Source organism: Argentina anserina, chromosome 6, assembly GCF_933775445.1.
Source record: "Argentina anserina chromosome 6, drPotAnse1.1, whole genome shotgun sequence".
Classification (NCBI taxonomy): domain Eukaryota; kingdom Viridiplantae; phylum Streptophyta; class Magnoliopsida; order Rosales; family Rosaceae; genus Argentina; species Argentina anserina.
The window spans coordinates 27,933,461-27,990,635 of record NC_065877.1 but is presented as its reverse complement, the minus strand read 5'-3'; the positions used below and the strand labels follow the sequence as shown (position 1 = coordinate 27,990,635).

General features: G+C 38.5%; 9 protein-coding genes and 1 long non-coding RNA gene across 11 annotated transcripts; 4 read left to right on the top strand and 6 right to left on the bottom strand.

Annotated features, from left to right (window-relative positions):
• The first annotated feature begins 14,063 nt into the window (after positions 1 to 14,063).
• LOC126800466 (protein STRUBBELIG-RECEPTOR FAMILY 7) lies at positions 14,064 to 20,636 on the top strand. The gene is made up of 16 exons (XM_050527832.1): positions 14,064 to 14,287; positions 15,665 to 15,800; positions 15,903 to 15,974; positions 16,053 to 16,118; positions 16,235 to 16,306; positions 16,400 to 16,471; positions 16,798 to 16,869; positions 16,953 to 17,018; positions 17,121 to 17,183; positions 17,268 to 17,569; positions 17,909 to 18,192; positions 18,497 to 18,768; positions 19,066 to 19,198; positions 19,610 to 19,746; positions 19,844 to 20,000; positions 20,088 to 20,636. Exons 1-16 carry the CDS (start codon positions 14,191 to 14,193, stop codon positions 20,238 to 20,240), a joined length of 2,154 nt encoding a protein of 717 aa, XP_050383789.1. The 5' UTR covers positions 14,064 to 14,190; the 3' UTR covers positions 20,241 to 20,636.
• A 1,418-nt stretch (positions 20,637 to 22,054) lies between these two features.
• On the top strand, positions 22,055 to 22,666 carry LOC126797206 (uclacyanin 1-like). The gene has a single exon (XM_050523872.1). The coding sequence runs from the start codon at positions 22,055 to 22,057 to the stop codon at positions 22,664 to 22,666; it is 612 nt and encodes a 203-aa protein (XP_050379829.1).
• A 1,282-nt stretch (positions 22,667 to 23,948) lies between these two features.
• Positions 23,949 to 27,173, bottom strand: LOC126800469 (26S proteasome regulatory subunit 7). The gene is made up of 10 exons (XM_050527834.1): positions 27,001 to 27,173; positions 26,771 to 26,852; positions 26,572 to 26,663; positions 26,404 to 26,481; positions 26,237 to 26,298; positions 25,322 to 25,466; positions 25,016 to 25,234; positions 24,735 to 24,916; positions 24,474 to 24,649; positions 23,949 to 24,321 (listed from the first exon to the last, which is right to left on the bottom strand). Exons 1-10 carry the CDS (start codon positions 27,082 to 27,084, stop codon positions 24,164 to 24,166), a joined length of 1,278 nt encoding a protein of 425 aa, XP_050383791.1. The 5' UTR covers positions 27,085 to 27,173; the 3' UTR covers positions 23,949 to 24,163.
• An 870-nt stretch (positions 27,174 to 28,043) lies between these two features.
• On the bottom strand, positions 28,044 to 31,761 carry LOC126800470 (uncharacterized protein C23H3.12c). 2 transcript variants are annotated; one of them, XM_050527835.1, is made up of 8 exons: positions 30,994 to 31,761; positions 30,829 to 30,893; positions 30,636 to 30,734; positions 30,238 to 30,285; positions 29,570 to 29,639; positions 29,383 to 29,454; positions 29,113 to 29,193; positions 28,044 to 28,449 (listed from the first exon to the last, which is right to left on the bottom strand). In XM_050527835.1, the coding sequence occupies exons 1-8, from the start codon at positions 31,228 to 31,230 to the stop codon at positions 28,306 to 28,308; spliced, it is 816 nt and encodes a 271-aa protein (XP_050383792.1). In that variant the 5' UTR covers positions 31,231 to 31,761; the 3' UTR covers positions 28,044 to 28,305. The 2 variants fall into 2 exon arrangements, 1 of the variants encoding a protein (XP_050383792.1); XR_007672719.1 differs by having other exon boundaries at positions 28,333 to 28,449; positions 28,849 to 29,193.
• Positions 31,762 to 32,031: 270 nt separating this feature from the next.
• LOC126800467 (O-fucosyltransferase 36) lies at positions 32,032 to 34,575 on the bottom strand. The gene is made up of 3 exons (XM_050527833.1): positions 33,166 to 34,575; positions 32,586 to 32,835; positions 32,032 to 32,485 (listed from the first exon to the last, which is right to left on the bottom strand). Exons 1-3 carry the CDS (start codon positions 34,419 to 34,421, stop codon positions 32,309 to 32,311), a joined length of 1,683 nt encoding a protein of 560 aa, XP_050383790.1. The 5' UTR covers positions 34,422 to 34,575; the 3' UTR covers positions 32,032 to 32,308.
• Positions 34,576 to 36,575: 2,000 nt separating this feature from the next.
• LOC126798526 (23 kDa jasmonate-induced protein-like) lies at positions 36,576 to 37,868 on the top strand. The gene is made up of 2 exons (XM_050525529.1): positions 36,576 to 37,267; positions 37,370 to 37,868. The coding sequence occupies exons 1-2, from the start codon at positions 36,806 to 36,808 to the stop codon at positions 37,565 to 37,567; spliced, it is 660 nt and encodes a 219-aa protein (XP_050381486.1). The 5' UTR covers positions 36,576 to 36,805; the 3' UTR covers positions 37,568 to 37,868.
• Positions 37,869 to 41,208: 3,340 nt separating this feature from the next.
• Positions 41,209 to 42,485, bottom strand: LOC126798527 (uncharacterized). The gene is made up of 3 exons (XR_007672534.1): positions 42,105 to 42,485; positions 41,695 to 41,980; positions 41,209 to 41,517 (listed from the first exon to the last, which is right to left on the bottom strand). It is a non-coding gene; the product is annotated as an uncharacterized LOC126798527 (long non-coding RNA).
• A 1,218-nt stretch (positions 42,486 to 43,703) lies between these two features.
• LOC126798525 (23 kDa jasmonate-induced protein-like) lies at positions 43,704 to 44,931 on the top strand. The gene is made up of 2 exons (XM_050525528.1): positions 43,704 to 44,209; positions 44,327 to 44,931. The coding sequence occupies exons 1-2, from the start codon at positions 43,742 to 43,744 to the stop codon at positions 44,522 to 44,524; spliced, it is 666 nt and encodes a 221-aa protein (XP_050381485.1). The 5' UTR covers positions 43,704 to 43,741; the 3' UTR covers positions 44,525 to 44,931.
• A 5,229-nt stretch (positions 44,932 to 50,160) lies between these two features.
• Positions 50,161 to 50,724, bottom strand: LOC126797205 (NDR1/HIN1-like protein 3). The gene has a single exon (XM_050523871.1). It carries the CDS (start codon positions 50,722 to 50,724, stop codon positions 50,161 to 50,163), a length of 564 nt encoding a protein of 187 aa, XP_050379828.1.
• A 1,124-nt stretch (positions 50,725 to 51,848) lies between these two features.
• LOC126798045 (uncharacterized) lies at positions 51,849 to 56,504 on the bottom strand. The gene is made up of 7 exons (XM_050524867.1): positions 56,321 to 56,504; positions 55,455 to 55,880; positions 55,312 to 55,364; positions 54,620 to 54,657; positions 54,104 to 54,422; positions 53,345 to 53,661; positions 51,849 to 53,071 (listed from the first exon to the last, which is right to left on the bottom strand). The coding sequence occupies exons 1-7, from the start codon at positions 56,331 to 56,333 to the stop codon at positions 52,231 to 52,233; spliced, it is 2,007 nt and encodes a 668-aa protein (XP_050380824.1). The 5' UTR covers positions 56,334 to 56,504; the 3' UTR covers positions 51,849 to 52,230.
• Positions 56,505 to 57,175: the final 671 nt, after the last annotated feature.

Below are 57,175 nucleotides of genomic sequence, written 5' to 3'. Positions count from 1 at the left end.
AAACCGAAAACTGAACCGAAAAAATCGGATTAAAACCAGGAAAAACCGAACCAAACACAAGAAAAACCGAACCGAATTAATCGGTTTGGTTTCAGTTTGGGCACATAAGAAACCGAACCGAACCGAAAAACCAAACTATTTATAAAATAATGTCGTTTTACGTTTATCTTACCGAATATTTGATTTGATTAATGTGATTTTAGGTTTATATTATATATAATTATATGTTTCTCTTTTGTAGTGTTATATATGTATATATAATCATCTATGTTTATATGTATGCCCATATATGTATGTTTTCAAATAAGTTTGCTAAAACAAACATATATATATATACAAGCGGATGTGTAATTACTAAATCCACCTCAATATGAAGCAACTATATGAAGGAAACTTCTCGAGATCGATTGACACCAGTCGATATGATTGATATATATATAGTGACCTTGTAAAAATTTCATCCAATTCGGACCTCGTTTAACCGTCGGAATTTCCGGTAAACCGAAAACAATACTAATATGTCATAAGGGAAGACACATTACCAAAATACGAACACCAAAAGTCGTTTGCATATCTGAAATCACTTAATTTTTGTCACCAATTGTATGCGATCGCACCAAAGAAACCCATTTGGCAAAGCCCCGGTCAATGAGGATTTTAATATGTCAAAATGCCTCTTTTTTAGTTGACCGTTGGTACGAACGGTCAAATCATGTCCAAAACGGACGAAATTTTTACGGGGTCCCTAAACATATATACATATCACATATACTGGTGTCGATCGACCATATTTCAAACTAGAATTGTCGATCGCCGAAGTGTTCACTAATGTATCATAACCTTTTTATATCAGGGTTATAATAAAACTATCACATTATGAAACGACTATATGAAGGAAACTTCTCGGAATTGATCGACACAATCCGATGTGATCAGTATATATATTTAGTGATCATTTTAAAATTTTATCCAATTCGGACCTCGTTTGACCGTCGGAACTTCCAGTAAACCAAAAACAACACTAATATACCCTAAGGGAGGACCCATTACCAAGATGGGAATGAGAAAAGTTGTTTACATATTTGAAATCACATAATTTTTGTCATCGATCGTGCGTGGTGGAAACAAAGAAACTCATTTGGCAATGCCCCGGTCAATGGGGGTTTTATTATGTGAAAACGCATGTTTTTTGGTTGACCGTTGGTACGGACGGTCAAACCATGTTTAAAACGGACGAAATTTTTACAGGTTCCCTAAATATATATACCGATCACATCTACTGGTGTAGATTGACCATATTTCAAACTGTAGTTGTCGATCACCGAAGTGTCCACAAATGTATCATAACCTTTATATTAGGGTTATAATAAAACTATCACATTATGAAGCGACTATATGAATGAAACTTATCGAAATTGATTGACACCATCCGATGTGATCAGCATATATATTTAGTGATCATTTTAAAATTTCATCCAATTCGGACCTCGTTTGACCGTTGGAATTTCGGGTAAACAAAAAACAACACTAATATACCCTAAGGGATGACCCATTACCAAGATGCAAATGAGAAAAGTTGTTTACATATTTGAAATCAAATAATTTTTGTTATCGATCGTGCGTGGTCGAAACAATGAAATTCATTTGGCAATGCCCCAGTCAATGAGATTTTATATGTGAAAACGCCTCTTTTTTTGTTAATCGTTAGTATGGACGGTTAAACTATGTTCAAAGGGATGAAATTTTTACATGGTCCCTAAATATATATGTCGATCACATCTATTGGTGTCGATCGACAATATTTTGAAACTATAATTTTTTAAAAATAAAAACAAAAAAAAACCCGAACCGAACTGAACCGAACCGTTCAGTTTGGTTTTCAGTTTGACCTATTGAAAAACCGTGAACCGAACCGAAGTTCAATTTCAGTTTTGTTTACGGTTTGAGCCCAAAACCGAACCGTTTAAACCGAATGTCACCCCTACTTTGCATGCATAAAACAATTAGGCAGATGCAAGTATTGATATATGCCACTCTCGATCAAGTCATATTAACAATGTGTCCCCGCCAACTCTTGGTGCTCGAGGATTATGCAAGAGAATTATTGTGAATAGCGCATTCCATCTATCATCACAATAAATTAAAACTTCTATCTTTAATGGTAGATCATAAAACTAGATCTTCCATGCCACTGATAGAGTAGACAAGATACAAGATCGATAGAGTTTCTACGTAGAAGCACCTTCTTTGATCGATCGTTCGTGACGCCAAACGCCTTGCTCCATTGCTCCCATGCTTAACTGATTTTATCACGACAGACCTTGCAATTTATGGAGAAATATACTGTATATTGGTTTTCATTCGTTGGATCGATGGTGATTGCCTACGTACAGACTCTGCGGTTTGCTCTTTCCAGTTTCCAAAACCAATGAAGTAGCAATCTTTCATTCTTAATTTTACCATGAATATCTAGAACGCACGCACATTGAAGACCACATCAAACTTCACCTGCGAGGCTGCGATATTAATGCGACAAGTTATACGGGTCTAGAGTTCAGAGAGTAGAATATGCTACAATCTTATATATTGAATTGAGTACTTACAAGGTATTTATAACATTCTAAACTATCAATTATCAAGTATGAACACAAAGATTGATTTGTCAATTTATACGGCTAGGGATTTGGTTGGTGAGATTGTGTTGTTGTATGTTGACTCATGCTAACACTCCCCCTCAAGTTGGTGCATACACATCGACCATGCCCAACTTGCTAAGTGAGTCATAAAAAACCTTTTTAGACACTCCTTTTGTGAGTATATCTGCAAGTTGATCTTCTGAAGGAACAAAAGGAAAGCTAATGGTCTCAGCATCTAGTTTCTCCTTTATAAAGTGACGATCAACCTCCACATGCTTTGTACGATCATGTTGTACAGGATTCTGTGAAATATCAATAGCTGTCTTGTTGTCACAGTACAGCTGCATAGCACACTTAGGCTTAACACCCAAATCTTGTAGCAAATTTCTAAGCCATAACAACTCGCACACTCCCTGAGCCATACCTCTGTATTCTGCTTCAGCACTTGATCGAGCTACCACCTTTTGTTTCTTACTCTTCCAAGTAACAAGATTACCCCCAACAAAGGTAAAATACCCTGATGTGGATCTCCGATCTGTAATATTTCCAGCCCAGTCTGCATCTGTGAAACCACAAACCTCAATGATATTGTTGTGTTTAGAAAACATCACTCCTCTCCCTGGAGCTGACTTCAAGTACCTCAAAATCCTCACAACAACATCCATGTGATCCATACTGGGATTATGCATGAACTGACTCACTACACTTACTGCATATGCAAGATCTGGTCTGGTATGTGATAAATAAATCAGGCGTCCAACTATCCTCTGATAACGAGTCTTGTCAGTAGGCACCTGATCTGGGTACTCTGCTAACCGATGGTTCTGCTCAATAGGAGTATCAATTGGAGTGCAATCCAACATACATGTCTCTGTTAGTAGATCAAGGATGTACTTTCTCTGACATAGATAGATACCATCACTTCCTCGGGCTACCTCAATGCCCAAGAAGTACTTGAGTGTTCCTAAGTCTTTCATCTCAAACTCTGTAGCTAGTTGCTTCTGTAAACTATCCATCTCAATAGTATCATTACCAGTAACTACCATATCGTCAACATATATAATTAGGGCTGTTACCTTCCCTTGTTGGTGTCTGAGAAATAATGTGTGGTCTGAATTACTCTGCTTGTAGCCAATTTTCTTCATGAATTGTGAAAATCTTCCAAACCAAGCACGAGGAGACTGTTTAAGACCATACAAAGACTTTCTTAATCTGCATACAAAGTTATCTGGAGAAGCTGCCACATATCCAGGAGGAAGATCCATATACACTTCTTCTGTAAGTTCTCCATGAAGGAATGCATTCTTAACATCAAATTGTCTAAGTGACCAGTTTAAAGTAGCAGCAAAAGAGAGCAATACCCGAATAGTGTTCATCTTTGCAACAGGTGCAAATGTCTCATCATAGTCTATGCCATATGTTTGGGTGAACCCTTTTGCTACTAGGCGTGCTTTATACCGGCTTACTGACCCATCTGGATTATGTTTTACTGTAAACACCCAACGACATCCCACTGCCTTCTTGCCATGTGGTGGAGCTACAAGCTCCCAAGTGTTGTTCTTCTGTAATGCTTCCATCTCTTCTTCCATCGCTTTTCTCCATTTTGGATCTCCCAATGCATCCTGCACTTTGTTAGGTATTAATACAGCAGAATTTTGATTCACAAATGATTCATATGACTTAGACAATCTTTTGGTAGACATAAAATTTGCCACAGGATACTTAGCTTTAGCCTGAAGGGTAGGTTCATATGTTTTTGTTGGCTGACCTCGAGTAGACCTATTTGGCAAGACATATTGTCTACTATTAGCTTCACTAGTATTAGCCCCAATAGAATTACTAACCTCAGATGAGTGATCTTCTGTACCAGGGGAACGTTGGTCAGGGGTATAAACAACAGTAGGGGAGGCAGGAGGGGCAGTTGTACTCTCAGCTTCTGGTACCTGAATCTCTGGAGTGACTATACCAGAATCATCAGTAATCTCAACCGAACTTGTCACCATATCTCCTGGCTGACTTGTCTCCCCCTTTCCATGATACAGCTCTTCAAAATATGAAATCTCCCCCTGAAAGGCAGTATCAGAAGACGTGAAATAGCTCATGTCCTCAAAGAAAGTAACATCCATAGTGACATAATACTTTCTGGTAGGTGGATGATAGCACCTGTACCCTTTCTGATGCCCTCCGTATCCAACAAACACACATTTAACCGCTCGGGCATCCAACTTAGACCTCTGATGTTTTGGAAGATGGACAAAAACAACACAACCAAAAACACGGGCGGGAAGATTATGAAAAGAGGGTAAGGAAACATGGGATGCAAGCACCTCATATGGAACTTTGCCTTCAAGGACACGAGATGGAAGACGATTAATGAGGTGAGCAGAAGTTATGACAGCATCACCCCAAAGGTATTTAGGCATATGGGCACTAAAGAGAATACACCGAGCCATTTCAAGTAAATGACGATTTTTTCTTTCGGAAACTCCATTCTGCTCAGGTGTGTAAGGACACGTTGTTTGATGAACAATGCCATGTGCGTTAAAGAACTCCTGAAAGACACGATTCACATATTCCCCCCCATTATCAGAACGAAAATTTTTTATTGTGGCATTATATTGTGTTTGGACAGTGGTATAGAAGACTTGAAAAGCCGAAAAAACCTCATTTTTGGTTTTCAGAAGGACAATCCATGAAAGACGTGTGCAATCATCAATAAATGACACATAATACTGCATTCCCGAAATAGTAGACTCTTTGGAGGGTCCCCAAACATCAGAATGAATTAATTCAAAAGGAATGATACTTTTATTAGAAGTACTAGGGGAATAGGTAGACCGATGACTCTTGCCTAAAACACATGTTTCACAACGAAAAACTGACTCATCCACACCAATAAACAAAGTAGGCATGGATTTTTTCATTATACTAAATGAAGGATGCCCCAAGCGACGATGCCATAACCAAACTTCACTTAGCTTATCAGAAGTGGAGAGTAAAGCGATCCGGGACTGTGCCCCTGGTTTTTCTCCCGCATATGTCTGATCCAGATGAAACAACCTGCCCCGTAGATACCCCCGACCAATTAACTCCCCGGTGAGAAGATCCTGAAATATCACATACATGGGAAAAAAATGTCACAGAGCACTTAGCTTCAGTGTTTAATTGTGGGACCGATATCAAATGATGAGATAAAGCAGGCACATATAACACATTGTGAAGCTCTATTGTGGGAGTAATACGAACTGACCCTTTACCTAATACGGGGAATGCCTCACCATTAGCATTAGTAACATATGGTACTGGTGGAGGAGATAATATAGTAAAATAAGATTTGTCATAAGTCATATGATCGGATGCACCAGAATCAATAATCCATGTATCAAAACTACCAAAGTGAGAAATATGTAAAGTTATACCAATCTTACCACGACCAGCTATTGATGCTGTGGGTGTTACTCCTCCTGCTGTATGATGATCGTGTCCAACTACACCATAAATATCTGGTTCCTGGATCAGTTGAATAGCTGCTTTTGCTTTAGGACGATAATTAGGCCTTTGGGGCCTAAGGTGTGGATACAACTTCCAACAGGTTGCACGAGCATGGTTGGTATCTTGACAATAAGAGCAAGGAGGGCGGGGCTGATTCCCGAAGCCTGGTGGTGGTCCTCGGTGATGAAGTGAGGATGAAATGGCCTGCTGAAGGGGCGGTGCTGAAGATCGAGCACGGATAGTAAGGCTGGAAACTTCAACTTGTGTGTGATGAAGGCTGTTCTGCTGAGATTCATCCTTACGGATATATGTGAAAGCTGCAGTTAAGCTAGGTGGCTCGGTCTGGCGGAGCAATTCCCCTTTCGCATTGTTATGTTTAGTATCAAGACCTTTCAGAAAATGGTGAACTCGCTCAAGCTCCTTCTCACGTTGGTACCAAATAATATCCTCCTGATGTTTGATCATGCAAGGACGTTTCACATCAATCTCAGCCCAAATATTTCTTAGTTTGGTGAAATATTGCGCCACCGGTTGCCCATCTTGTTGCATCGCCAAAGCGGTGCACATTAACTCATGAACCTGTATGAAATCAGAGTCATTAGTATATAAGCCTTCAAGTGTGAGCCATATTGCCTGCGCAGTGTCACATGCCTCCACCAAATCAATTATTTCTTCATTCATAGCTTTCCACAAGACGGACATCACAAGGCCATCATTGTCGTCCCATTTAGTGTAGGCAATAATATCATCTGCACTAGGAGCCTTAGTTATTCCGATTACATGCCCCATCTTGTGCATGCCTCGAAGGTGAGCCGTCATAAGTCGCTTCCATTTGCGGTAATTGGTCCCATTGAGTTTAGTTCCCCCAAATGACCCACTATCAGAACTCTTGACAGATACCTCAAATTTCGGAACATCAGCTTCGTCTCCAGAACCCATTGAAAAAGAATATGAAATCCGGGTCGGGTCACAATCCGGGTCGGGTCACAATCCGGGTAGGGTTGAAATCCGGGTCGGGTCGTAGTCCGGGTCGGGTCGTAGTCCGGGTCGGGTCACAGTCCGGGTCGGGTCACAGTCCGGGTCGGGTCGCAGTCGAATGCGGGCCGAGTTCGAAACTTAATGCGGGCCGGGCTGAAATTGATTGCGGGCCGGGCGGGTCGAGGCTGAGGGAGCGGGGCAGATATAAGGACGAAGAGATGGAAGAAGCAGAAGGAAGAGGGCGAGCGTGTTGCGGCGGGCTTGGCCTGAGGGAGCGGTGCCGGGGTCCAGAGAGCGGCGCCAGGCGTACGACGGCGACGAGGTCACAGTGGCGGTGAAAGGGGCGGAGCAGCAAGCAGCTTGCAGCGCCGGTAGGTATGGATCTCGATACGCCGGTGCTTGGTGAGGAGCGCTAGATGATGGCGATGGCGACGTCGGAGGCGCGCGGAGGGCCGGGTTTGGATGAGGAGCACGACAGCGGGAGTCCGGTCGGGTTTAGATGAGGAGTGGAGCAGCGGAGGAGCACGGCAGTGGAGGAGCGGAGGAGCACGACAGCGGAGCAGCACGGCAGTGGAGGAGCGGAGGAGCACGGCAGCGGAGCAGCACGGCAGCGGAGGGGCACGGCAGCTGAGTAGCACGGCAGTGGAGCAGCGGAGGAGCACTTCACGTTGCGTTGCCGAGCTCTGCCAAAAAAAGGTAAACAACCAAAAATAAAACCCAGAAAAAAGACAGAGCAATGCTCTGATACCAAGTAGAATATGCTACAATCTTATATATTGAATTGAGTACTTACAAGGTATTTATAACATTCTAAACTATCAATTATCAAGTATGAACACAAAGATTGATTTGTCAATTTATACGGCTAGGAATTTGGTTGGTGAGATTGTATTGTTGTATGTTGACTCATGCTAACACAGAGTGATCATCAATACTGTACGTCCAAACCTGACGTCCGTCCTTTAAGCTAAAAGGCGATCGAGGCCTCGAGCATTGCTCTACCTAAACGTACGTTCTGGCATGCAGTGACAATTAGGGTTCGGTTACCATCTCTGTATTTTTTGGTTGTGCACTTGCCGACTTGCGCTATATGTAGGAATTTGATTTTTTTTTCTCATCTCTTGCGTATGTGGGCCTGCGAAATAGCCCCAATATGTAGAAGAGTGGGACACCCCAAGTTATTGCAATGAGCCAACGATGATTAATTAACACAAATTGACAACACCAGTAAACCCTAGTCGGTCGAATGGAGCCGGGTTCAAGTAAAGCGACGTCACCGACCACCGACAAGATTGATTGAAGGAGGAGGCCAACATCACATTTCATATTTCATATTTTCATTTTCCGTGTGTGAGTGAGTAGCTTGGACTTTCAGCTGTTAGTTAACGTAAAACCCACATAATATAAACACTAAAACACGTATTCCTTCTCCAGCTCCCTTTTTTTTTTTTTTTCTCATTGTTTAGTTAACCCCATCTTTAATCGTCACACAATACTAAAATGAATTAGATTAGTGGCTAATTATAAGGAAAGGTATAGTGACCGATTTGATTTTATGGTATAATCACTATAATGCTTGATTGTGTCATTCAGAAGCAGACAGCAGGCAGAGAATTGACACATGATCCACCACTAGTAATACTAACACACATAATTCCTCCTTCGTCATTCTTTATGCTTGTCATTATTTGCAGTAGTTAACCAGTTATGTATGCAATGCTTGGCACGATCCTGATTAGTAGTTTAATGTACTTAGATTCGGATTAAGATATTTGCAAACCTATCTACCCTTCAGTACGTGGACAAAGTCAAAATGAATATGTGTGTGTGATTGCAATTAGCCAGGGATTATGACGAAAGCTTTTCCGTCGAGAAATTAAATATCTAATTGACTGATTCATATAAATATGTATAGCAACCCTACATGCATCCATGCATGTTCATGATGTATAGTAAATGTAATTAAGGTAATCCGTCTCGTTATCAATAATCATCAATAATAATATGTTATAAATTAACATGCACATATAGCATACCGTTGTGTTTTGTCTTTTCTTTTGGAAAGGCCTACACTATCTTGTTTTATCTCAGAATACGTAAATGCATGTTCTAATTTAGTTCTTACACAAATGACTTGCCACAAATACAGTTCAACTCTATTAATTATGCATGCATGCATGCTATCATTCCTTTCCCTTGCAAGCTATCAGTCTGGATAATTTTCATGAGAAGCTATCAAGAATATGATACACACACACACATATATATATATGCAACGATCGCGATCAAGACATTAAACTTTTATAATTAATTTGGTTATTGGTATAAAGTGATATCAACCTAATTAAATACCTAATGACATTGTTCTATTTTGCTTGTTTTTTGTAGGAGCTAAATCTTTTATTAATCTCGGGAAAGAGTAGAATGGAAGAGAAAATTATTATTTTTTAATTTGTGGCACATTAACATCAATCCCTCGGTATTATATACATCTTTCATCCACTACACCATGTTTACACTTAAGCAACGAACCGTGACCAAAATTTCAAATTCCGTTACCTACGTAACGCTTAAGGAACGATTAAATAATTTCATCGCTACAATTGAAAGTTCGTCGCTTTAAGGTCACTTAGGTAACGAACAATGATATTTGTCGCCTAAATACTCTTAAGCGATAAACTTACGCCACATGGATAAAATTCGTCGCCTTAAGCCTAAGAAGAGACGAAATTTGTTTGCTTTTGTCGCTAAGTTTTTTTTTCATCTACCACTTATATGCCCAATAGGTGGATCCCACTTCCAAAGTCTTTCAGGAGGCGGGGTTACCATATTCTAGACTCCGTGGTCATTTTCTTGTACCGTCTCCTATCCGCTGTTGAGGAAGATTTTCGTAAGACGGCGGTCAAAGGGTATATGTGCGGTCAAAGTCCACTTTTTTGGTTTTCTCGATAATTAGACAACCAAACGACGTTATTTCAATCCAAAATTAACCGTGTACCATTAATATATTTATATTTGACATCCAAAGTCAGTTAGTCCAAAGGACTTACTTTGCTAATTGAAAACATAAGTAGCCTCTTATGTTACATAACATTTGTACTATGTTAACAAGAAGTTATTATTTCTTGAAGGTGCTATTTTGAGTTGACATCCATTGAAAAAATTGACCGTTAGATGTGTTATGTACATAGAATAATGTGGATGCTTAAAATATGGACCGAAATGGGCGTCGTTTGGTTGTCTGATCGTTGAAAAAAACCGAAAATACCGCTTACCTTATGGATGAACCCCACTTTTGAAGCTTTTCAGTGGGTGGGGTTGCCATATTCTAGACCATGTGGTCATTTTCTTGTAGCGTCTCCTATCCATCGCTGAGGAAGATTTTCGGAAGGCGGCGGTCAAAGGGTATTTGTGCGGTTAAAGTCCTTTTTAAAGGTTTTCTCGACGATCAGACGGGCAAACGACGTTAATTCCATCCAAAATTTTAACCGTGTGCCGAGATATACGTATATTTGACATTCAATAGTCAATTATTCCAAAGAACTTACTTTGCTAATTGAAAACTTAAGTAGTTTCTTATGTTGCGTAACCTTTGTACTAGGTTAACAAAGAAGTTGTTATTTCTTGAAGGTGCTATTTGGAGTTGACATCCGTTGGAAATTGACCGTTAGATGTGTTATGTACATAGAATAATGTGGATGGTTACAATTTAGACCGGAATAGGCGTCGTTTGGTTGTCTGATTGTTGAGAAAAATAAAAAACACCACTTACATACCTTATGGATGGACCCCATTTTCAGGGCTTTTCAAGAGGCGGGGTTGCAATATTCTAGACCCCGTGGTCATTTCCTTGTACCGTTTCCTATCCGTCGTTGAGGAAGATTTTCGAAAGACATCGGTCAAAGGGTATTTGTGCGGTCAAACAACTTTATTTCCATTCCAAAACTTAACCATATACCATAATATATGTATATTTGACATCCAACGGTCAGTTAGTCCAAATGACTTACTTTGCTAATTAAAAACTTAAGTAGCCTCTTATTTAATAGTGTGCTATAATACACATGCACTTAACAATAATTGACCAAAAAGAGTAATTTGAAGAGTTAGTGGCAGTTTTAATTGATATGTGAAGAGTTAGTTTTGGGTATGGTTAGTGAGATTGGTGGTGGGGTTGATTTTGGCTCTAGTCATTGAGCTCGATGGTGGCGGTGGTGTTGGGTCTATTCAGATTAGCTTAGGGGTGGAGAAGCCTTGCCGGTCGGCTAGTGTGGAGGTGGGATTTAGGTTGAACTGATGATTTTGGTGTGGTGTGTGTTGAGAAGACCAAGGTGTACAAGGACTAAAGTATAAATTAAAACTAATTGGAAGACCTAAAAATAAATATTATGAATTCAATTGACAAAAAAGAAAACAAAAATGCCCGAATTCATAATTCGTCGCAAAAACATCATTGTAACGAACCACACATGTGGCTTAGCTCTCAAAGGATGAAACAAATTCTTTGTCGCCTAAACATGATTAAGGCGACGGAATTTGGTCTTGTGGTCGCTTAAGATCTGTAAGAGTGATGGATATGTGGTCGCTTAAGATCTGTAAGAGTGATGGATATGTGGTCGCTTAAGACTTAAGCGACGAATATCTGACTTGAAGCGACCTCCTCCATTGCTCAAGTGGAGTTATGGCGTAGTGATCTCAGTTACTTTAGAACGAACTATGAATATAGTTTTGTGTTGTAAAAAAACATCACTAATCTTATGTTACCTAATCTATCGCAACTTCGGAACAATATGCAACCATCATATATGGGACCACGCACACCATAATTAACCACAACAATCAAGATGCAGGAAGCAAACTGCTAGCATCTTCGTTTTCCATCAGCAGAAAGGACAAAAAATATATCACAATCTTATGTGGTTGTGTTTGTTGCAAGGGAAAGATAAACAATCTTCATACTTATCAAGTTTATCATACGTTATGTTAGGTTGGGTTTGGTCTAATCGTTACCAAACCAAATCGTTACATATTTAGAACTCAGTTTATGCAATCATGTCACAGTCCCGCTAGGTATTGGAAGACCAAATCACATGTTGTTAAAGTTTCACTCGTACTTCATTTGAAACGATCATTGAAGGAAAAAGAAGTTGATTCTTGAGATAATGATCGACTTGCTTAATTTTATCACTTCACCTACTACATGTCAACAGAAAATTTGAGAGAGAGAGACAGAGAGAGAGAGAGTGTGTGTGTGGAGTTTACATTTGAGGGACGTTTTTCGTATTTCTATATTAGTAAGGCTCGAGTCATATATATAGTTATATACCATATAAAGTATGAATTTCTTCAATCCAGTTATAGCTAACAAATTCGAATTACCAACTATAGTAAAGAATAACATAGTTTTAATATTTTAGATCGGCTCAAAGTCATATTGTGCAACAGGTAGTGTAAATTTATCATTTCTTTTTTGATTTCCAATTTCAAAACATTTCCTATATGGGGCTCGAAGGCAAACCCAGCGGAGGAAAACCCCCAATGCTCCACGGTGATACACCATTGCATACCGAAGCGGAGGGGCCAGTTTAGAAACCGGGTATCAGGGTATCCTCACGGCTGAAGATAATTCCTCAGGCATGAAACTAATCTCTGACGGGGTCCATGTGAAATTGGTCCAACCCGGTAGTCCATAAACCGGGTACCCTAGCCACAATAATGTCCTTATTGTCCCAACTCAGGCGTATTTTGGCCCAGTTAGAAACAAAGAGGTGTGTAATGTCTCCGCCAACAATCGAACCCCTGACCATGCCACGTTTAAGCACCGGTAAAAGAGGTGTGTAAATTTGTCATTTCTTATTAGAATAATTCTAAAAAAACCAGGTTGTATTAATGTGCATTTAAGTAAAAGTTTGCATACATAATGCTGTGAAAAACGAATGTTCCCACCCCAATTAAGGCGTAACAAGTAATCATCGTTTTGTTTCATTTAGTCGCTACAAATAACTATTGAAAATTACATATAATTAGTTGAATAGAAGTTAACCATGAGATAATTAGACACTTAGGATGAATGATCATATACTGTATAAGAGAAATTTTCATTATATATTTTACCCCACAAGGCACAATGTACGTAGAATCGTAGATTAAAAGAACACACAAAAGATGAAAAGTGAAGTGAAAGAGAGGTGAGGTGAGAGAGTGAGAAACACAAGCACGGGGTGTGACGTTGACTAATTCACTCGCACAGTTCAATCCAACATCCAACACGGCAAATTTGCCACCCATTTCTCCTTTGATTGCGACACCTACGTTCAAATCCAAGACCAAATCCACGAGTAAAATTACTTGTTTAACTCCCAAAAATATGACAGAACAAACTCACGGACGCACACATAGTTGATAGTTCTGAAACATTATAACGGAAAAAATGATCCGTTCTTTACGTAAATCCCGTGATTCTCAAGTTGAGAAAGTAACCATGTTTGGTAAAGAATTTCAGAGTAAATCTCTCCATGGATTTTTCTAATCTGCTTTAATGGCGTTTAAAGCCAAAGCTAACGGTGCCTAACACTGCTGCCATGATCACTCATTTGACTCTAGAAAAAATCAAAACCGTGTGAAGCTGTTGAAAGCTATTGGCTTATTCTGTTCAATATTCTTGATTGAGATTTGATTTCAGCAAAAGGTTGAAAATTTAGTACCAGAGATATTATTATGTATATTGTGATGAGTTGGGTATGTATCATTGTATTTGATTGATTGATTACACACATACGCACACCAACCAAGAGTGTATTGGGTATTTTCTACCTCTACCTAGAAAGAGAGGGGAGACAACAAAGAGAGGAGAGATATAAAAACAATAGCTTTTTTTTTTCTGTGGCTTTGGATTCTTCTGGCAAATCGTGCCTGCCAGCTTTACTTGGCTACTTTGGTTTTTATTATAATCTAATCCGTTGGAGAAGCAAAAATCAGTTTACCAAAAAAAGGAAAAAAGGCCCAAGCTTTGATTAGCTTATTGGGTTCTTTGTGTGGAGTTGAGGAGAGGCAGAGAGTGAGTTTTGGGAGAGAGAGAAGAGAGATGGTGGGGAGCTGGAAGTGGGTTCTGGTTGTGGTCAGCTTGTGCATTTGGGGATGGAGTCCCAGTTCAGTTAATGCTGATACAGATCCATCAGATGGTTAGTGCTTTACCCAACTCCTCTGGTATCATTCTGTTGTTGTTTCTTGGAACAAGATGAGTTTTTTTTTTGTTCTTGTTTTTGTTTTGGTGAGTTAATCTATTGGTTATCTGCATTTTTGAGCTGCTTTTCTGGGTTGGTGTGGTTTTTTGTTTCTTATTGGTATATGCATTGTGGATTTGGCCTTCTTTAGTGTTGTTGAAGTGGATTTTGAGCTGTTTCTGGGGTGTAGATTTGTGTTCATATTGTTGAGTTTGAGTCGTTTCTGAGATGGGGAGGGGCATTAATCAGAGTTACTGGTTATGTGCATCCGCTCTGCTATTAAAGTTGATACCTTGACTTCGCTCACCTTTATCATTTTTTTTTAAATAATTCTGGGTTTGATGAGATTGCTCTTGAGCATTCATGTAATTCGCGCTTCTGGAAAGAGAGCCAATTGATTCTTCTGCTTTATCAAAGAAATGATTGCTTGTCCCTTTACAACTACCATTGGCACTTCATTGAAAAGCAATTGCAGTTCCAACTTTTTTATCACTAAAAAATCATGCTTTGCTTCAATTAGGTAATTGAAACTACTAAGGGATTATTGAAGGATAAGATATGAAAGCATTGTGAGTCCAGGATTTGATTTCCCTGCATGTCTTGCTAACATATTCAGCATGATTGAGTGTACAGTCACAGTTTCAAGATTTCACTTGAGATTCATCATTTTGTAAACATGACACTTTGGTCTACTCATCAATGGTGTGTAACAAAAGTTTTCGTGATGAAATATATGTTGCAGCATGAACTTGAGATTGAAGTATGCTTCTTTTTAAGGAGAAGCTTCCTTGTGAATCATTGTAGAGCTCTTCAGCATTTTTGTTTTCTACTTTTGAAAAATGCTTTAGCTTTAGTGTAGTCTTCTTATAGATTCAATTATCTTGACACTCTTCTAGCTTCTAATGACAAAAAATTATGCGACCCAGAGTAAGTACTGTAAGTTAGTGACTACTATGTTTACATTCGAGAAAGTTAGACATGATATATATTTGTAGGCTTGTAGCATGTTCTTGTTGTCCTACTTGGTTGTGTCTCGACCAAAATTGAGCTCCAGATGTGAATCCAAATTGCCAGTTTTGATTGGAATTTCTCAGTTGCTATCAATTGGTTGGCATGCTCATATCATTGACTTTGACTAATTCAAACTCGCTAGCATTTTAGCTGTTTATGTTTTCTTGTTAGGTAGCTCTAAGATGCCTAGGAGACTTGCTAAACTTTATAATATCTTATTTGTAACACATTCGGTCTGCATCCACATTGTGAAATTCTGGTTTTACTCAGCTTTCATTCTGTGTTGCTTCTACTAATAGCTTCTGTTGCATGTAATATGTACAGTTTCTGCACTCACGGTGATGTATAGTAGCTTAAATTCCCCATCTCAGCTAACCCAATGGAGTGCAAATAGTGGCGGCGACCCATGTGGTCAATCTTGGAAAGGTGTTAAATGTACACGCTCACGAGTAACAGAGATGTAAATATCCACTTAATTGTTTTCATGAATATTTCCTTGTCTCCTTCCAATGAGGGAGTGCTGATTTCTGATACCAGTTCTGTTATTGCTCTTTATTTTCAGTGATTTATCAGGTCTTCAACTTTCTGGATCATTTGGTTATAACCTTCAAAGCTTGACCGCATTAACCAACCTGTAAGATCTATTTCAAATATATCAAGTTGATTAATATTTACTGTTTGCTTTTGATCTCTTCATCTAAGCACTTTGCAGAGACATGAGCAATAATAATCTTGCAGGTGGTATACCTTATAACCTCCCTCCAAACCTGACACGACTGTATGTTTCCTCAACCCTTAATAGATTTTCCTTGTTTCATTGTTCTGCTAATGATTGTATATATTTTTTCAAGTATTTTCTTTTAATTTTTTTTCTCTTTGGTATGAACTATGCAGAAACCTTGGGCGTAACCAATTCACGCAAGGCATCCCTTATTCTGTTTCTTTGATGACTTCTCTTAAATACTTGTAAGAATATGGTTAATTTATTTTTATCATTTTTCTGTCACCACTTATCTGGAAGGTTAAGCCCGACCTTTTTCATTTTCGTTTGGATTGCAGAAACATCAGTCACAATCAGCTTCAGAATACACTGGATGATGTTTTTGGAAAGCTCTCTGACCTTGCCACACTGTGAGATTTCCTTCCACCATTAATCTGAATAAGCTGTAGCTGATATGCTACCCATTTACTTCAAATTTGCGAACTAGCATCTTATTCTCATAAAGGGATTTAGAGTGAAGATATGATATTTTTTAGTGATTCCATATGCTTAAACTAAAAGAAAAGGTAAATACTTTGAAAGTTTTATCCTACATTCTAAGATCTCTGTGTTGAATTATGTTTTGCTAAAGAATCTGTCCACAAATGACAAACATCTCCTTAGCTACTGGGTGCCATAATGCTCATAATAAGTTAAAAATCGAACTAGTGATGCTGATTTCTATTCTTTGTTTCAGGGATCTCTCATTCAATAGTATGCCAGGTAGTCTCCCTGAGAGTTTTAGCTCCCTCTCAAGTCTAAAGACACTGTAAGTGATATGATATTTCCTTGTGGTATTATTTTCTAGTTGATAGTCTCTGACCCCTTTCCTGGATTAATATATTCTTCCAGGGATTTGCAGAACAACCAGTTAACAGGGACTATTAATGTCCTAGCCAATCTCCCTCTTGAGAATCTGTGAGATATACATCATAGTTTTAGTAGTTTTATTGTCTCCCCCACCTGCTTTTTCCCCAAGGTGTCATGTCTTTACATTTGTCTCTTTTTTCTGTTTCTTAGGAATATTGAAAATAATCATTTCACCGGCTGGGTTCCAGAACTGTTGAAAAACATCAACCTGAAGTGAGCATTTTATTGTCAGCTATTGTTGCTTCGATTCCTCAGGGAATTTGTTCACAAATATGATTCTACAAAATCTCATGACAGGAAGGACGGAAACACATGGAACTCAGGTCCTGCACCCCCACCCCCACCTGGTACCCCTCCAACCAGCAAAAACAATGGAAATCGCTCACCTGGAAGTACACCATCAAAAAATGGTGCTACCGAAGGTGGTAAGAAATCTGGAATAGGGGCTGGTGGCATAGCAGGAATAGTGATATCTATTTTTGTTGTTACGGGGATTATAGCATTATTTCTCATAAGGAGAAGATCAAAGAAGTCATCTTCTGATATAGAAAAGATTGATACTCAGCCCTTTGCGCCACTTCCTTCAAATGAAGTAAAAGGTACCTTTGTTTCCTGACATTGAAATTAGTATTATTAGAAATTACCTAAATTTAATTAGATTTGTTCTTCATGTTCTTTCCTTGCATTTCTTTATAATACCATTAATTATTGTACTTATCTAGGTGGGACTTGGTTTTCATTGTTGTGGTGCTGTAAAATCAGCTTATTCAAACTTTATTTAATTGAATTTTATAGTGAGTTTTCCCCGTGCACTATACTGAGTCTAAGTACCCTTTTATCTTTTCCATGATACCGAGGTGTTTTAAGTTAGAAACTCTCACTTATGTCAGACCATGTTCACATATATTTACTTCTTTCTGTATGGCTGACTGATGTAGAAATGAAGTCTGTACAAACCTCTGCCACAGTGGATCTGAAGACCTTTGATGCACCTGCCACGATAAATCTTAGGCCCCCACCTGTTGATCGTCATAAGTCATTCGATGATGAGGAATTCTCAAAGAAGCCCATTGTGGTTAAGAAAACTGTCGCAGCTCCTATAAATGTGACCTCCTATTCAATAGCAGACCTGCAGATGGCTACTGAAAGCTTTAGTGTTGAAAACCTTCTTGGCGAGGGATCTTTTGGACGCGTTTACCGGGCTGAATTTGATGATGGAAAGGTATACTTCGTACATATAGATTTATCTCCTGCCAACTACATTTCATCTTTAGGTCTGTGTTTCATAACTCCTGTCCCTTCAAATTGGTACTCTGCAATTTCAATGCAGGACAGCTTTCTCATATTTTCGTACTTTTCTGGTTGGTGATGATTGAGTTGCTTGCTGATCAGTTAGCTAAGTACCTTTTGGAAAAGAGTAGGAACCAGTTAGGCTTAGTTAAATGCCCCAATTGTTATTGACATAGATGATTTTAGTTTTGTTAAACTTGTATCACAGGTATTCACCAAAAAAACTTATATTGCAGGTTCTTGCTGTTAAGAAATTAGATTCATCTGTCCTTCCAAGTGAATTGTCTGACTATTTCACCGAGATCGTTTCAAACATCTCCCATTTGCATCATGCAAATGTAACAGAGCTGGTGGGTTACTGTTCGGAGCATGGACAGCACCTGCTAGTGTATGAGTTCCATAAAAATGGTTCGCTGCATGATTTCTTGCATCTCTCAGATGAATACACCAAGCCATTGACATGGACTGCCCGGGTTAAGATTGCTTTGGGGACTGCACGAGCACTAGAGTAAGTTTTGTTTTCTCATGAATCAAGTTGGTTGATAAATGGGAGAAATTAGAACCTTCAGCATGAAGCAGAAGTTTTTAATCTCGTACTGCTTTTAAACTTGATGTCTAAATCACAGGTTAAGGTCTCTCCTTGTGTATGGAAAAGTTGTAGCCATTCTATGATATAAAGTTAATGAATTAGTTTAACTAGGAAGTGTATGGATATCAACAATATCACTGCTGCTCCCCTTGACATTGATAGTCTTTATTATGCTTTCACAAATGTGCTATTTAGTACTGACACTGGCATTTATAGGTACTTGCATGAAGTTTGCTCACCATCAATTATTCACAAAAATATAAAGTCAGGCAATATTTTGCTGGATGTGGAGCTGAACCCTCATCTTTCAGACTCCGGTCTTGCAAGTTCCATCCCTAATGCTGATCAGGTAATTAGACATATGATATATCGTGGTTATTTTCCTTTTTCTGCTCGAGACATTGTACATCATTATGTTAGTAATTATCAGCATTTGGCAACACTAAGCTAACACAGATCCACCAGTGTCTAAAATCAGGGGTTATGTAATTGAGCTAGAAGCCTAGAATGATTATGGTACCTCTAGAATAGTTTTCAAAGCTTCCTGATCAGTCCTTAGTAATCTATGACTCAAGTGCAACTGCATCTGTTAGCAAGGAACATACAAATGTCAAACTCCATAGTTGAAAGCACCACTATCTACTTTTCAAAATACACATCATAACTCTAATAAATGCAGCCAGACATTGTGATTCTGCTGCTGATAAGCTGATAATTGATTTCTATAAAATTTCTAATATTTTAAATTTAAAACACGCAGGCATTGGACCACAATGCAGGATCTGGGTACAGTGCCCCTGAAGTCGCGATGTCTGGTCAACATACCCTTAAGAGTGATGTCTACAGTTTTGGAGTGGTTATGCTGGAACTTATTAGTGGGCGCAAACCATTTGATAGGTAAAGTATTTAACAAGCTGGAGCTTATTATTGAGCTTTTTGTGGCTGTCGTATAGAAACTGGTGAAACTGATTTTCATCTTAAAATTCCATAACAGCACAAAGTCTAGATCTGAGCAATCTTTGGTTCGATGGGCAACACCCCAACTCCATGATATCGATGCTCTTTCAAAAATGGTAGACCCAGCACTCAAGGGGCTCTATCCAGTTAAATCTTTGTCACGGTTTGCTGATGTAATAGCTCTCTGTGTCCAGGTAGTGTAACAGTTGAATTATGAACTTCATATGAAATTAGCTTTTAGATATACTGTATCTGATCCTTAACTTCCACCTTTTGTGCAGCCCGAGCCTGAGTTCCGACCACCAATGTCAGAAGTCGTTCAGGCATTGGTTCGATTAGTGCAGCGAGCCAACATGAGCAGGAGAACAGTTGGAAATGATCAAGGGGGGTCCCAGAGAGGCGACAGCACTGATGCACAGGAGGACATGTCTTGAAAGCAAACTTGAGAAGCAACACAGATGCACAATGATGCCATGCCAGAAGCAAAGAGTATGTTTTGCGTTAATTCACCTTGGCTAAACCATATGCTATCAGGTCTGCATACCTGGTAGGATATTTTGTTAATATTTACATAGTTGAGGTAAATCTTTCATTAATTTTTTTTTCTTTTCAAAATTGAATCTGGTGCTGTTTAAAGCAGTTTGGAGTTTGTTTCTAATGATAGTTTCGAATTCTTTGGCGGTATGTATACATTGAATCAGTGCCCGTCGCAGTTTGTAACATAAGCATCACTTTTTGGTTCATCTGTGCCATGGACGCTTTGGTCTCAAATATTTTCTTGTAGGGTGTACAACACTGAAGTAAATAAATTAGAAAATGAGATTCCATTACGTTGCACTTTTCATACTAATTCATATGAGATCCTTTATTTACTGTTATTGACACCGTCCAAACACGAACTGAAAGTACACACCCCAACCATTTAAGACCCTAAAACAAGTACTGTGAAGAGGCAAGAAAATTGGAGTGCACTGTAATTCCTTGGCCTAAAGTTCTTTCAGCAACAATTTTTTTTCCAACAATGTACAGTCGGCAATAGACCATCTTCCATTCACTTCGGCGAAGATGGAAACTTGAAAATTCACTGATCTAACAATCTTTGAAGTCACTCCGGCAAAGGTAGAAACTTGAAACATCACTGACCTTTTTTTAGTACAGCTAGTGCACTAGCACTAAGATATGAAAATCAGTACCAGATGTAAGCATCAAAAATCTCCTTAAGTTTAACCCATTTGTGTAAGTATTGGTAGTCCAAGACTCGAAGGTATGTTTACTCGCCTACTCGGTAGAAGCAATGATGAAGAATATTGATAAACTAGCACTTCCTGCAATTCATGATACCCCCAACTCGATTTTCATCTGAAGTCGGCTGAATTTAGTCTGAATTTTTATTTTTATTTTGCCAATGAAATTCGTACAGTAAACAAGAAAGCAATCAACAGACGAGAGCAGAAAAACCAGGTGAGGACAGCAGGGGCTAGCTCCATCATCAAGAAGAATGTTTTGCTGTGATCATGAGGGGGTGGGAATTGTGCTATCCACTTTGCCCGCCAGACACACATCCTCCATAGTTAGTATTTAAGCTGTCACAAGTGACAACCACTAAACTCCAGAATTTCATTTTGGAGAACCTGCAGATTGCTCGTCAATTCTCCTCTAGCTAGATGTGTAAGCTTATTCGTTTCTACAAGCCTGTGTGAGAGGGTCCGGCTTCATGTATAAGCTGCCCATTACTAATGTTACCTTTTAATATAAAGGAATTGTAATATCAACAATGTTTAGAAGTACCAATATATCTAGGGTTCATTTCAAGCCATGCATATCAGAAACAGAAAAGCAGGACTCTACTTCAATAGAAATAGATCTAAGCGCGCGCGTCATTTAATTATTTCATATATGCTAGTAGATCAGTAGACCTTCTTCTTCTTCTTCTTCTTCTTCTTCAAAAATACAAACAATTATCTAAATTCAACCTAATAACGGATTAATCGACGGAACTGAGGGATGTTGCTCTCTCTCCATATACGATGAGGATACAATCACATAATCTCCTTCCCTCTTGGATTCTACAAACGTACGAAGAGACTACTCAAGAAGATTATCTCTTCATATCCGACGGGGATACAATCTCGTATCAATTTCCCTCTTGGACTCTACACAAAATACTCACTATATATACGAGGCTGCTCAAGACATTAGTCACAACAAAAGCTAAGACATTCTAATCATCTCCACATCTTGATATCTAATGGCATTTAGAAGCAACATCCTGCTCCTTTTTGTGGCGCTCGCTCTCTGTGGTGCTTGTGCTGGTTCTGGGGTTGTTCACAGAGTTGGCGGTCCGGAAGGTTGGGTAGTACCAGTTAATTACAACCAGTGGTCCGCATCAAAAGAGTTTCATGTAGGCGACAGTCTATTATTTTCTTACCTTAAGTCATACCACAACGTGATGGAAGTTACTGAGCAAGCTTTCAAGTCCTGCAACTCTAGCTCTCCCATCGCAACTTATGATTCTGGCTCAGATACAATCATGCTGACAAGGCCTGGCCGCTATTACTTTCTGTGCGGTGCTCCTAATCATTGTGATGGCGGACAGAAAGTTCAGATTGTCGTCAGCCTACCCAAACCTGACAGTCCGGTCTCCTCTCCGAGACCGACACCTTCTGGACTGTCTTCTCCTCCAACTCCGAGCCCGGCACCTTCTAGATTTTCTTCTCCTTCAACTCAGAGCCCGGCACCTTCTTCATCAACTCCGCATCCTCAAGAGAAACCACCAACCTCAGCGGCTCTAACTATTAATGCTCCAAAGCTTGCCCTGGGTTTTGGTTCTGTGCTTGCATTTTGTAATTTGATGTTTTAGATTATAGCATTGGCCAGTGCACCTGTGTTCGTTCATCATCATCGGATAGCGGGAACAGCTAGTTTTGTATTTTCTATAATTATATAGCCAAAAGACTGTGAATACTAAAATTAATTAAAATTAAAATTATATTATAATGAACGATGACCTTTTATCTTATTTCATACAAATTAAAATTAAAATTACTTGACAACTTAACTAGTTTAGTGTTATAGTATATTATGTCAACAAATAAAAATACCATTTTTCTTTTTCAAATAATGAAATATATATTTACTAAACAACATTGATATGTATTTATGAAATTACTCACCAAAACAACAATAAAAAATAATTTTTAAAACGAGACTCACATGTGCTACTCTGGTGCCAAAACTTTTTAGCGCTACTTTTGACACAATAGCACAATAGCTCATGGATTGAAAACAAAGTGTGCCACAATGTGGGAATTGTGGCATAATAGCCTATGGGTTAGAGAAGGCCTGACACCTCTTTAGAGTCTAAAGTACTAGAAAGGTAACAGTGAGAACCACTATATAAATATATAGGTTTTCTGTAATTAAATTTGACCATGGAAGCTCACAATTATGATATCATTCAGAGATGATCCTGAACCAAACAAAAACTAAACCAATATTGATTTCTTAATCAAGCAGAACATCATGTCTCCACATCGTGGTGCTTCAACTAAACAATGAAAGGTAGCCTGAAAAAAAAAAATCCCAGGAGGTTGAGAGAAACAATGATGATTCACATGTCTATGGTGGCTATATGTTTCCCTTCTGAAGAATGAAGACGAGGAGGTTTAGCAAATTCCACCGAGAATTTATGTCTGTTAATCACAGTACTTCCAAGATGAGCACACTTGAGACTCCATACATCGATGTTCTTGGTGATCCGCTCGGTTGCGACTTGCGACTTTCTCAGGTGACTTGTATGCCACCATCAAGGCGTGAGCATCCTCTTGACAATGGCATGTTACGAGGGGTTCCCTGAAAAGAATGATAGGATTTCAGGTGGCCATGAGGTGTGGTTAGGCTCGGCACTTCACTGCAGAGGTACTTTTAACCTTATACATCTCCACGTGGGAATGGATTGAAGGAATGATCACCATGTGGGAATGAATAACTACGAGTCTACGATTGCCTAACTGAACAATTGCAACCCAGTTCTTGGTTTTACTGTTGTAGGCCTTCTTAGCAACTATTTGACCATGAATCTTTTTTTAAGACTTGACCATAAATGTTAATCACAAGCATCAGTTATAATGAGGATCAAAAGCTAAGTTCTAAACCAATAGGCTTAAATGATCTTATAAAAAATGCGTTGTCCAGATAAATTGATAACAGATACAAATACAACGTCCAAACAATGGGCACAAAGTTGGTAAAATGACCCAAAATGAGAAAATGGAACAATCATCTGCATCTCCACCAAGAACACCTCCACCTGAGAATCTATCTGTGGCTTCTGGAGAGAGGAGCGAACATCATGTGCTCAGTTGTAAACCATGTATTTGGGTGTAGCGCTGAACTTCTGGTAACCCTTGATGACCTTATTCACAGCATCAAGGAAGTCTTTTTCAGTTACTGTTTTCCTTCGTGCACGGATGGCATACATTCCGGCTTCTGTGCACACACTTCTTATATCAGCCCCTGCGAAACAAAAACGATATCAGAAAAGTGAAGTCCATATACTATGGGTTTAAAACAGACCCAAAGAGATGCTATAGATATCCATGCCATTAGATTCAGGTGAGGTAACCAAGTGGTCTTATTGAACTAACAAAAGCAATAGATAGACTTACCAGTTGAATTTGGGCAAAGCCGGGCCAAAAGTTCAAACCGAATGTCTCTCTCACAGTTCATTGTTCTTGTATGGATCTTAAATATTTGTGTCCTGCTCTCCATATCTGGGAGGCCAAACTCAACCTTACGATCCAATCGTCCAGGACGTAACAATGCTGGGTCTAGCGTGTCAGGCCTGTAAGTTGAATCAAGGAATTAAATAAAAGGTCATTGCCTCCAAATGGTTCCATTTAATTGCAAAATAAATATTTGCAACGGACCTGTTTGTTGCCATCAATACTTTAATGTTTCCACGCGCATCAAAACCATCAAGCTGATTCACAATTTCAAGCATAGTACGTTGAACCTCATTGTCTCCACCCACACCATCATCAAATCTAGCCCCTCCTATGGCATCAACTTCATCAAAAAACACAATACATGCCTTCTTTGAGCGGGCCATCTGCGAAAGGCGTCATAAAAAAATAAGTTAACGTCAGCACACTACTGCAAAATGATACAAAGTCAGTTTAAAAGCGACTGAACATGCAACAAATATGACCTGAAATAGCTCTCGAACCATTCTAGCACCCTCACCAACATACTTCTGAACAAGTTCACTCCCAATAACACGAATGAAACAAGCATCAGTTCTGTTAGCCACAGCTCTGGCTAGAAGTGTTTTACCAGTCCCTGGAGGACCATAACAGAGAACACCCTTTGGAGGATCAATTCCAAGCTTAACAAATTTCTCAGGATGAAGCATGGGTAGCTCAACAACCTAAGACAAAGAAACAAAATCAGCATTGCATATGCAATTGAATGAATAGTATCAATCTATCAACTGACGTGGTGAAACTACACATACTTCTCGCATCTTCTCAATCTGCTCCTTGCATCCACCAACATCATTATATGTCACATCTGGCTTCTCTTCCACTGTCATCATGGTCACACTAGGATCAATTTTCGGAGGCAAAGGAATCTGAATCTGATATTTGTTTCGATCAACTCTGCGGTATAATAACATTCAAACAGTTGAGTGGGTGAAAGTATGACCTTACTAACTAACACATGCAGGGGTAGAGCATCATATTTTACTACAATGCTAAATAGATCTCATACAAGAAATTTAGAATATTATAGCAGATCATCAACAATTGTGGAGATAAGCAAGGGTCTAAGATGCAAATGATCAACTGTTCAAAGCCAAGTCCTATCCTGGATCACATTGCTAAGTAGAAGAAGAACATCAACAATTGTGTCACGAAGTAAACGTTTCAGAACCACCTAGCTGGATCAAATTGTTTCCTCATATATCTTCCAAAGTTTCACTTGCTACTTAATATCAGCATAACCTTCATTTCAGCAAATTACAAATTATGTTTAAAAGTTATATTGGAGTCAGAATAAGTTTACTTCCAAAGGTAGATGACAAAGCATGGTATTTTATGATTGTCAACAAAAAAAATGTTGAAGCAGGCCATCAACAATTTTGGTGAAAATCTGGGTCTAGATGCAAGATAGAACGTCCCTGGATGAAATTGTATGCTATGTTTTCCAAAAGTTATGAATTATAATCCTTGGATACAATTTTGATCTATATTTTGAAGTTTCACTGGGTAGTTCTTATGAGCATAACCATTAATCTAAGCTAAATCACAAGCATAGCCGTAAACCTACCTAATATACCACAAGCACAACCATTCAGCAATACATCAACTACTCATAAGGAGCTCAAATCTAGGAAAATGCTTAAAAAGTAAAGAGATACAGTTCATACCCAACACGCATGCCTTCTTCTATATCTGTTGGGGAAACCTTGTCACCCAGACCGACTACAAACTGCAGTATTCAGAAAAACACAGGCCATTAAGCAACAGAACCAACCTAAACTAAAAGACCACATTTGAACACAACTGGAATTAATCATGTTCAGGAACAGCATACCTTTGCAATTTGCTTAACATTGATGACATATTTAGCATCTTCAGAATTAGGACTGATAATCTTCGTGCATCTCGCAACCTGCCACACAAAAACCAACCAATCATTACACTTCGGTAACACATTACAGTCATTTCACAACTGCGCCAAACCGCGCAAAGGAAACCAAACCTGAAGAGGTTGCTCCTCCTGCATCATCTGCTTATCCGAAACAAGATCCCATTGGCTGGGAGCAGCTAGACCAGTATCAGACTCCTTAATACCTGTCGAAAAAACTCTCAACTTTAAACTAAACCCAGAACAAAAACTAACAACCCACTTCAAAAAACTCAAACCCAACACAAATTGGACAAAAGGGTATTCCACTCACCACATAAATCATTGACCTTTTTAGCCATCTCCTTAATTTCCTTCTCAGTCTTCTTAATATGAGTCGAGTAAGGCCCTAATCCCTGCAACACCCAATTAAAAAATCTCACCAATCAGAAACAAAACCCTAGCAGCAATCAATTGGGGATTTGGATCATTCGATTGAAATTAGGGCAGATTGAATTGGGGGAAATAGAATCTAGGGTTTGTGAAATTGAGGGGAAAACATACATAGGTCTTGAGGAGGGCAATGTCGTCCTCATCGAGGGGTCTGGGGTTCTTCTCGTCCTTGAGATCTTCGGGTTCTGGGGCCATTGGGTATAGAGAGAGAGAGAGAGAGAGAGAGAGAGAGAGAGAGTCGAAGTGAAGAGATGGAGAGTTTATAAGGTGTCGACTTTCTTTCTGCTCAAGCTGTCTTCAAAGCATTCAGCTGCGCGTTTTGAGATTTAATTATTTGAGATTTGCTTTTCTTCACTACCAAGGTAATGTGGGCCGGGTCGGGTTGGTTACACGATTTGAGTAGAAATAATTTACTTTTCACTTTCTGGTTAAAAGATGAATAGACTTAAAGGGAGGTAAAAGATGGAGAATTTGGTGTTTAATGCTTCATGATTGTATAACATCTAACCAACTAACATCTATTTAGCTGCTGGAAGTGGAATCTAACTGGGATTGTGATTTGTACCTCAATTACGAGTACACACAATACCAACTAAACCAACTTGTACATTTGTAAGAGGTTTCAAATTTTTATTTTTCATTTATATTGAAGTTTTATAAATGCTCATGCAAATAACCAATTCAAAAAACAAACAGAAAATTGCAAAATGAGGGAAAGTGGATGTTGCTGTGCATTTGCAAAGCCAAAAGGTGCAATGTAGGTGGGTTGTGTCTAAGCTTCGCATCCTTCAGTCTTTGGCTACAGAGTCATAGATATGAAGGCGCGGGAGCCCTCCATATGTTGTTCAACTTCCAAGTAGTTCAATAGTGGGTTGCAATGTAATAGTTGAGAGTTGAGAGAACGCAAATGGTGATTGATGTCATGCATGTTTGTAGAGGAGAAGATTAGCCAAAACAAGGGAAGATAAAATGATCAAGGCATGTTAAAAGTGAAAGTCAAGCAATCACATACGATTAATGGTAAACAGGTAGTAATCATACAACTTACTAGAAAACAGTATAGAGGATCGGAGGTCATGCACTACATGATTAACAATAACAAACTACTAGAGGCGATGAATTAGAACTCTGAGAAGCAAAATAAGATGTGCAGTACTTGTCCTTGGGCCTTTCTCAGACACCAATAAATTTCAAGATCAAAACGAGCAAACTTTATAGGTAAACAGGCTAGTTAGCTGCACCATACAATATGGAGTCATAAATCAGAACCTACAATTTAACAGAACTATGCCCTCCTGCTGGTAGTACAAGAGTAAAACTTGATAACCAAAATTTCCTTCCTCACAGAATGTGTTCCACAATCAATCCCTTTTCAATGTGTGCTGTTACATAATGGAAATCAAGGCCACAATTTCACTACATGGTAACTCCGTATTTTAGAACATCATTTGAATTCAAATCAAAAGCTTTGCAGATTTTTAATATAGCCTGCTTATTCAGATCATCGTTTTCTGAACCCTGATGAAGAAGTTCCTCGAGTTCTTTGGATGGCTGCAAAACCTGTATAAATTTGTGGAGAAAAAAAACAGATTAGAGAAAAGAGAACAAATTATAAGACGGTGTGTTTGATACAGTTTATGTGACGGATGCATTTGCATAAATTGTGTAGGGGAAATGTGTTTCTTGCGTGCAAGCTTTGCATAATCGACCACAAGAATTTGAGGAGCATACATCCTCACAATTGCCAATCAACTACATGGTGGTGACGGGAAAGTAGCGAGAGGCCAGATTGGCCAAAATAGAAAGAGCAGAACTGATTATCTTAAGTGAAGACTGAAAAGCATAAAACAGTTTATAATCACAAATTCAAAACGGGTGGATATGCATATGTTCACGTATTCAAAGGCCACCATTGGCTAATAAATGCCAAAATCTAGCTTAAACAATTATCAAACTCACCAGACTATGAATGTGGAATTCAATGGAAGACAGGGAAACAGTTTAAGTTGGTTATCCACAGATTATAGGTTGCTAGTGGTGAAGAAATAGCCCCATAACTGCCATTGTGCCAAAGTGACAAGAGCTCTCAGCGATCAGTTTTTTGTTTTTTGTTTTGTTTTTAAACAACCGTGATAAGTCCAATAGATTTTACTGGTATGGGGGTTTTTCTAGACCATTAGAATCATAACCCAGACTCCAATTGCAGGACCATAAATTACTTACCCATGGAGAATTAAGTAACTTTTCCTTTCCTTCTGCAGTCTCCGAGCCATCTGAGACTAGCTGGAGAAGCTTCTCACTTCCCTATATCATTAACATAAAGCATAAAAAGAAGAAGAAAGATTAATATATCAGATCGTAATAGGATTATAACATAAGCAATCTAGCGGCATTAACAATAAGTGTCTCCCCTAAGTTCAACTCATCAATTAGCTCCTTTATATCACAAAAATTGAAGCTACAAAATCCCCATCAGAAAAACAAGGTATGCACCTGGAGAGCTCGCCAATGAGAGTAAGTACGGAATAAACACCAGAAGAAGGGAATATTTGGCAAAGGCAAAACCTGCATAAAATTAAAACATAAAAAAAGAGATAATGAGAAATAGTGGATCTACAAAACAGAAATGCAAAAATAGAAGTGCAAATTTAGAGTGAACTTCAGGTTAACACATACGTACCATAAATGCAGATGTCAGTGGGAGCAATGTAACAGAACCGTACAAATACTTCTTGTGTATGATAGATCCTCTGATAATCAGATTAAATTTCAAATCAATATTCTGGTCCAATTATATATAATAAATGAAAACTAATGCATCTCTGATAGTCCCATTCATATTTGAGCAAGTGATGCAACTCAGAACATATAGTGTGAATACACTACCCTCCACTCACATTACGTAAATCATCTATGATTGATGAGCAAATGAGGCCCAAAATTAGTTGTACTGTTAGTGAAAGATACCCATATATATTCAACAGAACCTTTGTAATATCCATATATCACCCAACAAAGCTCATCCAGCATTGTGAATCATAATCTATAAACACCGAACGAAGTCCTCCTTAATTATAATTGGGTCTAGTGTGTAGCCTTTTTTTTCTTAACGAAAGCTAATTATTGTGCAGACATTTGATATATTAATGAAGGGCTTTCTTCTCTAAATAATTATACTCCTGGTTTATCATCTTTGTGATGTCTTCCTGATTCTACTACCTCAGTAAGATTTGACAAGGTTTCAGCTCTCGCTTAATTTCCACCCACATGGACGGAAAAGATGATAATAATTTGCAAAATGCTTCGAGCATCTAGCTATGAAACTTGGAAACAAAAATAAAGGAATACCTCATGGCAATATGTCGTAACCTCCTACGTACAAGCCGTGCATTTAAGCTGCAAAATCCTAATATATGGTCAGAACACAATTATAACATTATTCCACCAAAAATGAAAGCATATATAAAAAGTATGGATACGCTTTTCACACTGCTAATTAATATTGAAAACCATGATTGGTGTAAAATCAAATTACAGAGGTGCATTGCTCATTTTGATTGGGTAGATTCAGAAATCACAATGTTCTGTAGACAGATATATATGAGCCGACGACATAGACAAAGCACCACTACAGCTTTGCTATATTGTTTCTATAAACCTTGCCTAATACCAAATGTCGAAAAGGATGGCGTATTCAAATTAAAAGAGAGTAAGCAGCAGTGGAAATGAAAGAGACATAAAGAAACCTTGGAGGGTATGTGACTTCAACATGCGAGACCTCATTAGAGATAGACTTCAAGAACATCTCAGACGGCTTCACCCGAGCCAATAGCTTCAATCCCACCCTACACCATCACAACTTACCCAAATTCATAAAACAACAACAATGAATGAACAACAAGAAACCAAACATTACTCAACCAAGGCTCCAAAATTTACCCATGAATCTTTCTCTTGAAGGTTCCCTCAGGCGCTCTCTCCAGACCAATCCAAGCCTTGTTCATCTAAATTCAAAAAACAACACAACACAAAAATCAAGAACTCAACCCAATAATTAGCAGCAATACCAACACAAATGAAGCCTTTCAGGCGATGAACACTAACCTTGTTAGAGGCGAAATCAACAAGAAGCTCCGCATTAGCAGCCCATCGATTGCCATTAGCGTTAGCATTGGAGCCAGAATCAACATTGGGATTAGAACTGAAACTGAGCTTTCTCCAGAGATCTTTGAGAGTAGAAGGAACATTACCAGAACCACAATCCGAAACCACAGAATCAATTGATCTGCTAAAACACCAGTTCCTCCCTTTCACAGGAAACACTATCAACCTAGCTCTCATTATACCACAACCCTAATCTTCCTCCTCTCTAAACTTCGCCTCCCAGCTCACAAAACCACACACACACCAGAAAATCACTAAAGATTGAATCTTTCTATGTGGGTTCAACTAAAGATTGAATCTTTCTATGTGGGCTCAGCTAAAGATTGAATCTTTGTATCTGGGTTATGTTGTTTCAGTGAGAAAAATGTATATACCAGATCAATGGTGACGAAGAGTCTCCACAGTAATAGCTAGAAACTTAGAAGGCGTCAATGGAGGGCATGTATATATGGGTTTAGAATAAAAGGAAAGAAAAGACTACAAGAACCATGAAAGCGAAAGGGAGCCACATAAAAGGAGAGTTTGCTATTTTATAGAGACAAGCGTGATCCTACGTAGGAAAAGGAGGAGAGGCGGCGTCGCGGTCGTGTGTGTGAGATTTTTGGGTCTGAAAACAAAATGCGAGGCAGAAGGGTGAAGAAGTAATAACACAGGCGATGACTCAGCTTGGTTTTTTAGACTTGTGGTCTCTGTCCACGTGGCGTAAATGAAGAATTTTGTTGATTTTTTGCCTAGTGGTGAATTTGATTTGGTCCTATCCACTTGGAGGTTCTGTTGGTTTTGATTTTCTTTCCCAATTTAGCAACTCTTCCTGAATCTAATTCTGATTCCAAGGTTTAGAATCATAAAGACAAAGTTAATCCACTAATTTTGTGGTTATGTATTGTTTTTCAAGTAAAATGTATTGGTATGGACCATGTATAAAAGAGGAAAAGAAATTAATTCAAAGAATTGTGAGCTAATTCTGATACTGACTATCACCTATAATACATTGGATTTGCCTACTTGAGAATCCAAAATGAGAAAGGCTGAATGTATGACAGATGTGCTCCCTACTTCAGAAAAATTGAGGCTAAAATGGAGAAGGAGACAACAGGCAGAACAAAACTCATTTTCAAAATGAAGACAATGCTATCTATCATACACTAATATACACAAAGGGTGAACCAACCACTTCTGAGAGGTGCATAAACACAAGAGGTAGGTTGAGCCACAAAAAATAACAATCACCCAGTAATTGATCGGTATAGTGTCTTCATTCATTCTCTGCTATGAAGTTAGGCTCTTCACCTTGGCAGAGGTACTCATCGCACGCAGAAGCTGAACCCCAACCCTTCCGGAGGCGCAAAATGTCCTCGGTGAAAGTGGATCCAGATGCTCCGATGAAAACACTTGACATGGCACTTATGGTTTTATCTAACATAGTTTCTACCTACAAACAGAATAAAGACATGAATTAGTTTACTTTGTGTTATGCATTAAGGACTTACCTTGATGGAATACTGGAATGTTAAGATGGTAGCATAACCTACCTGAGAGTCCCCTTCAAGTCCATGTCTGTATAACAAAGCGTCCCACTTTTCAGCGGAATTTCGTGCAGGGCGTTTAACTAGTGGTACAGTCTTCCCGTTTACAACAACTAGTGACTGCAGAAAACCAGTTTCGCTTTCAGCTGCATCTGTTGAGAGATATACAACTGCTGCATTGGCCCTTTCAGCAACCCGGGCAATGCAATCTGCAGCTTGAGGAATGGGGTAGAAGCAACTTGGTTGCTTATTATTGCTGTAAAATAGGCAAGCATTTTAGATGGGCACAACACAAACACATAGACAAAAGATGCTAATAGCATGCACTTGCACCTGATAGTACAAAAGACCCATAATATGATTTGTAAAAGCCAACTACACTTCACAGTATCAAATGATGCTTTAACATCAGATTCTTTTTTTTATGCAAACTACTGATGCGTTTAAACATCAGATTCACAGTAACATGTGTCCGTATCTATGGTATACAGTAAAGGGTAATCAAGTGCAGGAAGTAAACAGAATTTGAACGAGAATTACAGAAACCAAATAGGCAAAACAGGGCAAGGTAAAGAAACTTATATACCAGAACTTCAAGAAGCCATGCCGCCGGAAATGAAGTGCCACGAAGTTCTTCCCTAGGAACGTCTGAATGAAACGCTGTGCGGTCAGCACTATAAGCCGACTCGGCTCAACCAGAGTCTTGCACTTGTGAGCTAACGGACCGCCCGGCTGCATCACCCAATCTCTCTCCACATCAGCAAAGAACACATCCCCAATGGCAATAACCTCATCGCTGCTCGAAAACTTGGACTGCACATCCTGCACGCTCTTCCTGCTCGGCTTCTTCACATCCTCCCCCCAAGCAGGCTCCCTGCTCCCGAACGAAACCCCGACCGCCTTGAGCTTCTTGAGATGCTCCTCGTCCAAATAGCAAAGCGTCGGCTTCGAAAAATAGCACATGAACCTATCAATGTGGATGTGATTCCTCTTCTCCTCGGCCAATTCTTCGAAACTGACCACCACTTTTCTGCCAACGCACTTGTTGATGTGCTCAATGTCCAACACAGTGCTGTACTGGTAGTCTATTTTCGGGCTCGGAATCACCAGAACTCGATTGAGCAATGCTGCAAAGAGCATGTGCTTCTCTAAGCAGATCAGGTGGTTAGACGTTTGGCCCGAAACGCAAATCGCCAGCAAGTACTTGTTCGATTCCGGCTTCCACTCGATTGTTCTTCTCTCTGAGAATCTCTGGTCCACCACTCCGCACCGGTCGCCGCCGAGGCTTGGATCCCGGAGGTCCGACGAGTTGCCGGAGCTGTGCGGAGAGAGCAGGACCTGCTGAATCTCCTTGTTGAGCGAAATCTGGTTCAAAATCGACGATTTGAGATCGGCGAGGTCCGGATTGGTTAGGTTTGAAGTGGAATTGAGATGCGACTGGTTCCAGAGGCCGAAGAGGCCGAGCTGCTGCTGCCGGAGGAGGAAGAGAGCTCGGAGCTCGGACTCGCGGAGCTTGTCGGCGACAGAATCGGAGAGAGAGGGGACGGAGAGGTGGGAGAAGAAGAGGCTTTTGATGTCGGTGGTGAAGAAGAGGATGAGGACGAAGAGAGGAATGAAGATGGAGAAGATGACGAGGCTGCGTTTGTTGAAGAGGTCGTGGAGCTTGAGCGAGGTGAAACGGCGTCGAATTTGCTGGTGGTCGCCGTCGTCGATTTGGAAAGTGGTGGCGGATCGGGGGCTGAGGAGGTGGTGGTGGTGCTTGCGGTCGTTCTGGTCGATCAGGTTTTGGCGGTCGTCGTCGAGTTCGTCGTCGTCGGAAGAGAGGGAGTCCGGGCGGTCCATTGTGTGGGAAGGGCGAAAGTGCTTCTGGCAATGCGGGGGTGGAAGACTGGGAGGTGACAGTTGGGCTGGGAGTGAAAGCAGCGGTTGGGAAAAAGAGCTTTGGGTCTGGGAAGAACAAGTGTTTGCTATTATTTTATCATTTTTGAGGGAATTGGAGTGAGCATAACGCATTGGCCCGACCATCATTTTTTCTACCTACTCTTATCAAGTGGTAGACACCCGACTGAACCGAACCCGGTGCCGTCTATTTTAAATGGGTCAAAATTAATCAGTCCATTTTTTTAAATTCTAATTCAGTCAATTAGTATTATAATACACAATTAATATAAAAAAGTTTATGAAATTAAAATATTTATTTTATATAATTATTTAAAATAATAAAAGAAATAAAATACGACAAAACATTTGATAATCTTATTTCTAAAACGTTACATATGTCAAAATTATGACTTTTTATCACTACTTTAATGATTTTTGTGACATAATGTAATTAAAATAATAAAATAATCAAGATGTTAATATTTAAAATGTCTAATATTCAATTTTCATTATTATAATTATTTGAAAATTTATATAAATAATATAAAATTATGTATTTAACGGGATGTCTCATGAATATATCGTGCTCATGCCGTTCCGGGCCGGACTCATGGACTAAAATATTTAGACCAAACCCGGCCCATTACAATAACGGGCTCGAGTCGTGCCGTGTTAATTTTTAACGGACTGAACCCGTATTGAGGTTTGATTTTTCGGCCCATTTGCCACTTCTAGCTGCATCTAATCAATTTACATATATTATCGACCTTAGTAAAAATAAGTAGGGTAGCGCTTTAAACCGAATTGAGAATTAAGGGCTATAACTACAAATGATGTGATCGACAACTACCACGCATACAAGCTCAAGTAATAGTTAAGGATCGATGATTTAAGTACCGATGCAGTGTAATTTCACTGCAAAAAAGAGTGTCTTTTCACTTGATATATGTATGTGTCTTGACAACTTCAGTTAACTGCCTTTGTGCTCCCTTGGAGCCTCACTCTTGGCTATATTTACAGTGTTGTAAAAATTGTCTGGCACATTTTCTTGAGCTTAGCTTCTTTGTAAGTCTAGCGCTTGTGCTCAAAGTCTTCCTGTGTTTATTAACCTATGAGCTTGAATAAGAAAATTTACTGAAACATGTACTGCATTTGCCTACCAAGATATAATGATCGGTGATGCAACAACCAAGAAGGCCAGAAGTGTTCATGAAGATTTAGTTGTTAGCTAAAGCATGAGGTTGGAACTTATCAGAAATTTTCATTGTTGTAGTTGTAACTACTTGAGATACAAGTATAGTCGAAAAATAGTCTTTCCGATCGACATGTGATTTGATACCCACATATTGCTACAAACTTGTAAGAAGCATCTTGGTACCACTCGTTACATAGTGAAAAGTTTCGTCATTTAAGAGTTAAGGGCACAAGTTTTTCTCTGAGTAAATTAAGAATCTTTGTATTGTTTATTATTCTAGCAACTTTTATTTTTGCTAATTGTATTACTATACACTAGGATGCCAATCACTAATACTATCCATATAAAACGATTGTATACAAAAAGAGTATCATATTCACCTCGCCCTCTTCTCTAGAACCTTTACCTTCCTAAGCGGAAAAGATTCAATGATTTAATCATCATCTACCAACCTGAACTTCCTCTAACAAATGGTTGTTCCGTTGTTGAAGGTGTGGAGTTCGATACAACTTCCCGAGCTTACGTAGAATAATTGCTTAGTTATGTATGCATCGAGGTGCTGTGTTTACTAATATAAACTACTTGGTCGTACTTGCTTGGCTAGAAAACTCTAGAGTCAATGAGTTTACATACATCAAGCTCAAGGTATTTTTATTTTTATTAACACATTGAGGAAATAGATAATTGGGTTGGTGTTTCAAAACTCTTATGGCTAACGATTCATTCGATATGCGCGCATCAAGTGGTGCATTTACTAATATTGCTTACTTGGTCGTACATGTGTCAGCTATTCCCTATTCAACTAGCTAGTTTTAATACATTAGCTACTAGCTAGAAGCTCAAATGATTATGAAATGCATTAAGAAAATAGACGATTACATTTGGTGGGTGTTTGAAAATTCAAGTTCGTGGCTGGAAAGCTCCCCGAAAGTTCTTGTCGATCGCTTCTCAACAAGATGAGAACACTATGCAACTCTTTGCTATATATACATCTTCTAAGATGTATGATTGTACGTGTACTGTTTAGCTGGTCGATTTAACAAATCAGCTTAGATATATACAAACAGGTAGCTAGCATAGAGATTTCTGTAAGAAAGAGCACGCTGAGTGTGTGTGAGATAGTGAGAGAGAGAGAGAGAGAGAGATACAAATGGCAAACGTATTTGGCACCCCCATAAGTTCCATGACGGACTCGACCATAAGAGCAATATCAGGGTGTGCCGACCTGGAAATAACGGCGGTTTACAGGGCGCATGCGGCGATTTACTCGAAAGCCGCCGATATGAAGGATAAGAACGCCCGGACTTACGTTAAGAATCTGAAGAGGCAGTGGGGGAATGGCGTATCCACACTTTGCCTTGTTTACAATGCTACAGGGAACACGATCAGTTATGTTGGTGATCATGATTTCCATGGGCACATCGGACCAGCCCCATACCCAGCAAAAATCGAAAACGGCCAGTGGGGTGCTTTTTTGCACGTCAAAACCTCCGGCGCGGCAGCCGGATCTGAGGCAGCTGTTGTGTATCGAGGCAGCAACGGGAAAGGCACCATCTGTGACTTCATGATGGCCTGGTGTAATCCATGGCGTAGACAAGCTTTTGATAACTCGGTAAATTTATTGACCTAACCAGCTAGGATTAGCTCACCCAATTTTGATTTCTCTTAACTGCGTTCGCGACTAGAATCACCAATCGGAATATTCATGTTGCAGGTCTGGGTCAAGACCAGGGAAGTGGACCACTTCGCTAGGTACACTGCAGCGAAATGGAACTCGCTATATGAAAAGTTAGACGTGACTCGCTACCATCACAGCGACTCATGGGAAGGATGTTTGTCAATTATATCGACCGGCAGCGACACTTCCCCTGTGTTGGAAGCCATGTTCACTTTAGAAGGTGCAAATGCCTGATTCATTAATCCTGATCGTGTTTTACGTACCAAGCAAGCGCGCAAGCTAGTTATGGATGGACTAGCGAACCCGAATAATGAAAAAGAACCTATTCCAGCTCCATCTTCTTCCCCCACTTCGATTTCTTTATCATTGTTCTGACCGTGTTGGGGTGAAGGCCGGCTAGTCCATGGTGGCTGTTGAGTGTTGATTGACCTAGCTTGTTGATGGTGAAGTCAGTATACTACCTACCTCATGTATGTACATCAGTGTACACGTCTTACAAGTCAAAAGAATAATATCCTTCAGCTGTGTTTTTTAATTGTGTGTGTAATTGAGTACCGCTATAAATTGTGATAATTATTTTATCTTCCTTCCACTTCAGCAATTTGAATCTAGACTGCGAATGTGAAGGGATTTCACGTATAATGTATTATTTTGCATCTAAACCCTGACAGTGTGACTGTGTCAGAGGTGGAGCCAGAGATGTCAAAGGGCCAGGCCATCGGCCCATTTTAAACGGGTCAAAATTATGCTCGGGTCGACCTATTTATTTATCGTGTCAGACTCCGGTCGACCCATTGACTTAAACATCAAGCTCGGCCCAACCCAGGACCCAAGTTTATGTCGAGCCGAGCCCATGGCCCAATTCAGTGTTTTTCTAGTGGATATGATTATATGACACATCATCTCCATGTGAAAAGTGTGGGCATCTAACAAACAACGGTATTACATTCCTCCACATTACTCTTTTTTGGTTTGGAGAATTCTATTTGATCGGCTACCTACTGATGATAGGCTGCAAATATGTGGAATTTCTGTGGTGTCCATCTATCAACTTTGTTTTTGCTCTATTGAGACTTCTTTGCACTTATTTTTACATTGCCCTTTTTCTCAACGTGTCTGGAGGTGGCTAGCGGTTCAGTTTGACACTTCTTTTTCTACTTCTCTCTCTTTGATAGATTTTTGGGTAAGCTATTGTCGAAAGCCTTTCTCCTCTCAGCTTTATAATTTGTGGCTAGCGGCAGGCATGTTTATCTTCATGACTTTATGGAAGGTTCGGAATAGGCTAAGATTTGACAATCGTTCCCCTATTTTCTCTAAGTTGTGTTGCTCAATATTGGTTTGGATTCATCAAATTAGCCATTTTGCTCCTGGTCGCTTTAAAGGTGTTCTTGATGCCCGTTTATTTGCCTCTCTGGGTGTTGTTCCCAACCGTTGTAAGACTCCAAAAATACATCATGTTTTATGGCAGACACCAATTTATCCTTGGGTTAAAGTTAACACTGACGGATTGGCTAAAGGTAACCCAGTCCAACAGCATATGGGGGTGTTTTTCGGGAGTCTTCAGGTGGTTTTTTAGGGGAGTTTTGTCAATCGGTTAGTTGAAATTCTTCAGTTTATTATGAGCTTTATGCTGTGATTTTGACAATTGAAATTGTTATTGTTAGAGGTTGGTTCTACTCATGGTTGGAAAGTGACTTTGTTAGTGCGGTGACATGTTTTTCTTCCAAATATTTTTCTCCCCCGTGGAACATAAGAGCCAGTTGGCACAACTGTCTATCTAAAGTTTGTCTGATGTTTTTTTCGATGCAGTCATATATTTTTAGATAAGGAAATACGGTAGCTGACATAATGGCCAATTTATGCCTCACCAATGAGTATTTTGCTTGGTATGATAGTCCTCCTAGTGTGCTCGTTAAGTTCTTATAAGTTGATTACTTATGATTTCTGAATTATCGGCTTTCATAGTAGGATTATCTTCTTTATTTTCTTTGGGTTTTTTTATATCGGCAAGATTTTGGTCTAATCCCCCTTACTATTTATTTTATTTTTTTCGTTTTTATTTTTTGGATCCGGACGTGGAACTGAGCCTCCCAGCTTGGTTAGGTTCCAAACCCCTAAAAAAATAGATAACGAACAAACATAGTACATTTGATGTTTTTAACATACAACCCTTTACTTGGGTTAGTCTATTGTGCAGCGCTGCAGAGGATGCAACGCGACTAGCATAAACGCGTCAAGGATTTTTTCGTCCAAGTGACAAAAATTAACCGAATGGGAACCGGGTATCTCCAGTTCCTCATACGTGCGAGAGTTTTCCGTATCTTTCAGTCCTCTCAGTCTCAGTCTCAGTCTCAATCTCAGTCTTACTCTCACACACAAACAACCCTATCCCTCGACCCGATGTATTCGTGTGTGTGATTATGCAGAGGTTCGATTTGTATTTTGAGGTAAAGGCAATGCGGGTCTGAAATGTCATTAATCTGAGTTGTCTGGTTCTAGAGGAAGTGAAGAGGGGATGATTTGCAGAACTTTGATTGTTCTAGAATTCGAAATTGACCATGACTGTTAGCATGTATGTGTTCTTAATTTTTGTTCTTGGTTTGACATTTTCGATTTTGGGGCTCATATGAAAATACGCTGCAAAGATTTTAAGTGGGTTTGTGTTTGTTTTGTGAAATTTGAATTGGGTATGTCTTTAAGTTTCTGAGCTTTGCTTTGGAATTAGTTGATCTTTAATCTTTGATGCTATGAAAGTGTACTTGGTTTAATATGGGTTTGGAATTGAACTTGTTTAGGTTAAATGGTTTTTTGTATAATGACTTGGCTGAACAAATTGAATTTTATTTTACAGTGACTCTTCATTGAGACATTTCCCTGCTGCATGAGTCATCTTAGTAGAGAGATGTGTTTTGCATAAAGGTGTAAACTTTCCAAAGTTCTGTGAAGCTTTTGCTGTAAAGGCATAGTCTTTGAGTTTTTTATGGCTCTTTGAAATGTGAAAATTATTGGGTTCTGTTAATTCTGTTGGTTGGTTTTTTCAGTGTGGTGATTTTTTTTGCTGGGTTTAATGCACTATTGATGATCGTGTTGTTATTTTAGTACGAGTTCATTACATGCCAACCACATGATACTTGTGACTGAGTATGTGCGGTCGAATTTGAAAAAACAATTCCAGAAGGATCCGTTCAAATGAGTTTCTATTTGTTAAATCAGCATATTTTTCGGTTGACACCACTTACGGACGGTCAAACAATCCTCAAATTGGATGAAATTTTTACCATGCGCGTAGTTATATGTTCCGATGACATCGGGTGGTGTCGATCTTCCATATGTTGAACTTAAGTTTGTGATCAACAAAGTGTCCACTAATGTAGTAGGTTATTAGTGTAGATTTTATATATTAAAATATGTAATATTTATATTTAGAAAACATGTCACTCAATGGAACTGGTTGATCCTATATAATTGTTTTGAAACTTAACAAAAAGAATTAATGATATCTGTAAAAAAATAAAATTAATTGTTTTTATTAGAAGAACCAAAAGTTTGAAATTAACAAAATTAATACTAATGATTGAGTCGTGGCTCGAACTAGGTTACCACCGTCTAATAACGAGGCATTATCACTATGCCTTCCCTTTCAGATGTATAATTTCCTTTTTGTTTTATTGTATCGCACAGTTTTATTCCACCATTCATATTCATCCCCAGATTTTATTTTACTCTCCCATCACTCTTCGACAGTTCAATCATCTTCTACCTGCATTTCATCACCTCACTTTCAATTATCTCAATTGCTAAAAACACAGAGGCGTGTAGGATAGTTTGCCTTGCGATGTCATGTCTCTTGGTGTTTAATCGTAGCCGTCCGGCACCCAAATTTTCGGCAGGAATCCTGATTTGGAGATGGGACTAGCTGATTTTGCCTAGAAATCAGCCTTTGGTTTTTTTTTTGATACGAAAGGCTAAATTACAGCAAAGAAAAACCTTTTGTGCATCTTGCACCAAAGAGGTCATAGTTTAAAGCATTACTAACAACTCTAGGGAACCCAACACTACAAAGCCGAGGGGAAATAAGAGAGGGCCCAAATCAGTCTCTGGTTTGGAGTGCGTTATGTTCAGTCTTCTTCTTCCTTAGATTGAACCCCAATACCTGATCCTTTAATAAAAGGTATAAACATTCCCTGAAGAGAAAATCAACTTCTTCAGAAACATCCTAATTTCTGAACTACCACATCCTAGAAGAAAATGCACAAAGTTTATCTAACAGACTAACTCTAAGAAACAAGTGATTATCGCATACAAGACATGGCGATGCAGAAAACTAGATTACATTACTACTATAAAATAACTGAGCTTACCCAGTGAAGATCCATATATGAAGGTTGAACTTGGATGCTTCTTCCTCTGAAATTATTCCATATATGAAGGTTGAACTTGGATGCTTCTTCCTCTGAAATTAACAGTAGCACAATCGAGTCATTCAACCAACAAAATCATAGACAAAGTGTACTAAATCCGTAAAACATGAAACCTCCCAGTAAGTTTAAGCTCATTGATCCGCTTCCAGACTTGAGCTGCTTTTCTCAGTGTGTCCTTAAACAAGTCCTTCCTACTTAGCCTAGTCCTATCATCCTTCTTAAACTCCTAACAACAAAACAAACATAATCACAAATTAAATAAATAAAAGAAGAAAAAATGAGACAATTGAGCTAAGAGCTTACTGAAACTTTAACCGAAAATAGTGAACATAAGGATGAGGTTGGATTACTGAATCGGTGGCGACAATCCGATCGGAGACTTCCAAGGCGTGGCGGGAGCCGGCCCAGACGACCTTCATCTGGTCCACATCGAACTGGGTCTTGCTCCTTTCGTGAGCCAAATGATCCACATCCTCCCACTGTTCTCTCTCGACAAAACAAAATGCAGAAAACAACCAGCTGATTGATTATAGAACAACAACGAAGAACAAAAGGAGAGACAATAAAAAACGGGGGGCCACGATCCAGAATTATTTTGGTATAGATTGATGTCGGAGTAATTTGAGGATTCGTGAGAGTAGGGAGTGTGATTCGGTAGAGAAGCGGATGTTTCTCTCACACGGACGAAGATTCTAAGCCACATATCTTAAACGAGAGAATATGACGGATAAGGGTTTAGCAGGTCACCAAATATGAGCCGTCGATTTCAAAATAAAGGTAAAGTTGTGACTGAGAACTGATTTTGCCTTATCACGTGCATAACACATGCACACTGCATATAATGAAGCGCTCTATTATAGAATTTTCCCCCAACACCACATCACTTTCTCTTCCCTTACCAAAAGTACATATATAAAAAGTTATATCTCCAATAGAGAGATGACGTTAATAAGTTAAAAGAGAAAAATAATCTGTCTATAATCAAAAGCATCAAAATCCATCTTTTAGAATGTACATTGGGAAGTGTATGAAAATTTAAACTCATAATCTACAAAAATACTGTCTTGGTCATGCAAGTATTGTCTGTGGTTCCCACTAATAGTAGAAAACGGGACGTGCGTGTAAGTATACATGTACGTGCACGCAATCATTCGTGTATATTGTGTACTCTATTGTGGGATATAGTATGTGTATAATACTTTTAGCTTTAGATACACATGAAATTTAACTTTAATGAGTCCCGTTTCAAAAATATACATGACAAAAGTATTAATGGAAACGAAAAAACATATATGAATGATTTACACGGGAACAATCATTGCTTATTATGCAACAAGTGGTGCTTACAAGTTACAAATATGGCTACTTGGTCGTACGTGTGTTAGCTACTCCCCATTTAAATAGTGTAAAAGTTACATTAGCCACTAGATGGTCTTATAATTAGACTGTGGTCGTAGGCGTAATAGACTTTAATAGCCAAAATCATTATGAAAGATTAAAAGTATATGAACACGCTTGTACTATATATAATTTATAACAAAATTAAATCATATAATTAGGAGACAAGAATAAATAAAAACAAAACAAAAGCTTTCCCATCTATAAAACTGTCCATTATCTCCATCATTCTCAATAAGGTCTTTGCTTTAAAATAATAATAAATAAGATTATTTTTTAAATTAATTAACACTACACCCATTAGATGTGTTTTATTCTAGTACATTTAAAAAGAGGGTTTTTTTTTCCTTTCAAAAAATAAAATAAAGAGGGGTTTTCAAAGAAAATTCAAGGCACCCCGCTTTCGAATTTTCAAGCATCCCGTGTTTGAAAATTCAAGTCATCCTGTAAAGCTCCCCGAAAGTTCGGGCCGATCGCTTGCAACGCGTATTATGGCAATTGTTTGCTATATATACGTACATATCTTCCGAGATACACTAACGTACGTAGAGATAGGGGAGAGAGAGAGAAGGCTGTGTGTGTGATACAAATGGCAAACGTATTTGGCACCCCCATAAGTTCCATGACGGACTCGACCATAAGAGCAATATCAGGGTGTGTGTGTGCTGACATGGAAATAACGGCGGCTGATAGGGCGCGTGCGGCGATTTACTTGAAAGCCGCCGATATGAAGGATAGGAACGCCCGGACTTACGTGGATAATCTGAAGAGCGAGTGGGGGATAGGAGTATCAACACTTTGCCTTGTTTACAATGCTACTGGGAACACTATCGCTTATGTTGGTGATCATAATTTCCATGGGCACATCGGGCCAGCTCCATACCCAGCAAAAATTGAAAACGGCCAGTGGGGTGCTATTTTGCACGTCAAAACCTCCCTCGCATTGGCCGGATCTGAGGCAGCTGTTGTGTATCGAGGCAGCACCGGAAAAGGCACCAACTGTGACTTCATGATGGCCTGGTGTAACCCGTGGCGTAGACAAGCGTTTAATAACTCGGTAAATATATTTACCTAGCCATATATCTAGCTAGGGCTTGCTGCTAGCTCCCCCAATTTTGATTTCTTGTAACTGTATTCAAACTTAGAGTCACCAATCGGAAAATTCATGTTGCAGGTCTGGGTGAAGACGCGTGGAGTGGACCACTTCGCTCGGTACAGTAAGGAAAATTGGGATTCATTATATGCAAAGCTAGACGTGACTCGCTACTATCACAGCGACGCATGGGAAGGATGCTTGTCAACGATATCAACCGGCAGCGCCACTTCCCCTGTGGTGGAAACTATATTCACTTTAGAAGGTGCAGATGCCTGATTCATTAATCCTGATCGTGTTTTAGCAAGTCTGCAGGCTAGTTAGCAAGGGGTGGACTTGAGAACCCGAAAGATGAAATAGAACCTCTTCGATTTCCTTATCATTGTTCTGACCGTGTTGGTGTGAAGGCCGGCTAGCTAGTCCATGGTCGCTAACTGGCTGTTGAGTGTTGACTGACCTTGTTGATGGTGAAGGCAGTATACTACCTACCTCATGCGTGTACGCACATGTCTTACAAGCCAAAGAATATCATCCTATACTGTGCTTCCTAATTGTGTAATTGTTCGATCTTAAATTTATACGCATACTCCGTAAAACAGTGCATTTAGAATGCTTGTATTCTTGCGGCCTAAGTCTTTACTAGGGTATGACTAATAATCTTGCACAAAAACTATGATTAGATTCGTCATATCTATTCTTGGTAGTGATTCGTCATAGGTTGCGGCCTCAGTTGGTTCATATTCCATATAATAATTATATAAAAGTAACTCGTGGACAAAATATTGCAACCCTAAACATTTTACTACCCCCGTTCCGAGAGAAAAAAGAAGGTAAAAGATAAAACACAAGATATAGACGTACTATACAATGTCCTTCACAAAGGGAGGCCCAATTTCTAATGTGAAACCATTATGTATTGGGAGAAAGAAAGAACACTTGGGGAGAAGAAAATATCAGAAGATTGTTTCCATTCAGATCAAACAATTCACATTATACATAAACACAGCCCTATATACAAACAATTCACAGAGGAAATGGCTATGGCGATTGTAGGTTGTGCTCTGGCAAAGCTGCCGAGTAACTCTAATCACAAGGACATAATTAGAGTTCTGATCCTTAGGGCTTTTGCGAGCTCAGCTATGGACAGAAACCGTAATTAACGAAGCAACACCGTTGATGGTCAATACTTCCACCGGCCATTGATTTGATTACGGGAACTATAAAAGCAAAACAAAATGAAAAATGCTTGAGACCCCAAAATATTATACAAAAATCATATACCAATTACCAAATACATGGCATGTACCATATCATTATACTAATCCTGCATAATTTTCAGCATTAATTGGAAATTGTTCTGTTTTTTTTTTCTCAATGGCAATCAAGACAAAGCCGAGAATCAACTTCCAATGAGTAAAAAGCAGGTTCCGTTTTCGTTGTTACCTTCATGTCCATGTATAAGAGATGATCGTATCATCGGCCCAATTCATTGTTCAATGTTGTTTTCTTTTCAAGACTTTCTGACATTCTCTCTCACTCTTCTGTCTTTGAACATGGACCTGAATGTTACAGTAACTTTGCCAAACTATGCAAGATGAAAACTGCATTTTTTTTTTTTAGAAAATTGATGAAAACTGCATATGACTTACCAAATTAATAATGGCAAGATGCTTAACATATTTGGACGCTGGGCGTGAATCTTATTAGAACATCTCTAACAGTTTTTTTTATATTTTCTCTAAAATTGAGAAGTAAATTTCAAAATCTATAAAAAAATTATGCTCCAACTCCAACAACTTCTTTATTTTCCAGATTTTTACATTTATTACTTCAATTAAATATTTTATTTCTTATTAATCATAACCATAATATATTTCATAATTTCATATTGTTGACTTGAAATATTTATTGCAAAAATTTTATTGGTTGTAATCTAAGGGGGATGTATTGTATATGGAATTAGTAGGAGTTTTAAATAAATATATGGAATTCAAAAGTCTAGGTGTATTCAATATAGACTTTTAATTATCAATACAAACTAGGTGTATTCAATTAGGTTTTTTAAAAGTCATTATGGAATTCATTAAAATCTGGATTGACTTTTAAAAATAAATAGAATTCTGTAGGTATTCAAAATATCATTCATACTTATGGAATTATAAACTCATGGAATCTCATGGACTTTGTAGTGTTAATTATACACACTACAATCCAAAAATTATCTAACTTCTAGACCAAAGATTTTCATGGCCTTTCTCATTAACTTTATCATTGTATTTAAAGATGTTTATTCTCTACCTTTTTCTTTATTTTCTTTTTGTCTTTTCTTTACCGATTTTTTTTCCTACAACCTAACATGTTTATGCCCATGTTTATTCCTATGATCCCATGATTGTTTTTTCTTCTTCTCTATGTTATGTTCGTACCTTGTATCTTTACACTTATTAAAACATCATTCTCATATGTGAACACATGTTCAATGCTGACAATAAAAACAATTACGATAAAAAAAGTACGTAAGAAGAAAAGAGAGTAATATTCATATCAATATGTCATGAACACCGACTTCTTTAGTTTTCAATTTTCTGAACAATTTATTTATTTCCATTTATTTAATACTTATTTGTCGATAGATTAATTTTGAAGGGTTTTTTTAAAAAACAATTCTTAAATAATTGAGATTCTCTAATGACTTTGTAATTTTGTAATAGACACAAGCAATAAATTTGCTTAGAAAAAAATATTCCGTATACAATTTTCTAGGATGCATTAATTTCCGTCCAATAGCACACACGAGACGTCAGAGAACTCATATGGTCAACCTAGATACTTAGAACGCACCTGTGCACCCGGGAATGAAGCAAATTATCACGGAACTGTGGACTTATAGTTTAGAGACATGGTATGCACATTATTCAGTTACCATGCGTTATTTTCATAACTAACAAAAAAAAAATAGTTTCAAATTTTTATGAGTACTGAGAAATCTATGAGACACTATCAATATCAATTATCTGGATTTCACGAATCAATAAAAGTTTGTAGATATCAGCCTAAAGTCTGTGGTTGAAATCAATGATTTTGATAATTCTATGAAAGTCTGTGTACTTTTAAAAGAGTCCGTAGAGTTTTTTAAAATATTTGTCAATTAAAATAAGTCCACACAAATCTATATATAATACACCCCCTATATTTGAGTTGTTGAAGAAAATGCAATCATTTAATATTTGATTATGCAAATTTTTGGCAAATGCTGCAAATTTGGAGAATCAACTATTCTCTTTCATCAATTTCTCTATTTTGGAAAATGTGATGAAGAAGCTGTTGGAGTTGAAAATGAGCATTTTTTTCTCCAAATCTTCATTTTTCTCCAAAATGTATAGTCGGTTGGAAATACTTTAAATTAAAGGTTTGAATTGAAAATTTTCAGAATTAATTTGTAAAAACAACATGCTCTTAATCGATCTACCTCATGCTTTAGCTTTTCTGTTTGATTTATGATGACTTATAAATCCATCTCCAAAAAGGCAAATAACATTTTTTATCTTCATGTTTCTTGATTTATTAGACCATACTGCAGAATGAGTTTCTGAGTTGGCTACAATACTTTGAGGTATAACATACCCTCAATTACAATATTTTGAACCAAAATTATAATTTTATTGAACTAAATTTATAACATTAAGAACAAAATTACATGCATTTTTATATTTACAAATAACTAAACAAATTTACCACATTGACACCTATTTGTTCATAATCTTGTAAAATGTGATAGGTGAAGTAATTATAACTAATATAACTATATTTACCCAAAATATCATCTTAATTACCACAATGACAACAAAATTTGTTGTAATATCGGTAAGTAAAGGTACAGATACCGGTACGTAAGAAACTTCATAAGTTTCTTACCATATATAGGTTTTACATATATACTAAAATCTATAGTTCTGGTTTTGCTTTTAGAAGGTGGTACGGTTTGTGAGACTGGTGAACGGAACCAGATGCTGGCCGGCGGGGTTTGTCTTTTTAACGTTGGAGGCAGCAGATGCGGATGTGATGAAAACTTACCAAGCAAAACGGTTTATGTCAATTGCCGATGAGATCAAGCTTCCCTATTCCAGGCTCAATATGTTTGGCCATGTTGATGATAGTGGGAGATTGTCAATTCTATTTGACAAGAGGCAGTGCACAAAAGAGAATTTGTAATCTATATATGAAGAGGGATATCCATGTAAGTTCTCACAGCATGCTTTTCTCTTCTTGGTCATTCGTTAATTCCATGTTACGTTGATGACCATAAACCTAATTTAGTAATATGCTAATTGTTGAATGCGTATCTGGCTTGATTATTCTTAGTTTACTCAATGTTGATTCATACGTCATATGTGAAAACTTTTTGTCTGCTGGTATGGATTTCTAACGTTACAAGGACTGTACGTAACAGATTCATTCCTTCCACTCTGCCCACTTGCTACAGATTCATAGACTAAATCAGGCAATAAGTAAATGGCGGTCATAGAATTTGCGGTGAAGTACTTGATTACGTGCATGGTGCATTGATATTGGATCTGAGATGCCGCGAGATATCAATCAGTTGACGTCCACCTAGCGCTACTCTATTTCATATGAGCTGTTAGGGACATAATTGGGAAATTTTTCATTTTGAATGTTGTTAGCTGATTTGACATCCCTGTAGTTATAGACTTTTAACCATAGTGTATCTGCGATCCTGCCTTTCGTTCAATATTAATAAGAAAAATATATTTTTTGGACTTAATATAACAAAGTAAACAAAGTGCTAGCTATATACTGAAATTCATTTAGTTGCTGATCGACTTTGTGCATCATCTATTGCTATATTAAGACAGTAAGCCTAAACCCAGCCGCGACGTACAATATTTGAATTAACTGCCATCTACATAATTTGAAGAAACAGCATCTCAGTTGGGAAATATGGAACTCTAATTTCAATTACAGCTAACCAAACCTGAAAGATCTTATTGTAAGTTGTTTCCACTGGCCCTGTACTCGTGGACGACCCTATATTACAAGGCTTGCTAAGTCCCTATGATGAACTCCAGTGTACTTTGGTATGTCATCATTGAAGAAATTCATAAAAACTGTGCAAACCGAATTCTGTATTTAGGGTTGGAGTCAAGGCCGGCTAGTCCATGCATGCATGGTGGCTGTTGAGTGTTGATTGACCTTGTTGATGGTGAAGGCAGTATACTACCTTACAAGTCAGAGAATAACATCCTACTGTGTTTTCTAGTTTCCTTATTCTGTGTGTACCTGTTCGATCTTGCATTTATACGCATATTCCGTAAAATAAAGAGTAGTGAAATTCATGCATTATGTGGTTCCAACTGATACTCCTGACAAATATATCTTACATGCATGTTCAATTGGTAAACTTAATAGTTTCGTTATTAATATATAACTCCATTATATATGATTCTTTTTCGAAAGGCTATATGGTGATTCTTATACATTAAATAGGAATAGCTAGTTTGTTAAAGTGTGTCGCAAATATGCACCCAAAATTTAAGAAAGCATGCAAGGAACTTAAAATCTGCTCTTGCTTTATTGATTGAACATGTAAAGGGATCATGAAGAAAGATAATTAATCAGTCCCATCTTCTTGTCAAAGTATTAATAAGTGAAATTGAACAAAAAGTGCTATTGATTGACCTTAGAAGATTTAGTTGGTATAATATCCCTTGAGTAAACATAAGCCACACTGAATCCAACATTCTGACAAAACGGGAAACTTGAATTTATTACTCAAAAACATTATCTCTTTCAGACCAGAAAAAGAAAAACAAAACACTAAAAAAAATATTAGAATACTACGATCGCGAGCTCGACTATTCGAGGACATGAGACTTGGGCTACTCGATCATTGAATTTCAGTTTTTCTGCACTGAACATTGTGTAACCCTGAAACTACCACTTGTAGATGTAGAATTAAAAATCATAGGAACCTTGAGCAAACACAACACGTGTGGCTTATAAGAGAATTTTTGGATCTGAAGAACGACCGCCACATTAATAGTGTAAGCGCCTGCAGCAGTCTCTGACTGAAACTGAGAGATAACATTTTCTGAGAACTTCACAATCTGCTGACCTTGAAAATTTAGTGACAGTACGTTTGTGTCCCTGGCGCCTTGCTTAAAGGGGCTTGAAGTAAAAGTTTCTAGAGGGAATCTCTCATCTATGTATCTTGCAGTGGTTTCGATGTGCTTATAGTTAATCGGCTTGGTTATGCTAGGGTTTCGGAAAGCAATGTTAAGTGCAAGATTGTAGTCGAGAGTGTTGTTGTTGAGATAAAACTTGGCAAGAGAAGCATTGATGACTGTGATTCTAGGCGTGCGAGGAGTGCCTTTTGTCAAAGTTTGACTTAGGATTACGCATGCCAGTACGATGATCGTGCACAAAATGCCTACGATGGTGACAGTTTTCTTCACAGACATGGCTGAAGCAAAGAAGAAGTAAACAGCTCAATATACTCAAGATAGGCTCGATCTACGTACACAAGGTATGTTATGTATGTGCTATTTATAAGGTGGTAGCTTGGGTGATTCTAATCCAAGAACGGTAAGAAGAATCTCAAAAGGTACAATGGAAATCTAAGATATTGGCACCTTTACGAAGACAATATGAAACATTGATTGAACAATATGGGCAATATGGGAAGTAGATATATAGAGGTACATATATGTAGATTCTCAATAGGAAGATGTGAAACAATCAACATTGAGCAATATAGGGAAGTAGGGGAATATAGAGAAGAAAACAAGGATTGAACAATATGGGAAGTAGATCTAGAGGTATATACATGTAGATTCTCAATAGTAAGACGTGAAACAATCAACATCGAAGAGTATAGGGAAGTAGATATAGAGAAGAATCTGCATAGATTCATGACGGTCAAAACTCAATAGACTTGCTTAATTCATATCTACCGGAATATTGTTACTCTAGATTTTATGTGAGAGTCGATACACAACACTTAATGCTTTCATAGTTTCTCCGATTCAAGATTGGACGTTTAACTTCCGGTGTTTTTTTTTTTTAAAGGAGATGTGGAGGCATCAAGAATTCTGCAGCCAGTGCAACTGCTTGTTGTGCCAAGAACTCCAAGAAGCCAGAGCTGCTGGGACTTCTGGTCAACAAGGCGCCAAACCGAGCCGCCGTTCACGGCCTTAAGCGGACTACCACTCACCAAATCATAAACGTAGGCTAGCTTTGCGTGGTTCTCTATTGCTTCATATCAAAAATAAAGCAGCTTCGAATGTTCGATATCCCTCGTCTTTGATAGTCCTGAGGTCTGTCGGTCTTTTGCAGGAGGAAGAAGTAGAAGAGATAGAGAAAGCTAGACAGGAGAAAGAGGTGAAGAAGACTTGAGACTCCCGACTCAATTGCCCTGATAGAATCTACCCTCCAACTTAATTTTCCATAATAACAGTTCCAACTGTATGAATATAAATCTGTAATATACTGATGCTTCTATATGTGATTGTATGCTTATGAGACTCCTAAGTTTTTCTTGGATGCAATGCTGCCATACAACTACATGAACGGGTTCTGTTCATATAACCCAAATAACAATATTCATATATGGTTGCTTCATAGTTAACATTGGTCACAAAAATAAACCATTTACTATTTGAGAAAAAAGGTGCTATAGTTGGCAGTTGAATATAGCATATTACAGATCTGTAAAATGTAAAGTATCTTCAATATCAAATAAGGCTAAGGGATGCTACCTTCCACTGCTACAAATGCGCAAGAGAATTCTTCAACAGTATTATGTAAAAACAATCATGTTGACGAATACTATCAGCTCTATGTGAAACTAGCAGTGGCCAACCTCAGGTATGAAGCAAGACATCCCTGATGTTTTGCTAGTAGCAGATGCGATCAAGACAGGCCTTGGGGATCAAAATGTTCAGAAGAAATTCGGGAATTTGCTGTACCTAAGCTTCTTCTGGTACTTCAACAAGCCTTCCTCGGACCCATTTCTTAGTTACAGTAGCCATTGTTGAAGGTATTTCATCTCCTTGGAGTCCAACTTTGGTCTCATTGAGTTGAAGATTCTTGTTGCATTCAGTAGTCTCATTAGGTTCTATTTCGTCCAACTGAGTGCTCGAACCTGATTGCTCCAAACTAGACAGCAGCAAAGCATCATCATCGTCGGAGCTCATTGAGGAAACGTCAACTTCATCACGTAGCATATCCTGCAAGGTGAACTTGTCAAAGACAACGTTCTCGTCTTTAACTGACGATAATGTTTGGGTGCCATTAACTTTGCCATTATTTGCTTCCGTCAAACCACCAAACCCTGTATCTGTTTCCTTCTCTATCTGGCTATGCACTTCATCTGATGTGAATAGAGGGTTTGGGTTCTCAAATGTGGAATAGGTTGGTGTGCCATTTACCTTTCCATTATCTGCTTCAGCCAGACCCCAAGTCCCATTTTCCTTCTCAATTAGGCTACACAATTCATTTGGTGCGACTGAGAGCATTTCATTCTTATGGGATGCATAGGTTCGGGTGCCATTTACCCTTTCATCATCTGCTTCAGTCAGACCCCAAAACCAGTTTTCCTTCTGACTTTGGCTGATCATTTCATCTGATGCAACAGAAGACTCTTCATTCTCACGTGTAAAGCTCTGCATTGTGTCTATAGATTCAATTGACCGAATTGCCTCAGCTATAAGCTGTCGTGTTTCAATGAGGGAAGCTCGAGCAACAGGGCTCCTTGTTGCAGAAGCCTCAAGAGCCATGGCAGCCTTCTCAGCTTCAGCAATCAATAGCCTGCAAAATGCCATAAATATAGATGAAACAGCAATTACTATGAGAGAGGATCACTGATCATTTGGTTAACTTACTGGAGCTGATGATATTCAAGAATTTAAAATAGCTGAAAAAAATTGGAAAAAACAAAAAACAAAGGGCCACGTAGAATGATGTAAGGCATCAGATAATCTAGACAGCTTTCAAATTAGTTATCTGAATTGAAGGGTGGTAAGTTTCATTACTGATCCATGGAGTTCAATTCAATCCAACAAGTATGCAAGATGAGCTTACCTAGCTCGTTCTATGGCTTCAGTTTTTTTGGTTTCAGTAGCTGCTCTTTGTGCTCTAATATTCTTTATCATCTCCATCTTAGAACTTGCCAGAGGATCCTTATACATGGGTCCTTTACTTCTCCTCGATTTCAGTTTCTGTTGTTTAATCTCATTCCTTGAAACCTTTTTTTCTTCAGAAACCTTCTCCTTTTTCTTTGTAGGGCTCCTTCTTGGGGACTCTGTATTACTAGGTGACCTTTTTCTTGGCTTCCTTTCAGCTCCGTATGATGCATCATAATATTTTGACAAGGCAGAGCAAACCCGATCACGGTACTCCTGAAATTTTAAGCATATCAGGTACACGTTATTTAAAGAAAGGAATAGTCAGAATTTGTGCTATTGTTACTCAACATGAAATAAACAATGGCCATACTGGCACTTATGGGTCAACATGAATAAAGAATTACAAAGGCTTCTTTTAGATGAGGGAATGTTCAGTTTGAGTAGCCTAAACAGTAAACACCTAAAGCTATAATAATAACATTTGTCAATCCTTGATGATTGGCAAGCAAACGGTGGGTTGGGGTCGGATTGAGTTCAAGTATGGTAAATTTGGTAGTAGAAGAGTTCAAAGACGGTAATGTAATATTTTGGATTTGGATTTGGATGTGAAAGAGCTGTGTTTGGAGTTGAGAAAGAAGTTTTCACTTAAGGGTATCAAACACAGTAATTTAATTACTTACTGAGACCTCTGCAATATTATTATATCTGTACTTACCGGATCATTCCATTTTGCTGAGATTGCTTGGGAGATTTTCCTCCTTTGCTCAAGAGATTTAGGGGCTCTCTTGCTTCCTTTTGGCCTGCGCATTGTCTTCCTTTGTTCAACACTCTCTATATATTCCTCCGTAAGCTTTCCATCTAAGATCTTGTAGGAATCCCATTGCAACTCCTCCTCACCATCATAACCTCGTCTAGAGGCTTCAGCAATTAAGTTTTGCCATTCATAACAGCAGTTTTCCTGCAATAACAGCTTCTTCCGCCGTTTTTCCCACCCCATCCGAACTCCAATCCCAATTTTTGTTCTTGTCTCCTTCCTGAAAGATCAATAAGAACAGAGATTTTCTGTTACAGGGTGTCAAGGAAAGTGGTTGAAATATATAATTAAAAATTTCTAGTTGTTTCCACTCAAAGGACAAACAAACACCAGGACTAAAATGCACATTGATGTGATAAAATGAAAAAGGATAGCAAATTAAACTTCACTTCTTAATACAGTAGAACAAATACCCACGTTTGAGCATGCCCAAGGTTGACCAACTTCATTTTGACCTGCGTAGACAAACATGTCAATAGCATAAACAGAGTTGTTTATTTGAAATGATTACGTACAAGGAGTAGAAAATTAGAAAACCCCTTACCACCATCCCATAGTCATAGCAACATTATTTTAGTGTGTGCATACAAATAGGTACGGTGTCAAGCATCAGTGAGTCATCCTTCAATCTGATAAGGAAGTTACTTTTGGCAGAGAAATACGGATATGGATGCATCTCTGTTTGAGGTGAAAAGCTGGACGGTAATTATTTACTTGGAGATATGCCATACTGACATATGCTGACTAGCACGATATAATATGATACATAATACAACCAGCAGCAAATGTCCAAATTAGGAAGGAGGCCAAGCAATGCATCCAATTCAGTACCTCATAGTGATCTACATTGAACAAAGAGACAAAAATTCCCTTGCAAGGGAACTAGAATGGCCAAAAGAAATGCATTTTATGTCTTAGAGAGCTTTGTCGATTAAGTAGATTGCGCCAACTCAATGGTGTATACATTGAGTATGTAATCTACGCATATGAAACAAGTTTTTCTTGAAAGCAAAGTTTAAAGCTCAGAATCCAGCTCTACTCCTAATATATATATATATATATAAACATCATTCTAACAGAATATATAAATTATTCTTACATGACATCACCTTAGGATCCTGCATTGCAAGCCTTGTTCTTTCTTTGATCAGCCGAAGGGTTTCTGCAATTATTATATGGATTACATATCAGTACGACAAGCATAAAGGACATTGCTGATAACACAAAAGCAGATTGGATGAATAGATCCTACCGGGACTGTGCTTTCTGCCTTTGTTCCAAGGTGTGTTCCCTTTATTTGCTTTAGAAATCCTCATTCGCCTTAACTTCTCTTTCTCATCCATTTCTGAGGAATCATCACTTGAAGACTCTAGCTGAACGGGACTCAAATCCTTATTCAGTTTTGAACTGTCGTAACTCATGTGTCCATTCTCATTATGAACAAGAGTTTTTGCTTCAAAAGTAGCAACTGCTTGGATCACTAGTCTACTCCTCAGGGTCTTACCATTCCCCAAGCTGAAGTACGTCTTTTTCGATCTCTCTGAGGATTTCCACGAGGAGGACAATTTCTTGTCAATTCCGAAGGTGAATGGACTTGAAATTACTTTACTATGAAGAGGGGTTTGAGCCCTGAGTGTACATAGATGGTTTTGGAAGCCAGGCTGAGCAACAGCAATCTCTGCTAACAAATACAAACATTCAAGAGATAACCTCAACCAATAAAGCAGCAGTCTTTGAATATAAAACCAGTCAGTAAACGATTACACATTTACACACACGGTCCAAAGTCTGTAATAAAAGGTAGCTATATGGAACTAGCCAATAAAAATCACGTCTTTCATGGCAAAACAATCACACAAACCTTAGATAATTCAGCACAATCATTTACAAATTGACTCTAGCCAAATGCTTTTACAAAAAGCTAATTAAGCAATAATTCATGGCACCAATAAACCCAGAAAACACGTCGAGCACAAGTCGGCTAAGCTCTCAATGAAATGGGGAAGTAACATAAGCAAGAATTCACATAGTTCAGCACCAAAGCTTCAAACTTTGAATGACAATAAACAAGCAATATAGATAACAAAGTGAAAGAAGAATGAGATTGAAGTTGGGTACCTAGTGAAGGCATGGAAGCTCATTCAGCCAATCCCAAACCCAACAACAACAGCTCAGTAGAGATAGAGAACAAGAGCAGCATTTCAGGGTTGAGTTACTGAAGCAAAACAAGCATAGTAAGAATAACTGAGGTGTGTGGGTTTTGGGTATAAGAGGTACAGAGAGAGCCACACAGTCCCACGAACACAACTAAACCAGAGTGTTTGGTAACAGCTGCAGGAGGAGATGGATAACGAAGTTACACAAAGGCAGACAAATTTGATATCTTTTCATATATACCCTCCCTTGTTTGGCATATCACACTTGGTCGCCGTTGCCTTCTCTTCTGATATTTTCCATGTTGGGTACGATTGTGGGTTTTGTGGCCCAGTTGGATCCGAAACCCAGCTTCTAGTCCATTGACTTGAGAAGAAATAAAAAGTAAAAATGGTAATAAGTTAATAACTTTTTGAGTTAGACATCTCTATGAGGATGTAAGTATGTGATGGTTGTTTTGTATCTATAGCTGGTTCATGATTGATTCCGGCAATTTGGGGTTAAGTGACCGGGACTAAGAGCTAGAGTTTGGAAGAAAGATCTTAACTATTGGAAGCGAATAAAAATCCCCTTATATCCTATTTCTCCGATATAAGAACTAAGAAATGAGGATCTAGACTTAGGTGGGAGTGTGGGATTGGCATTTCTAAAATCTGAAATGAGTTCGGAAAGAAATGGTCGCTAAAATCTAAGATTTTAGGTTTAGATTGTTTGAAGACGATGGTTAAACATATATATATATATATATATATATACATAATATAAACCAAAGAAAATCATGGGTAAGCAAAAGAAATATGTATGCATTGTGACTAATAT

What these genes read in the sequence shown, in the direction of transcription:
- LOC126798526 (XM_050525529.1), top strand. Translation starts at nt 36,806, where the DNA reads ATGGCAAACGTATTTGGCACCCCCATAAGTTCCATGACGGACTCGACC. An exon ending in GACAAGCTTTTGATAACTCG is followed by an intron (nt 37,268 to 37,369) that starts GTAAATTTATTG and finishes TTCATGTTGCAG; the next exon opens with GTCTGGGTCAAGACCAGGGA.
- LOC126797206 (XM_050523872.1), top strand. Translation starts at nt 22,055, where the DNA reads ATGGCATTTAGAAGCAACATCCTGCTCCTTTTTGTGGCGCTCGCTCTC.
- LOC126800467 (XM_050527833.1), bottom strand. Translation starts at nt 34,421, where the DNA reads ATGGACCGCCCGGACTCCCTCTCTTCCGACGACGACGAACTCGACGAC. An exon ending in CATGGCTTCTTGAAGTTCTG is followed by an intron (nt 32,836 to 33,165) that starts GTATATAAGTTT and finishes CCTATTTTACAG; the next exon opens with CAATAATAAGCAACCAAGTT. An exon ending in GACTTGAAGGGGACTCTCAG is followed by an intron (nt 32,486 to 32,585) that starts GTAGGTTATGCT and finishes TTCTGTTTGTAG; the next exon opens with GTAGAAACTATGTTAGATAA.
- LOC126798525 (XM_050525528.1), top strand. Translation starts at nt 43,742, where the DNA reads ATGGCAAACGTATTTGGCACCCCCATAAGTTCCATGACGGACTCGACC. An exon ending in GACAAGCGTTTAATAACTCG is followed by an intron (nt 44,210 to 44,326) that starts GTAAATATATTT and finishes TTCATGTTGCAG; the next exon opens with GTCTGGGTGAAGACGCGTGG.
- LOC126800470 (XM_050527835.1), bottom strand. Translation starts at nt 31,230, where the DNA reads ATGAGAGCTAGGTTGATAGTGTTTCCTGTGAAAGGGAGGAACTGGTGT. An exon ending in TTCAAGAGAAAGATTCATGG is followed by an intron (nt 30,735 to 30,828) that starts GTAAATTTTGGA and finishes GTGATGGTGTAG; the next exon opens with GGTGGGATTGAAGCTATTGG. An exon ending in AGTTACTTAATTCTCCATGG is followed by an intron (nt 28,450 to 29,112) that starts GTAAGTAATTTA and finishes AAATTTATACAG; the next exon opens with GTTTTGCAGCCATCCAAAGA.
- LOC126800469 (XM_050527834.1), bottom strand. Translation starts at nt 27,084, where the DNA reads ATGGCCCCAGAACCCGAAGATCTCAAGGACGAGAAGAACCCCAGACCC. An exon ending in AGGAGGAGCAACCTCTTCAG is followed by an intron (nt 26,482 to 26,571) that starts GTTTGGTTTCCT and finishes TTTGTGTGGCAG; the next exon opens with GTTGCGAGATGCACGAAGAT. An exon ending in GAAGAAGGCATGCGTGTTGG is followed by an intron (nt 25,467 to 26,236) that starts GTATGAACTGTA and finishes ATTATACCGCAG; the next exon opens with AGTTGATCGAAACAAATATC.
- LOC126798045 (XM_050524867.1), bottom strand. An exon ending in AGGCAGAAAGCACAGTCCCG is followed by an intron (nt 55,365 to 55,454) that starts GTAGGATCTATT and finishes TAATAATTGCAG; the next exon opens with AAACCCTTCGGCTGATCAAA. An exon ending in CAGCAAAATGGAATGATCCG is followed by an intron (nt 53,662 to 54,103) that starts GTAAGTACAGAT and finishes TTAAAATTTCAG; the next exon opens with GAGTACCGTGATCGGGTTTG.
- LOC126800466 (XM_050527832.1), top strand. Translation starts at nt 14,191, where the DNA reads ATGGTGGGGAGCTGGAAGTGGGTTCTGGTTGTGGTCAGCTTGTGCATT. An exon ending in TGATACAGATCCATCAGATG is followed by an intron (nt 14,288 to 15,664) that starts GTTAGTGCTTTA and finishes TAATATGTACAG; the next exon opens with TTTCTGCACTCACGGTGATG. An exon ending in ATGACTTCTCTTAAATACTT is followed by an intron (nt 16,307 to 16,399) that starts GTAAGAATATGG and finishes TTTGGATTGCAG; the next exon opens with AAACATCAGTCACAATCAGC.
- LOC126797205 (XM_050523871.1), bottom strand. Translation starts at nt 50,724, where the DNA reads ATGTCTGTGAAGAAAACTGTCACCATCGTAGGCATTTTGTGCACGATC.